General features: G+C 38.4%; 2 protein-coding genes and 1 long non-coding RNA gene across 7 annotated transcripts in view; 1 reads left to right on the forward strand and 2 right to left on the reverse strand.

Annotated features, from left to right (window-relative positions):
• Positions 1 to 7911: 7911 nt before the first annotated feature.
• LOC133642295 (transmembrane ascorbate-dependent reductase CYB561) lies at positions 7912 to 28725 on the reverse strand. Its single transcript, XM_062036413.1, has 6 exons — positions 28615 to 28725; positions 22880 to 23084; positions 13244 to 13342; positions 12997 to 13100; positions 9910 to 10067; positions 7912 to 8291 (listed from the first exon to the last, which is right to left on the reverse strand). Exons 2-6 carry the CDS (start codon positions 23082 to 23084, stop codon positions 8096 to 8098), a joined length of 762 nt encoding a protein of 253 aa, XP_061892397.1. The 5' UTR covers positions 28615 to 28725; the 3' UTR covers positions 7912 to 8095.
• Positions 28726 to 49024: 20299 nt separating this feature from the next.
• The window catches only part of hdac5 (histone deacetylase 5), a 122516-nt gene continuing 99451 nt past the window's right edge, over positions 49025 to 72089 (forward strand). For all 5 annotated transcript variants that reach the window (XM_062036761.1, XM_062036763.1, XM_062036764.1 and 2 more), the window contains exon 1: positions 49025 to 49282. The gene's annotated coding sequence lies outside the window, so the exon portion shown is untranslated. The remainder of the gene's footprint in view (positions 49283 to 72089) is intronic.
• The window catches only part of LOC133642528 (uncharacterized), a 41889-nt gene continuing 22152 nt past the window's right edge, over positions 52353 to 72089 (reverse strand). The window contains exons 2-4 of the long non-coding RNA XR_009824528.1: positions 62867 to 62951; positions 52711 to 52770; positions 52353 to 52447 (exon numbers count right to left, since the gene is read on the reverse strand). This is a non-coding gene — a long non-coding RNA (uncharacterized LOC133642528). The remainder of the gene's footprint in view (positions 52448 to 52710; positions 52771 to 62866; positions 62952 to 72089) is intronic.

Raw genomic sequence — 72089 nt, forward strand, 5'->3', positions numbered from 1 at the left:
ATGTAAACGTGTGTTCATTTACATACATATTATCAACATTAATCGGTTTATTAGCATTTACATGTGTAAACATATGTTTGTACATTTACATACATAGATGTAATTGTTTGTCCATTCACATACACACCTAAACATTTGTCCATTCACTTATGTAAACATGTTCATTTATATACACATATTAGACTTTTATCGATATATTCACATTTACATGTGTAAACATACGTTTGTACATTTACATACATAGATATAATCATGTGTTTGTCCATTCACATACACGTAAACATTTGTCCATTCAATTATGTAAACCGATAGATTTTCAAAATTTATCAGTTTATTGACATTTACATGTGTAAACATACATTTGCACATTTACATACATAGATGTAATTATTTGTTTGTCCATTCACATACACACGTAAACATTTGTCCATTCAATTATGTAAACGTGTGTTCATGTACATACACATTTTCAACATTAATTGGTTTATTCACATTTACATGTGTAAACATATGTTTGTACATAGATGTAATTCTTTGTCCATTCACATACACACCTAAACATTTGTCCATTCTATCATGTAAACATGTTCATTTACATACACATATTAGACTTTTATCGGTCTATTCACATTTACATGTGTAAACATACGTTTGTGCATTTACATTCATAAGATATAATTGTGTGTTTGTCCATTCACATACACACACAAAAATTTGTCCATTCAATTATGTAAACCGATAGATTTTCAATATCGGTTTATTGACATTTACATGTGTAAACATACGTTTGCACATTTACATAAATAGATGTAATTATTTGTTTGTCCGTTCACATACACACGTAAACATTTGTCCATTCAATTATGTAAACGTGTGTTCATTTACATACATATTATCAACATTAATCGGTTTATTAGCATTTACATGTGTAAACATGTTTGTACATTTACATACATAGATGTAATTGTTTGTCCATTCACATACACACCTAAACATTTGTCCATTCACTTATGTAAACATGTTCATTTATATACACATATTAGACTTTTATCTATATATTCACATTTACATGTGTAAACATATGTTTGTACATTTACATACATAGATGTAATCATGTGTTTGTCCATTCACATACACACGTAAACATTTGTCCATTCAATTATGTAAACCGATAGATTTTCTATATTTATCGGTTTATTGACATTTACATGTGTAAACATACATTTGCACATTTACATACATAAATGTAATTATTTGTTTGTCCATTCACATACACACGTAAACATTTGTCCATTCAATTATGTAAACGTGTGTTCATTTACATACACATTTTCAACATTAATTGGTTTATTCACTTTTACATGTGTAAACATATGTTTGTACATAGATGTAATTCTTTGTCCATTCACATACACACCTAAACATTTGTCCATTCTATCATGTAAACATGTTCATTTACATACACATATTACTTTTATCGGTCTATTCACATTTACATGTTTAAACATACGTTTGTGCATTTACATACATAAGATATAATCGTGTGTTTGTCCATTCACATACACACACAAAAATTTGTCCATTCAATTATGTAAACCGATAGATTTTCAATATCGGTTTATTGACATTTACATGTGTAAACATACGTTTGCACATTTACATACATAGATGTAATTATTTGTTTGTCCGTTCACATACACACGTAAACATTTGTCCATTCAATTATGTAAACGTGTGTTCATTTACATAAACATTATCAACATTAATCGGTTTATTTACATTTACATGTGTAAACATGTTTGCACATTTACATACATAGATATAATCATGTGTTTGTCCATTCACATACACACGTGAACATTTGTCCATTCAATTATGTAAACCGAGAGATTTTCAATATTTATCTGTTTATTGACATTTACATGTGTAAACATACGTTTGCACATTTACATACATAGATGTAATTGTTTGTTTGTCCGTTCACATAAACACGTAAACATTTGTCCATTAAATTATGTAAACGTGTGTTCATTTACATACACTTTTCAACATGAATTGGTTTATTCACATTTACATGTATGTTTGTACATAGATGTCATTGTTTGTCCATTCACATACACACCTAAACATTTGTCCATTCACTCATGTAAACATGTTCATTTACATACACGTATTAGACTTTTATCGGTCTATTCACATTTACATGTGTAAACATACGTTTGTACATTTACATACATAGATTTAATTATTTGTTTGTCCATTCACATACACATGTAAACATTTGTCATTCACTCATGCAAACATACACATATTCAATATCTATTGTTGTATTCACATTTACACGTGTAAAAAGGTTTGTCCTTTCACATACATGGATGTAATCATTTGTTTGTCCATTCACATACACACATAAGCATTTGTCTGTCCATTCACAGAAACTCATGTAAACAATGGTTTGTCCATTCACATGCATAGATGTAATTCGTCTATTCGGAAACATACGAAAGCATCTGTCTGTCTGTCCATTTGCGTAAAACGCATGCCATTCACATGCACTTGTGTAAACATTTGGCCATTCCCAAACACGCGTGTAAACATTTGTCTATCCTGAAAAGGTTTGTCCACTCACATACATGGATGTAATCATTTGTTCATTCACATCCATATATGCAAACGTGTCTGTCCATTCACATAAACTTATGTAAACAATTGTCTCCCTATTCATATAAACTCATGGAAACGTGTTTGTCCATTCACATACATGGATGTAATAATGTCTGTCCATTCACATCCACAATGGTAACATTGTGTATGTGAATGGACAGAAATTATAAATAAAAATATATATATACAGTTTATATATATATATATTATATATATATAAATATAAATACATGTCTGTTCATTTACATAAACCCATGTAAACGCGGTTTGTACACTCACATACGCTCATGTAAACATTTTTCTGTCTATTCACATACACTCATGTTAACATTTGCCTGTCCTTTCACATACACTCATGTACACGTGTTTGTCAATTCACATACACTCGTGTAAACATTTCTGTTCATTCACTTAAACGCATGTAAACATGTGTCTGTCCATTCACTTAAACTCATGTAAAGACGTTTTTCCATTCACATGTAAACACGTTTGTTGGTGCACATCCACTCATTTGTCTGTCCTTTCACGTGCACTCATGTAAGTGCATTCACATACAATCATGTTAACATTTGTCCATTCACGTACTGTAAATTTATGTAAACATGTATGTGCATTCACATACACTGCTGTAAACATTTGTCTGTCCATTCCCATAAACTCATGTAAACACTTGTCTGTCCATTCACTTAAACTCATGTAAACACGTTTTTCTTTTCACACAGTTTGTCCATTCACATACACTGCTGTAAACATTTGTCTGTCCATTCCCATAAACTCATGTAAACACTTGTCTGTCCATTCACTTAAACTCATGTAAACACGTTTTTCTTTTCACACAGTTTGTCCATTCACATACACTCATGTAAACATTTGTCTGTTGAAATGTAATGTTGTAAACGTCACCTGGCGGAGCTTCGTTTTTCTTTCTTTCTTCCACTTGGAAGATGTTTGTAAGAAGGCAATGTAAAGAAAACGCATGGAATTTTATTTTTTAATAATTTTTTATTTTGCTCAAAAACAAACATTCACTGAAAATATGTTGACTTCATCTCTCAGAAGAAAAACAAAGGACCTTAATGTCCGCCATTTTTTTTGCATTCGGCACCAAGACTGCCAACACAACTCCAACATGGAACACACAATTGTACGTTACATATTACACAATCATCCATGATATATTACATCATCAACACGCATGATATATTACATCATCAACACGCATGATATATTACATCATCAACACGCAGGGAGAAGATTCTTTTTCTCCATCAATTCTCTTTATTTGTCACAAACTCATTGGACATATTTGAAATAAAAGAAAGTTCCTTGTGTAGTTTTGAAGCAGTTTTGGTCAAGTTTAAAGTTCCAAGACAACAAATTTATTCCACGACCACGCAATTCAACTTTTAATCCTCTTAACGACTCTGAAGTAACGACATCCATTTTTATTTACTAATATAATTTTGAATAAATGTAACTGGTGCATGAAGAACATATCAGCATTTATTGAAACATCAAATAAGCTCTCCTTCTTCCTACTCCTTTTCGGAGTTAAGACTTAAATGTTAAATGGTGATGTGCGTACTCAGTTATGCATGTTTGAAATAAAACCTCAATATTAACGTCAGTATTTTGACATGTTTGGTGAGGAAATGCTAAAAAGTAGAGATGTGCCGATCAATCGGCCACCGATCAATATCGGCCGAATTTTGTGAAAAGGTACGTGCCTTTAAATGTGGATGATAATCACTCATCTCCTTGGCTGACATCGTGTTTGAAGTTGGTCCCCCGGCAGCTGATTATGTGTATAATTAATAATATTATATAATTATTATAAATAATAATGATGTGTCTCCATACACAGTGTGCAGCCGCTCCCCAAAGCGAATAACAATCACCTTCGTTACAGCAAATAAACTGCATTTCTTAAGTATTATTATCAAGTATAGACATGAGTGTATGTGAATGGACAAGCAAATGTTTACATGAGTTTAACTGATAGGAAAGACAAATGTTTTACATGAATGTATGTAACTGTAAAAATGCTAACATGAGTGAATGTGAATGGACTGACACGTGTTTACATGAGTGCATGTGAATGACGGACACATGTTTACTTGAGTTTATGTGAATGGACAGTCACATGTTTACATGAGTTTATGTGAATGGACAGACATATTTCCATACGTTTATGTGAATGGAAGGACACTTTTTTTCAATGAGTGTATGCGAACTGACAGACAAATGTTTACATTAGTGTATGTGAATGGGCAAACAAGTGTTTACATGTGGATGTGAATGGACAGACACATGTTTACATGAGTGCATGTGACTGGACAGACACATGTTTACATGAGTTTATGTGAATGGACATACATGTTTCCATAAGTTTATGTGAATGGAAGGACACTTTTTTTTTCAATGAGTCAATGCGAACTGACCGACAAATGTTTACATTAGTGTATGTGAATGGGCAAACACGTGTTTACATGTGTATGTGAATGAACAAACAAATGTTTACATGAGTTTAACTGATAGGAAAGACAAATGTTTTACATGAATGTATGTAACTGTAAAAATGCTAACATGAGTGAATGTGAATGGACTGACACGTGTTTACATGAGTGCATGTGAATGACAGACACATGTTTACTTGAGTTTATGTGAATGGACAGACATATTTCCATACTTTTATGTGAATGGAAGGACACTTTTTTTCAATGAGTGTATGCGAACTGACAGACAAATGTTTACATTAGTGTATGTGAATGGGCAAACAAGTGTTTACATGTGGATGTGAATGGACAGACACATGTTTACATGAGTTTATGTGAATGGACAGTCACGTGTTTACATGAGTTTATGTGAATGGACAAACGTGTTTACATGAGTGTATTTGAATGGGCAGACAGGTTTACGTGAGTGTATGTGAATGGACAGACACAGGTTTACATGAGTGTATGTGAATGGACAGACACACGTTTATGTGAGTGTATGTGAATGAACCTACACTCATGTAAACATGCAAGACACCCTTGCTCCTGATGGGTCGTGGTTAGGGCCTTGCATGGCAGCTCCTGCGTGAATGTGCGTGAATGTGTGTGTGAATGTGGAAATAGCGTCAAAGTGCTTTGACTACCTTGAAGGTAGAAAAGCGCTAAACAAGTATAACTGATTTACACGAGTGTATGTGAATGGACAAATACGTGTTTACATGAGTGTATGTGAATGGACAAACACGTGTTTACACGAGTGTATGTGAACGGACAAATATGTGTTTACACGAGTGTATGTGAATAACAAATACGTGTTTACACGAGTGTATGTGAATGGACAAATACGTGTTTACACGAGTGTATGTGAATGGACAAACACATGTTTACACGAGTGTATGTGAATGGACAAATACGTGTTTACACGAGTGTATGTGAATGGACAAATGCGTGTTTACATGAGTGTATGTGAATGGACAAATACGTGTTTACATGAGTGTATGTGAATGGACAAATACGTGTTTACATGAGTGTATGTGAATGGACAAATACGTGTTTACATGAGTGTATGTGAATGGACAAACACATGTTTACACGAGTGTATGTGAACGGACAAATACGTGTTTACACGAGTGCATGTGAATGGACAAATACGTGTTTACACGAGTGTATGTGAACAGACAAATACGTGTTCACATGAGTGTATGTGAATGGACAAATACGTGTTTACACGAGTGTATGTGAACGGACAAATACGTGTTTACACGAGTGCATGTGAATGGACAAATACGTGTTCACACGAGTGTATCTGAATGGACAAATACGTGTTTACATGAGTGTATGTGAACGGACAAATACGTGTTTACACGAGTATATGTGAATGGACAAACACGTGTTTACACAAGTGTATGTGAACGGACAAATACGTGTTCACACGAGTGTATGTGAATGGACACAAGTGTTTACACGAGTGTATGTGAATGGACTAATACGTGTTTACATGAGTGTATGTGAATGGACAAATACGTGTTTACACGAGTGTATGTGAATGGACAGTGTGTCAGCATGGTTACAGTCAGAACACGACACGTAAGGGGAGGGTGGATCCATAAGTTGGTGGTGTTGATACCAGGATGGTTGATACTGTAAATAGATACTGTATATATATTTTGGTATTGTTTACAAACTGAGGGCATACTTCCTGCACACATGGGGTCCTACAGAGCACACATGGGGTCCTACAGAGCACACATGGGGTCCTACAGGGCACACATGGGGTCCTACAGAGCACACATGGGGTCCTACAGGGCACACATGGGGTCCTACAGAGCACACATGGGGTCCTACAGGGCACACATGGGGTCCTACAGAGCACACATGGGGTCCTACAGGGCACACATGGGGTCCTACAGAGCACACATGGGGGTCCTACAGGGCACACATGGGGTCCTACAGAGCACACATGGGGTCCTACAGAGCACACATGGGGGTCCTACAGAGCACACATGGGGTCCTACAGAGCACACATGGGGTCCTACAGAGCACACATGGGGTCCTACAGAGCACACATGGGGGTCCTACAGAGCACACATGGGGGTCCTACAGGGCACACATGGGGTCCTACAGGGCACATATGGGGGTCCTACAGAGCACACATGGGGGTCCTACAGGGCACACATGGGGTCCTACAGAGCACACATGGGGTCCTACAGAGCACACATGGGGTCCTACAGGGCACACATGGGGTCCTACAGAGCACACATGGGGTCCTACAGGGCACACATGGAGTCCTACAGAGCACACATGGGGTCCTACAGAGCACACATGGGGTCCTACAGAGCACGCATGGGGTCCTACAGAGCACACAGGGGGTCCTACAGAGCACACAGGGGGTCCTACAGAGCACACATGGGGTCCTACAGAGCACACATGGGGTCCTACAGAGCACACAGGGGGTCCTACAGAGCACACATGTGGTTCTACAGAGCACACATGGGGTCCTACAGAGCACACAGGGGGTCCTACAGGGCACACATGGGGTCCTACAGAGCACACATGGGGGTCCTACAGAGCACACATGGGGTCCTACAGAGCACACATGGGGTCCTACAGAGCACACATGGGGTCCTACAGAGCACACATGGGGTCCTACAGAGCACACATGTGGTTCTACAGAGCACACATGGGGTCCTACAGAGCACACATGGGGGTCCTACAGAGCACACATGGGGTCCTACAGAGCACACATGGGGGTCCTACAGAGCACACATGGGGTCCTACAGAGCACACATGGGGTTCTACAGAGCACACATAGGGTCCTACAGAGCAAAAAGCAAAGGATTGAAATGAGTAATGTATAGTTTTGTATGAAAAGAAGAAGATGGACCCTAAAGATGAGTTTGTCTACACGGCTGCAACAATGGGTTGATTTGAAGAAGTCAGTCACTGGAGGTGGGTGAACCTTCTTCAGTCAGGGTCTTGAAGTGGACCGCCAAAGCCTCCTCCTCTGGGTTGGGTGTGCGCTTGTACTGGTCCCTGGTGATCAGGTAGGCCAGCAGCACACCGAAGCACACCAGCAGGACACCCAATATGTTGGCCAGCACCCCCTCAGCGGGGAAGGAGGAATAGGTGGACCTGGACCAGACACCAAAACGTCACAGGGTTTCCCACACAGGATGAATGACGTGGAAGATGCGATCCAGAGATTTGCATATTTGGCCATGACGCATTTGCAAAAAAGCAAAACAATGATGTTTATAGAACCACAAATGAACTTTTGTCTGGTCGAAACACTTCCCTCATGGTGCCGCTGTACGTTTAAAATGCTGACCTTCTCACTTTGGCCCTTGGAGGCAAAATGTTCGGGCCCCCTGCTGTAGAGCAACAGGGGTCATTTTATGAGTTTGTTTACGTCGACGTGTGTTGCAGTATTGTTGACTTCATCATCACAAATCATAAACAACAACGTACCGTATTTTTCGGACTATAAGTTGCAGTTTTTTTCATAGTTTGGCCGGGGGTGCGACTTATACTCAGGAGCGACTTATGTGTGAAATTATTAACACATTAGCGTAAAATATCAAATAATATTATTTAGCTCATTCACGTAAGAGACTAGACGTATAAGATTTCATGGGATTTAGCGATTAGGAGTGACAGATTGTTTGGTAAACGTATAGCATGTTCTATATGTTATAGTTATTTGAATGACTCTTACCATAATATGTTGGGTGGGGGGGGTCCTACTTTGGAAATAACGTGTACCCCTTTCAGATATCGCATTTAGTTCCCACTAAAACATTCACATGTTGCACAATGAGATGTAAACATGGGAGCATGTGTACTTTCCTGTACCTTTCTGTTTGTAAAATATACCTTTATTAGTGTTTCTTTAATATAATAACATCATTTTATGATTACGGTTCAGGTTCGGTGAATGCGCATATGAAACTGGTGGGGTTCGGTACCTCCAACAACGTTAAGAACCACCGGACTAGACGTATAAGATTTCATGGGATTTAGCGATTAGGAGTGACAGATTGTTTGGTAAACGTATAGCATGTTCTATATGTTATAGTTATTTGAATGACTCTTACCATAATATGTTACGTTAACATACCAGGCACGTTCTCAGTTGGTTATTTATGCCTCATATAACGTACACTTATTCAGCCTGTTGTTCACTATTCTTTATGTATTTTAAATTGCCTTTCAAATGTCTATTCTTGCTGTTGGCTTTTATCAAATACATTTCCCCCAAAAACGCGACTTATATATGTTTTTTTCCTTCTTTATTATGCATTTTCGGACAGTACTCCGGAGCGACTTATACTCCGAATATAATAATTTAGCGCTCACAATGTGATTTATCAAGGCTAAAACTGTTCTGCGGCCGCTGATTTATTTATAAATGATTATTATTATCATTTATTTGTGGTGGGGCGCCAACAATAAATCAACATGGTGAACACAACTTTTTACTAATTTATTTGATAAAATATGACATCCGTAATTTTTTCTATCCTAATCTATCTAAGTTAATTTATTAGGTACATACCGACCATTGCTTTTGTGGTACTCATTGGGCCAAACCTCGGGCACTAAATTTGTCTAAAATCTCAGGTTACCTTCAATCAAGATGAATACCAATGGAGACTGAAGACAAAGCCTGGTTAACAACATCCCTTCTATTCTCGTGCAGGGAGGATTTTAAACACAAACACAGGGACAAATATGATGGACGCAGACATACTTGATGTCGAAGAGGAGTTTCTCTGTGATCCCAAGCAGGCTGGTCCCGACAGCCATGGCCAGCAGAAACAGACCACAGAACACATGGACGGGGAGGTACGAGGCTCGCAACCATGACGACGCACCAGGAAACAGGAAGAACAACAAACCCATCACCCACTGGTGAGAGACAAAGACAAGTGTGACGTTTACAGTTGTGTTCAGATGTTCAGTCCGATAACGCAGCCGATTCTCGCTCACGTGTAAAAATATACATTTGATGCTTCACGGTGTTGTACAATAATCACACTCTCGAAAAATAACCCTTTTAATCAATCCTAAAAAGTCCAAAATGACTATGACAGACACATGTATGTAAACTTCTGAGCACAACGGTATGTGTTTGATCGTGCAGTGTTCCTTCACTGCACTTTTGGGGTTTTTAATTGTAATACATTTTTTCACCACTTGTGGCAGTAATGACAATAGCAATCAAACAGAAGTGTGGAGCTTAAAGTCTTAAAAAGTTTCTTAAGCGCAAAAATGATGGCTTAACTAGTGAAGCTAAGTTTTCATTTGCGATTCAATTTTATTGACAGTTCATTTAAGAAACATACATATTATTAATAATTTGGTTTGAATGTATTTATGTTAGCACTGGGTTATGTACACTACCGTTCAAAAGTTTGGGGTCACATTGAAATGTCCTTATTTTTGAAGGAAAAGCACTGTACTTTTCAATGAAGATAACTTTAAACTAGTCTTAACTTTAAAGAAATACACTCTATACATTGCTAATGTGGTAAATGACTATTCTAGCTGCAAATGTCTGGTTTTTGGTGCAATATCTACATAGGTGTATAGAGGCCCAGTTCCAGCAACTATCACTCCAGTGTTCTAATGGTACAATGTGTTTGCTCATTGGCTCAGAAGGCAATTGATGATTAGAAAACCCTTGTGCAATCATGTTTACACATCTGAAAATAGTTTAGCTCGTTACAGAAGCTACAAAACTGACCTTCCTTTGAGCAGATTGAGTTTCTGGAGCATCACATTTGTGGGGTCAATTAAACGCTCAAAATGGCCAGAAAAAGAGAACTTTCATCTGAAACGCGACAGTCTATTCTTGTTCTTAGAAATGAAGGCTATTCCACAAAATTGTTTGGGTGATCCCAAACTTTTGAACATATATATATATATATATATATATATATATATACATATATATATATATATATATATATATATATATATATATATATATATATATATATATATATATATATATATATATATATATATATATATATATATGTATATATATATATATATATATATATATATATATATATATATATATATATATATATATATATGTATGTATGTATGTATGTATGTATATATATATATATATATATATATTAGGGGTGTGGGGAAAAAATCGATTCGAATTCGAATCGCGATTCTCACGTTGTGCGATTCAGAATCGGTTATCATTTTTTAAAAATTGTTTGTTTTTTTGTTTTTTTATTTATAAAAATTATATATTTATTTATTTTATTTTATTTTTTAATTCATCAATCTAACGAAACAATACACAGCAATACCATAACAATGCAATCCAATTCCAAAACCAAACCCGACCCAGCAACACTCAGAACTGCAATAAACAGAGCAATTGAGAGGAGACACAAACACGACACAGAACAAACCAAAAGTAGTGAAACAAAAATGAATATTATCAACAACAGTATCAATATTAGTTACAATTTCAACATAGCAGTGATTAAAAATCCCTCTTAGACATTATCATTAGACATTTATAAAAATTTTTTAAAAAGAACAATAGTGTCACAGTGGCTTACACTTGCATCGCATCTCATAAGCTTGACAACACACTGTGTCCAATATTTTCACAAAGATAAAATAAGTCATATTTTTGGTTCATTTAATAGTTCAAACAAATTTACATTATTGCAATCAGTTGATAAAACATTGTCCTTTACAATTATAAAAGCTTTTTACAAAAATCTACTAATCTGCTTGCATGTCAGCAGACTGGGGTAGATCCTGCTGAAATCTATGTATTGAATGAATAGAGAATCCTTTTGAATCGGGAAAAAAATCGTTTTTGAATCGAGAATCGTGTTGAATTGAAAAAAAATCGATTTTGAATAGAATCGTGACCCCAAGAATCGATATTGAATCGAATCGTGAGACACCCAAAGATTCACAGCCCTAGTATATACTGTATATATATATAAGCTAGCTCTTGGGACGTGGAACGTCAACTCGCTGGGGGGGAAGGAGCCTGAGCTAGTACGCGAGGTGGAGAAGATCCGGCTAGATATAGTCGGACTCACTTCGACGCACAGCAAGGGCTCTGGAACCAGTTCTCTCGAGAGGGGCTGGACTCTCTTCCACTCTGGCGTTGCCGGCAGTGAGAGGCGACGGGCTGGGGTGGCTATTCTTGTTGCCCCCCGGCTCAAAGCCCGCACGTTGGAGTTCAACCCGGTGGACGAGAGGGTAGCTTCCCTCCACCTTCGGGAGGGGGGGACGGGTCCTGACTGTTGTTTGCGCTTACGCGCCAAATGGCAGCTCAGGGTACCCACCCTTTTTGGATTCACTCGAGGGAGTACTGGAGAGTGCTCCCCCGGGTCTCAGTGTCTTTGCATGTGTTTCATGAAAAGTGTGTGCACTATGGCCGCCAGCAATAAAAATTAGCCGCACCCTCTTATAAGCCGCAAGGCACCAAGCGTGGGAAAAAATTTGTGGCTTATTGTTTGGAATTTACTTTTTGAGAGGACAAATTTAGGACAAATTTTGAGAGGACAAATTTACAATTTGTCTGTTTTAATTTTCATCCGTTTTTATGTGTGCCTTCATTTTCAGTATATTGGATTAGTATTTATTTTTGTAATCAGCCTCACCTAAGCCTGTGTCAATCTTTGTGATTGACACATGCTTCCATATCATTACTCAAGGTTTATCATTTATGAAGGGAATTTATTACGATCAAAATCAAGAGTAAGATTACTGATGTTAATATTTGAGTGGGCCCCGAGGTCAAAAAGGTTAGGCACCCCAGCGATAGTGAACATCCACCTACCTGCAAGCTAAATAAGACGAGAGTAGCCATCCCGCACCAGCTGTGTAAGGAGTACATGTCCGTGTACTTGGCTGCTCCGTGGAAGTCGAACACAGCCACCATGCCTACACACAACACACATGTTCAACATTGTCGACTGGAGTGATTTGCCACGTCGACACAAATACAATTGTTGGTCTATCATTGAAAGTCGTCGTCTTACTCGTGGCTCAAGGCGTGAACGCCGACACACCTGTGTCCGTCTTACCTACGACGCTGATGATGAGGGCGAGCAGGTGAATGACGCCATGAAGTATCTTGACATTTTTCGACACCTCCTTGCGGAATACTCGATACACCAGGATAGCTGCGAAGAGATCGTTGAGTTAGTACAATTAAGGTAAGGTAGCTTAAAAAAAAAAGTCCCTCTAAAATAAACACAGTAGTGATTTTAGACTTTTTTTCTATCGAGTTTCAGCTCGTTTTGGAACACCTACTTTTAGCTCCAAAATGTGGGCGGGCCTGCTGACACCTACAGAAGACTGGGGGCAATTTCATATTGCGTAGTACCGTATTTTTCGGACTAAAGTCGCAGTTTTTTTCATAGTTTGGCCGGGGGTGCGACTTATACTCAGGAGCGACTTATGTGTGAAATTATTAACACATTACCGTAAAATATCAAATAATATTTTCTAGCTCAGGGGTCACCAACCTTTATGAAACCAAGAGCTACTTCTTGGGTACTGATTAATGCGAAGGGCTACCAGTTTGATACACACTTAAAAAAATTGCCAGAAATAGCCAATTTGCTCAATTTACCTTTAACTCTATGTTATTATTAATAATTAATTATATTTACACTTAATTGAACGGTTTAAAAGAGGAGAAAACGCGAAAAAAAATGACAATTAAATTTTGAAACATAGTTTATCTTCAAATTCGAATCTTTAAAATTCAAAATTCAACCGAAAAAAAGAGGAGAAAAACTAGCTTATTCGAATCTTTTTGAAAAAATTAAAAAAATAATTTATGGGACATCATTAGTAATTTTTCCTGATCAAGATTAATTTTAGAATTTTGATGACATTTTTTAAATAGGTTAAAATCCAATCTGCACTTTGTTAGAATATATAACAAATTGGACCAAGCTATATTTCTAACAAAGACAAATCATTATTTTGTCTAGATTTTCCAGACCAAAAATTTTAAAAGAAATTCAAAAGACTTTGAAATAAGATTTAAATTTGATTCTACAGATTTTCTAGATTTCCCAGAATAATTTTTTTTGAATGTGACTTATACTCCAGTGCGACTTATATATGTTTTTTTTCCTTCTTCATTATGCATTTTCGGCCAGTGCGACTTATACTCCGAAAAATACGGTATGTTTTGGTAGCATCTTCATCCCGAAACACGATATTTTTACTTGGAATTTGAAGGAATGATCAAATATGGCTGCCAGATGCGTTGTTGCAGGTATTTGCAATACATCTAAAGAAGGGGTCAGACTGCTAAAGGGACGGATCAAGCAAGAGGTGTAATTTGCAGCAATCATTTCAATAATTCTGACTTCGAAGAAGGGTTTTGGTCGTAGTTTGAATGGAAGAACTTTTAAAGGCTCAAGCCAAATGCGATCCTGAAAGTCAGGAGCACCCTTTAGGGGAGAGAAACTGAGTGAGAACCTGCGGAAAAACTGAGAAAAATGACCGTATTTTTCGGACTATAAGTCACAGTTTTTTTCATAGTTTGGCCGGGGGTGCAACTTATACTCAGGAGCGACTTATGTGTGAAATTATTAACACATTACCGTAAAATATCAAGTAATATTATTTAGTTAATTCACGTAAGAGACTAGACGTATAAGATTTCATGGGATTTAGCGATTAGGAGTGACAGATTGTTTGGTAAACGTATAGCATGTTCTATATGTTATAGTTATTTGAATGGCTCTTACCATAATATGTTACGTTAACATACCAGGCACGTTCTCAGTTGGTTATTTATGCCTCATATAACGTACACTTATTCAGCCTGTTGTTCACTATTCTTTATTTATTTTAAATTGCCTTTCAAATGTCTATTCTTGGTGTTGGCTTTTATCAAATACATTTCCCCAAATAATGCGACTTATATATGGTTTTTTCCTTCTTTATTATGCATTTTCGGCCGGTGCGATTTATACTCCGGAGGGACTTATACTCCGAAAAATACGGTAGATAAAAAGAAGGTAAGCTGCTAGTAGTCTATTTTGGTCCTCTTCCACTGATGTTTTCCTCAAGTTGCTTGAGGAAATGCTGAAAGAGTATGAAACACAGGCTATGGTGTCTATGGAAAAGGAGATGGAAAAGTAGGGAAGACCGGAAGTAGCGATTCCTTTATATTTATCTTTTTGCCCATAATGTTAACCATAATCATGGACCTGGGCGAAAAAAAATCATGTAATTAAGTGATTAAAATAATTGTTTTCTATGCCTTTATCCAAAACTTTGCTTCTTCCTACTCCCATTACAGATATTTTAAAATGTGCCAATGTAACCACATGAGGTCTTTTGATGTACCTTGTTTTAACATGTCTGAAACAAAAAAACTAATCATAACATAACTACTTTCCATGCAGGGAAATGGGATGTAGTTCTGTAGATCAGTGTTTTTCAACCTTTTTTGAGCCGAGGCACATTTTTTGCGTTGAAAAAATCCGGAGGCACACCACCAGCAGAAATCACTAAAAAACGAAACTCAGTTGACAGTAAAAAGTCGTTGTCGCAATTTTTGGATATGACTTTAAACCATAACCAACCATGCATCAATATAGCTCTCAAAATAGGTGTACTGTCACCACCTGTCACATCACACCCTGACTTATTTGGTATTTTTTGCTGTTTTCTTGTGTGTAGTGTTTTAGTTCTTGTCTTGCACTCCTATTTTTTTTGTATTTTCCTGTAGCAGTTTCATGTCTTCCTTTGAGCGATATTTCACGCATCTACTTTGTTTTAGCAATCAAGAATATTTCAGTTGTTTTTATCCTTCTTTGTGGGGACATTGTTGATTGTCATGTCATGTTCGGATGTGCATTGTGGACGCCGTCTTTGCTCCGCAGTAAGTCTTTGCTGTCGTCCAGCATTCTGTTTTTGTTTACTTTGTAGCCAGTTCAGTTTTAGTTTTGTTCTGCATAGCCTTCCCTAAGCTTCAATGCCTTTTTTTAGGGGCACTCACCTTTTGTTTATTTTTGGTTTAAGCATTAGACACCTTTTTACCTGCACACTGCCTCCCGCTGTTTCCGACATCTACAAAGCAATTAGCTACCTGCTGCCACCTACAGATATGGAAGAGTATTACAAGGTTACTCTGCTGAGCTAAATTTAGACAGCACCGACACTCAACAACAACACATCATTTGCAGACTATAATTACTGGTTTGCAAAAAATATTTTTAACCAAAATAGGTGAATTTAGATAATCTCCCACGGCACACCAGACTGTATCTCAGTGGTTGAAAGACACTGCTGTAGATGAAGTCACACCAAGAGGGGGCAGCATATCGAATCTGGCAATGGAAAGGGGGTGTTCCAAGTACAGTTAGTTATCTACAGATTACTCAAAAACTCAATGATATTATGGGAAATGACTGGCAGATTGATTTTCAGGAGCAAAAAATACATAGAACTTGAACATAGAAGTTTCGGTCGTCTGGACGCTCTCCAAAAAATGTCACTCGCCGCTCAAAAAAGAAGTCAATCTAAAGGGTCTGAATACTTTCTAAATCGACAACACTGATCCCTGCTCTGATCTTGTGTGTTAAGAAGCAGAGCTACACTACTGCACTACCGTACAGACTCGAGGTGGTGAAATGATCGATTCTCCGATGCATCACACTTAAATTTGATTATTTACGTATGTAATATACAGTAGATCGTAGGGTATCGGCAAGGCATGGGAAAATGCCGATCCAGATCCAGTTTTAAAAAAAAACTCTGGTCCGTGTTTTCCAAAGCACGATTTAAATAATACATTCCACTTTTCTGCTGCTCCCTAATTTCCGTTCTGCATTTTCCAGCACACCTTCAACACATCCACAGGTCTGTGGATTCTCACGCAGTTGCTTTTAGCTGCTGGCATTACACGACAGGCTCTTCTCACTCTTTTCTGTGTCTCCCTCTCACAGACAGCAAGCGCACCTTCTTACACGCGTCACATACTGTCACGTCATACGTCACATACGTATACGCCCTCCCCGAGCGGAGAGGTAGCAGCATGGCTAACGTTAGCTGTGATGCTAGCACAGCCGTGCGAGCAACGTTCCCTCTAAGGTGAGCGCCTGTTCAATTAAGCACTGCTCAAGCGTCCTCTGCGCATAGCAATTATATGCCACGCACAAAATCAAATAAAAAAATAAGCGCATAACAATTTTCGACACACGGACACGACAAAGAAAACAGTTTTCGTCATCATTGTTCAAATATTGTAACGTCTGTCGAGACGCTTATCTCCATTCGGTGCCCCACGCCCACACCATCAAAATGCAGAGGCAAAAATTTCCACATCAACACCGTATGAAAAAATTAGTGATTTTTTTAGTTGTGATTTCCTTCTCAGCATGAAAGTTTAAAAGTAGCATATATTAATGCAGTATGAAGAAGAATGTTTTAATGTAGACATGCAAGCCTTGAAAGAAAATGTTTAAAATCAAGACTACATTTCCTGAAAATGGTTGCATTTCTACCCTATATTTTAACTTTAGATTTATTCTCATATCAAACTCTTTTGGCTGTCTTTTTGACACTTACATCCGGCGCCCCCCTCCACACCCCGGATTATAAATAATGTAAATAGTTCAATGTGATTATCTTGTGTGATGACTGTATTATGATGATAGTATATATCTGATAGTATATATCTGTATCATGAATCAATTTAAGTGGACCCCGACTTAAACAAGTTGAAAAACTTATTCGGGTGTTACCTTTTAGTGGTCAATTGTACGGAATATGTACTTCACTGTGCAACCTACTGATAAAAGTCTCAATCAATCAATCAAAACACATAGAAACATCATACTGCTGTGATTATATGCATCAAGTGTTCAATCAAGGCTAAGGCAAAATATCGAGATATATATCGTGTATCGCAATATGGCCTTAAAATATCGCAATATTAAAAAAAGGCCATATCGCCCAGCCCTAGTTCAATGATGCCATTTCTGTTTGTCATGAATAATTTTGTCTATTTTGTGTTTATCCTTGAATAAACAGGTCAGTTTCTTGTTACCAACCATTGTGTATTATTCAAACTCCCCTAATTCAGCTGGGTAGTTGTTATCAAGAGTACAAAAAACCCTTTTCAACATGATTCTGACAACTAAGTAGGCTAAATAACTTCAAACTTTAATACATGCTCGGATAGGCCAGTATCGGTCAGTATCTGTATCGGTATCAGATCGGAAGTGCAAAAACAATATCGGTATCGGATCGGAAGTGCAAAAACCTGGATCGGGACATCCCTAGTAGATGGTTCCAAAAATCTGCATTAATGCTAATTATCTCTATACATTGGTTGAAGGTTTGGTTCGATCTAACCATTAGCTAACAATCTTTTAACACTATGTGTTAGCTGGGTTAGAGCGGACACGCGGAGGAAGGAGGAGGCCAGGGCAAGTGAAATAGTGACATAAGAAAACAATAAATGCATTGTTCACTTAATAGAAACCGCGTTACATCATAAAGTAACCAGATAAGAGGAGGAAATTAGTAAATAGATTAATAAGTCAGGAGAGACACATTCAGCCATAGATATGAATGAGTAGATAGACGACACGTCTTTAAGCCGCAAGTTTGTGGGGCCAAGTTGTTTGAACAGTCTCTGTTTTTAAAAGGCGCAAAGATTAAATCCAGGATGCCTGCTCTCCAAGTTTGGACGTTTATTTATTTTAGGCAGCTACAGTTCTCATGTACTGTATGTAGTTGTCCATATGCTGTGCACGCTAATGTCTAAAAACCCGTAACAACACAATACTCTATACATTAGTAGCCAAAGAAAGCGCATTGTAGACATAATATCAATATTATGATAATAAAATGAAATACATTTTGAATATATCATAATAATATTTTAATATATTAAAAATATAGTAATAATAAACAATATGGGAAGAAGTAAGGATGCATAATTCAATTTATAATCGAATCATGAGGTGCCCAAAGATTCCCAACTTTAGTACAGACAGTCCCATTGTAATGTGTTCATACTGGAGGGCATTAAAGGTGGCGCAGGTCCAAATGTATTTCTGGTGGGCCACCAAAAAGAAAATGAATCTAGTAAACGCTGCTTTCTATTAATTCATTTCATAAAATGTGACATTTGTAAATATTTCTATCCAATTTTATTGAAATGATTATGTACCTACCATGGTTGTAGTGGTACTCAATGGGACAAATCTGGGACCCGGGGCACTGAATTGCTCTCATATCTCAGCGTGATCATGTTATAGTCTTTCTATTAGTCTGTCTGTGTTTGAAGACACAATTAAAGCCATGTGATTGTTTTCACGAGGCTTCAAGAAAGGAGCACGTATGGTGACCGAAGACAATGCCTGGTCTGATGGGGATTTGTCATTGTGGATGCTGCTTGAGGCAATTAAGGGGACGTTAGGGACACGTTTGTGTGTCTGTGCGTGGAGAGTCGCCCGCTAGCGTCCGGCTGACCTTTGCTGTTATCACTTTAACTTAATCTGGCTTTGTAACAGACAGCTGTCCCGTTGTACCAGTGCGACTAATGCGGTTATCGCCGGTGGAAGAATACACAGAGCTGCAGGTGCAATAGAAGCACACGAACATCACCTTAATGTTTACAGCAGGATTGTATGTTGTAATGGTCACACTATATTAGCGAGTGTAAGGAAATGTCACTCCACTGTGACGAAGACAGACTACGACAGGTGTGGGGATGTAACGATAAACGGTATCTATGAGAACTGCGGTGAAACTCCCGACGGTTAGCATTACTGTTTTAAATCGAAGCTATCGAAAAATCGTGATTGATAACTGCACTTTGATAAACTCACGGAGTGACTGGCGCCAGCTTAGATGCTAACATGAAAACAAGAGACATTAACCTCTTTCCCCATTTGGAAACGACATACCCCAAAGTGACGCGGAGTCATCGTTTTATACTCAAGAGGAAAAAAAGACGGAGGTGCGTTCAAGGACCGCTGAATAGAGTAGGATGCCACAACGCCCACCAGAAATAATAAATACAAATAATAGATTTTATTTGTTACACACTTTTCATTAGAATACATTTTAAAGTACTTTTTTTATCAATAAGGTGAACAATTTAAGGCAGAATTTATGTGGCACAGATCACAATCATTGTGACCTGATAAAATATAAAATAATGAATGGTAAAAGTTAGGGATGTCCGATAATGTCTTTTTTGCCGATATCCGATATTCCGATATTGTCCAACTCTTAATTACCGATACCGATATCAACCGATACCGATATATACAGTCGTGGAATTAACACATTATTATGCCTAAATTGGACAACCAGGTATGGTGAAGATAAGGTCCTTTTTTTAAAAATTAATAAAATAAGATTAATAAATTAAAAACATTTTCTTGAATAAAAAAGAAAGTAAAACAATATAAAAACAGTTACATAGAAACTAGTAATGAATGAAAATTAATAAAATTAACTGTTAAAGGTTAGTACTATTAGTGGACCAGCAGCACGCACAATCATGTGTGCTTACGGACTGTATCCCTTGCAGACTGTATTGATATATATTGATATATAATGTAGGAACCAGAATATTAATAACAGAAAGAAACAACCCTTTTGTGCGAATGAGTTTGAATGAGTGTAAATGGGGGAGGGAGGTTTTTTGGGTTGGTGCACTAATTGTAAGTGTATCTTGTGTTGTTTATGTTGATTTAATAAAAAAATTAAAATAAAAAAAACGATACCGATAATTAAAAAATCGATACCGATAATTTCCGATATTACATTTTAAAGCATTTATTGGCCGATATTATCGGACATCCGTAGTAAAAGTTGTACATTTCAATGTAATTGCGTAGATGAGAGTCATGTTAAAAAATGCTGAAAGCTCTTCTTTAATATGGACGTGCTGGCACAGACAATGTTAATAGTAAGGTGTTAAACATCGCTTCTGATTACATTTCTGCTCTATTATGTCATATATTTAATAGACGTCTGCTACGTGGGGTGTTTCCTACATCATGGAAAATCATTCCACTTCTTATAGACCAGACCTGGGCAAATTAAGGCCCGGGGGCCACATGCGGCCCGTTAAGCTTTTCAATCTGGCCTGCCGGACATTCCCAAATAATTTTTTTAGATCTTTAAGATGGAAACTAGCTGCCATTATGATGTGCAGTGATGTTTTCTAATGACCGCAAGTCTTGAACTATACAAAGTATTTCAATGGTTGGAATCTGCGCTTATGGATGATGTCCCAGTTACTATGGTAATCTAATTAGTTAGTATGGTAGTCTAATTAGTTACTATGGTCATCTAATTAGTTACTATGGTAATCTACGTCACAGCAGCTCAGACGAGGCACCAAGCAGTGTGGGCGGGAAGCGTTTCCACAGACGCGGAAGGAGATTTTCACAACAAAGTTCTAAAGCTTAGTGATCTATCAGATATATCAGATTGTAGGTGGGTTTATTTTGCACCCTTCACGTTCATATTTCACTTTTTGTTGCATTTTTGTTGCGTTTCACTTGATTCTAAAATATGTCGATCGAAAGGGGGTGTGACATTCATATTTTCTCAATATTCCGTGTTTTATCGTTCATAGAAAAGTTTAAAATTCCATTACGTTTTTTAAGGCGGTCTGTCATCATGTTTTTAGCATTCAATCAGACATTATTGTGAGGTTTTGTATTAGTGTTCCTAAAAATAGATATACCGGCCCCAAGACACATTTTTTCTCTAAATGTGGCCCCGAGTCAAAATAATTGCCCAGGCCTGTTATAGACAATAATTTACCTTTCTGTGGTCCAAATAGTCGACCTATAAGTTTTCTTCCTATACTCAGCAATGTTATGGAGAGATTCATTGATGTCCAGGTCCAGGATTACCTTAATCATAATAGTCTGACTACCAAAAATCTACATGAAAGGGCCACGGAACTGCTCCAGCTCTTATTCAAATGACTGATGGTTGGTTGGAGGCGATTGAAATCTCAAAAATTGCCAGAGCAGTCATGTTAGATTGCATTTGACGTAATTGATCGTGATATTCTACTTGATAAGCTTAAATGTTATGGACTCTATGGATGCTATCTTTCTTCTAGAAAACAAAAGGTCTTTTCTAATGGTAGTTTATCTAATCATAGTATGTTGGCGTGTGGGGTTTCTCAGGGAACTTGTTTAGGACCTCTGCTATTTTCAATGTTTACCAATGACTTCCTCTCCGCTGTGAATAGTGCCGTTATAACAATGTATGCAGAGGATTCGACTGTACTATACTGCAAGCTCATGCCATGAATTAAACCAAGTTCTGTCTTGCAAGTTGAATTTTTTTTTATGATTGGATAAAAAAAACCTAATTGGTTTTAAATATATGCAAAACTAAGAGTATTGTTTTTGGGTCACGGCATAAATTGTTTTCTACACCAAAACTTAACCTATCCAAAGCCGGTAAGCCTATACAACAGGTAGACAAACAAAATTGCTGAGCATTGTCCAGTGTGTCAAAGAAAAGTAAAGAGAAGTTGAAGAGTAAAAAAAAAATGTTGGACATTGTACACAAATTGTTTGAATGTCGGGACCAGCATTAAGGATTTTTAAAAATGGATATGCTCCTATGAAACGGACAGGAATGACTAAGCAGCTCCCTTGCAACCCAGAGAGTCAGTGTAGTGTTGCACTCCTCACCATCTCCCTGCAAGAAGACCATGCCCAGCACCATGCACAGAGGGTGCATGTTGAACTCCTGTTTCGAGCCGTCCCAAGCAAATCCCCCGCTGAAGTGACCCATCCACACTCCGGTCAACACCACGGACGACAGGCCCAAAACCTGCGAGGCTCCCACCAGCAACGCAAACATGGAGCAAGCGGAGCGTGGAGCAGAATTGTCCATCTGAAGAGAGAGAGACAGTCACTGAGTATGACCAATGCCTGGAGGTCTGCCATTTGTAGACCAAATCCACTTATGAAATAGATAAGGACATCAAAAAGCACAGTAAACAGATTTATTTCTGCAATGAAAACATGTTTTTTAGTCTGTCAGCCATTGCATAAAGTCTCTAGTCAACTTGGAGCATTTGAAAATACAATACAGTGGAACCTTTCCGGCAGGCACAAGACATGAAAACAACATTGAGAACTTGTTAAATTAGGTCCTGACGTTGAGCAACTCAAACATAACGTTGAAACAACATACATTTTGACTACGTGGAATCAATGTTGGGTTCTGACGTTGATTTGATCGTTGAATTTTGGTCATTCCCAACCAATATTCTACAACACAAATACAACGTTGAAACAAAATGCTTTTTGACGACGTTTATTCAATGTCAGGTTGTGACGTTGATTTCATCATTGAAATTTGGTCATTTCCCAACCAACAACGTGGATCCAACGTAAGCCATCAACGTTGTCTCAATTTACAAATGCAACTACTGTATATTGCAACGTCAAACGGCAAAGTCCGTTTTAAAGTACATGTATGTATAATCAACGTTGTATCAATGTCTTGTGCCTGCTGGGTTTTATCCTCCATATCACGACTGTCGAGCGATTTAGACCAAGCATGAGGCCAATGTTGCCAATTCCAATACGATCATCCATGAGTGAGATCAGCCGATACCAATACCGAGCACAAGTATTACCTGTAAATTTTTCAATGTATTTAGGCTAGTGTCATGGACAGTTCAACAATATCAACACCATTTTTAAACTAGTTCCTTATTCTTTTTTATTACATACAATTGTTTGAGCAAAACAAAGTCAATAGTAAACAATAGGGCTGCGAATCTTTGGGTGTCCCACGATTCGATTTAATATCGATTCTTGGGGTCACGATTCGATTCAAAATCGATTTTTTTTTTTTCCGATTCAACGCGATTTTCGATTCAAAAACGATATTTTCCCGATTCAAAACCATTCTCTATTGATTCAATACATAGGATTTCAGCAGGATCTACCCCAGTCTGCTGACATGCAAGCAGAGTAGTAGATTTTTGTAAAAAGCTTTTATAATTGTAAAGGACAATGTTTTATCAACTGATTGCAATAATGTAAATTTGTTTTAACTATTAAATGAACCAAAAATATGAATTATTTTATCTTTGTGAAAATATTGGACACAGTGTGTTGTCAAGCTTATGAGATGTGATGCAAGTGTAAGCCACTGTGACACTATTGTTCTTTTTTTTTATTTTTTATAAATGTCTAATGATAATGTCAATGAGGGATTTTTAATCACTGCTATGTTGAAATTGTAACTAATATTGATACTGTTGTTGATAATATTAATTTTTGTTTCACTACTTTTGGATTGTTCTGTGTCGTGTTTGTGTGTCCTCTCAATTGCTCTGTTTATTGCAGTTCTGAGTGCTGCTGGGTCGGGTTTGGTTTTGGAATTGGATTGCATTGTTATGGTATTGCTATATATATATATATATATATATATATATATATATATATATATATATATATATATATATATATATATATATATATATATATATATTTTTTTTTTTTGTATTTGTATTTAAATGTATTTTTAAAAAATGTATATATATATATAAAAAATTTAAATACATTTTTAAAAAAATGAGAATCGATTCTGAATCGCACAACGTGAGAATCGCAATTCGAATTCGAATCGATTTTTTCCCACACCCCTAGTAAACAATAACTGGACAAAAGCAAAAACTACAATCTACTACTCATTTAAATATTTTGAATTTTTTGGACTTCAAAGTCCTCCTGTGTGCAGGGAATTATTCCTTCAGTTTGTAAACATTAACAAAAACAACACAGAATAATATATAATGATACCGACCTAATCACTCTGGTCTCGATCATATACCGACACCAACCCGGTGGTATCGACACCACCAATTTATGTTTTGCTCCGCCCTCCTCTTACGTGTTGTGTACTGACTGTGACATTATGACACACCAACATTTGCTGTTATAATATATATATATATATATAATATATGCTTACTTTCTATTGTAACGCAATTACATCAACTTGTTGTTTTAAGCTAGCTTAGCGGTTAACTAAACTGTTAACATGCCGGACCCTGGCTTGCTCTCGGTGGGTAACATGTTTAGCCTCATCCTGCAGTGATAATAGTACTTTATAATGATACTTAAGAAACTAAGAAATGCAGTTTATTTGTCGTGATGGAGATGATTATTATTAGATAAGGGGAGCGGCTCCACACTGTGTATGGAGTCACATAATTAGCTGTTAGCCGGGAGACAAAAACTAGATACAGTGTCAGGCCGAAGGGATCGACGTTTAAAGACATTAATGGGCAATGGCGATCTCTTACTTTTTCATAAAAATTGGCCGATACTGACAGGGTGAGCCGATTGTTGGCGCATGTTTTTTCCTTTTCTGACCATTTTGTTTCCGATGCACTGCCATCAGAAGGGACTGCTTTAGCGCTTAGGCAAGAAATTGACTAAAAAGTACAGTCTTCATTTACCTATAAAAAAACAAAACTTGTTTTCTTTTGTCTTTCCGCTCACTATTAATAGTTTATAGGAGTCGTCAGAACCACAAGACGTCGTGAAAACTAACATTTCCTGTAATCTATAGTCTTGCGTGACATCCTTTACTGATTTTGGTCAGAAGGGAAAAAAAATTGCACGGAAAATGAGTTGATAATCAGGCAAAGCTCTCAATTTACCGGTCGATCTACGTTCCCATCCTCACCTACGGTCATGAGTTTTGGGTTATGACCGAAAGGACAAGATCACAGGTACAAACGGCCAAAATTAGCGGGGGCTCTCCCTTAGAGATACGGTGAGAAGCTGTCATCCGGTAGGAGCTCAAAGTAAAGCTGCTGCTCCTCCACATCGAGAGGAGCCAGATGAGGTGGTTCGGGCATCTGGTCAGGATGCCACCCGAACGCCTCCCTAGGGAGGTGTTTAGGGCACGTCCGACCGGTAGGAGGCCACGGGGAAGACCCAGGACACGTTGGGAAGACTATATCTCCCGGCTGGCCTGGGAACGCCTCAGGATCCCCCGGGAGGAGCTGCAGGACGAAGTGGCTGGGGAGAGGGAAGTCTGGGCTTCCCTGCTTAGGCTGCTGCCCCCGCGACTCGACCTCGGATAAGCGGAAGAAGATGAATGGATGGATGGATAATCAGAGAGTATTAGGTTTTACAGTTCGAACAACGTGACAAAACCAATTCTGTGGAAAACAATGTGAGGAATGAGGACGGCCATATTTATGCTTGTTGATAGCCGGCTACTTCCCAGCTCATAGATGACAGTATTATGACAATTCTGAAGTTGCTTCCATTTATTGGAATGGACTTGGCACTCAGCCTCGGTCCTGATGGCAACTTTTAAATGTTAAGTTAAAGTTAAAGTACCAATGATTGTCACACACACACTAGGTGTGGCGAAATTATTCTCTGCATTTGACCCATCACCCTTGATCACCCCCTGGGAGGTGAGGGGAGCAGTGAGCAGCAGCGGTGGCCGCGCCCGGGAATCATTTTTGGTGATTTAACCCCCAATTCCAACCCTTGATGCTGAGTGCCAAGCAGGGATGTAATGTGTCCCATTTTTATAGTCTTTGGTATGACTCGGCCGGGGTTTGAACTCACAACCTACCGATCTCAGGGCGTACACTCTAACCACTAGGCGTAACTGCACTATTAGCGCTGATCTGGCCACTCAAAAATGTAAATATTAATTTCTGGCAAGGCCACACTACTCTTCAATGTTTACTTACAAACTACGAAAAAAATGTTCACATTGTTATGACTAAGTTGTAGTTTTATCTGCCCATATGCTAACATAAGTACGTCATAAGTGAGTGTAAAACATACATCCTTTGTAGTACAAGTTTTAGTAGGTCTCTCACACACACGCACACACACACACACACACACACACACACACACACACACACATTAACTACGGTCGTAGAGGAAGTACCATTAAAAAATAGCTACTACTGTAAATAAACAAGAAGTTACTAAGTACTTGACTAGTTTTTTCACTCAATAGTTACTTTTTTTTACTTCTTACTTTTACTTGAGTCCTATTACACTAAAGCAGAGATGTCAAACGTACGGCCAGGTTTTATCCGGCCCGGGGGGATGAGTTTGCCAAGTATAAAAATGAGCTGAAATTTTTGAATGAACGAACCAGCTGTTCTAAATGTGTCCACTAGATGTCACAATAGCAATTCTTTGTATCTTTGTAGATGATGCTACATAAGTAAAAAAAAAAAAAAAACCACATGATGCACCAGTCGAGGAAAATGAGCAAACTACATTAATAACATCCTGTAATTTGATTTTGACATGTGCCTCACAATACGAAGGTCCTGAGTAGTCCTGGGTTCAATCTTTCTGTGTGGAGTTTGCATGTTCTCCCCGTGACTGTGTGGGTTCCCTCCGGGTACTCCGGCTTCCTCCCACCTCCAAAAACATGCACCTGGGGATAGGTTGATTGGCAACACTAAATGGTCCCTAGTGTGTGAATGTAAGTGTGAATGTTGTCTGTCTATCTGTGTTGGCCCTGCGATGAGGTGGCGACTTGTCCAGGGTGTACCCCGCCTTCCGCCCGAATGCAGCTGAGATATAGGCTCCAGCACCCCCCGCCACCCCAAAAGGGACAAGTGGTAGAAAATGGATGGATGGATGAATGGATGGACTCAGTGATACGTTCTCAATACATATATATTTAAAATAAAAATGAAAAAAAATCAACGTATGCACACTTATCCAGATTCTCACCAAAGTCAAATACAGTATTTTCTTTCTTTGTCTTCTCCAACGGATTGTAACGTTTTTTTGGGTGTGTTTGTTGTGTTCTGTTTTTTTTTGCATAATTTTAGCATAACATGTCCTACCGTTTACTGTTTTACGACATGAAAAAGGTCGTTAAAACAAGAAAGCTTGTGGGGGACTTAAGTTAAAAGTTGCATGTCGGCGGGTTTTTTTAGGGTGCACAATATTTCCCCAACTCTTTAGTTGAATAAATGAGCGACATAAGGTCAATATTTCATAACCAGCAGAGTGAGGGAATTTATACTTCAAACGTCACTATTTGATAACTTAATAATTGAAAATGTAATAATAAGATAATAATAACATAAAAAAAATAAAAAAAGCAGGAAGTGTCGAGACGGAGTGAGGTAATTTATACTTCGAACGTCACTATTTGATAACTTAAGAATTGAAAATGTAATAATAAGATAATAATAATAATAATAATTATACATAAAAAAATAAAATAAATAAAAAGCAGGAAGTGTCGAGGCGGACATGCACATTAATCAAATAAAAGTTCCGAGTATGATGACGGTTTTTCACGTCATACTATAGTGAGCTGCCATCTGACATATCCGTCAATTGGACACTGAAATAGTCGGAGTTTTAACAATGAACCAAATATTAATACTTACTTCGTGGCGTTAGGTTGGCAGAGTCCTGTTCCCGGAGTGACAATTTAACACATCCGCCTTTTCCCTGCCTCAAGTCGTGTACGTCCGCGTGAACCTGCGCGCGTCCTCCTCAGTGGAAATAGGCGGATCGATTCAACATGTCGATAGTATAGATACCAAGGTAGGAGCCGTATCGGATTGATACTAGGGCGATATTTTTCCACAATCGGCTCTATTTTGATCAAACAGTACGTACTACAATGAAATAATTGTACTATTTTGTTGATATTATTACATTGTCTTATACTGTATTTACACATGTGGTGCCTCGGTTTTCGTTTTTGATTGATTGAAACTTGTATTAGTAGATTGCACAGTACAGTACATATTCCGTACAATTGACCACTAAATGGTAACACCCCAATAAGTTTTTCAACTTGTTTAAGTCGGGGTCCACGTTAATCAATTCATGATACAGATATATACTATCAGATATCAATCAATCAATCAATCAATGTTTATTTATATAGCCCTAAATCACAATGTATCTCAAAGGCCTGATATATATACTATCATCATAATACAGTCATCACACAAGATAATCATCAGAATATATACATTGAATTATTTACAATCCGGGGGGTGGGATGTGGAGGGGAGGCGGGGGGGTTAGGTTTGGTTGATATCAACACTTCAGTCATCAACAATTGCATCATCAGAGAAATGGACATTGGAACAGTGTAGGACTGACTTGGTAGGATATATACAGCAAGTAGTGGACATAGAGAGAGAGAGAGATCAGAAAGCATAAGAATAAGTATCTACATTTGATTATTTACAATCCGGGGAGGTGGGATGTGGAAGGGAGGGTGTTAGTTTAGGGTTGAAGTTGACTGGAGGTGTTCTTTTAGTGCGGTTTTGAAGGAGGATAGAGATGCCCTTTCTTTTACACCTGTTGGGAGTGCATTCCATATTGATGTGGCATAGAAAGAGAATGAGTTAAGACCTTTGTTAGATCGGAATCTGGGTTTAACGTGGTTTGTGGAGCTCCCCCTGGTGTTGTGGTTATGGCGGTCATTTACGTTATGGAAGTAGTTTGACATGTACTTCGGTATCAGGGAGGTGTAGCGGATTTTATAGACTAGGCTCAGTGCAAGTTGTTTTACTCTGTCCTCCACCCTGAGCCAGCCCACTTTGGAGAAGTGGGTAGGAGTGAGGTGTGATCTGGGGTGGAGGTCTAGAAGTAATCTGACGAGCTTGTTCTGGGACGTTTGGAGCCTAGATTTGAGGGTTTTGGAGGTGCTGGGGTACCAGGAGGTGCATGCATAATCGAAAAAGGGTTGAATGAGAGTTCCCGCTAGAATCTTCATGGTGCTTTTGTTGACCAGAGAGGAGATTCTCTAGAGAAATCTCGTTCGTTGGTTGACCTTTTTGATTACCTTGGTTGCCATTTTATCACAGGAAAGATTAGCCTCTAGAATGGAACCTAGGTAGGTGACCTAGCTCATCTTTCCTGGTGATAACAATGTAACGTTGGTAATCTATTCCAAGAGGTTGTACAAAAACTGGAGCAATTTTACCCTTAAGAAATATTGTCAATTCAGACACTTTCAAAAAATAATAACACAATTTATAGATTTAAAAAATATATAGCTTTACATACCAGAAAACAATGTGATATGCAGATGTAAATGATGGATGAAATGGATAAATGGGCATTTAATATAACGTGTACCTTGAGTGGAGAGTGAAGCGTAATGTACTGTAGATACTGACGGAGGCAGATAATTACATATATCCATATTTGTGTGTTACTTCTTTACTTTCATAGTCATATTACAAATAGCTAATGTTCCATATTGTACTCTTTTCCTTTTCTCATCATCTCATGAAAGTGTGCTTACATTGTGGGGCCACCTGGAGCTAGGAGGCAGAGAGGAGGAATCCTCCTTGCTTCCCTTCTCAGGCCGACTCGAGATAAGAGACACAATGGGCATGTTTTTGGGGTGAGAGAGATGAGGGCGGGGGGAGATATTGAAGAAGAGAGTGTTCTCCGGGATGTTTTTCACATCAACTTTGGCTACGCATTTCGTATGTGTTATTCGAGGCTGGTCTCTTCAAATATTTGAAAATAAATTACAAAATACCTATTCTGTCCGGGTGGTCAATTTGAACTCAGTTTATGTGTCATCAAAAGAACTTGGGAGTGACCAGCGTTTTAAATTCCCCTTGGAGGAACATCTGGTCAGTACCCATCCATTTTCTACCGCTTCTCCCTTTCAGGGTTGCAGGGGGTGCTGGAACCTATCTCCGCTGCAGGGGTACACCCAAGACCAGTGTTTTTCAACCACTGTGCCGCGGCTAGTGTGCCGTGAGATACAATCTGGTGTGCCGTGGGAGATGATCTAATTTCACCTATTTGGGTGAAAAATATTTTTTGCAAACCAGTAATTATAGTCTGCACATGATGTATTGTTGTTGAGTGTCGGTGCTGTCCAGAGCTCGCCAATACTCTTCCATATCAGCAGGTGGCGGCCGGTAGCTAATTGCTTTGTAGATGTCGGAAACAGCGGGAGGCAGGGTGCAGGTAAAAAGGTATCTAATGCTTGAACAAAAAAATAAACAAAAGGTAAGTGCCCCTAAGAAAAGGCATTGAAGCTTAGGGAAGGCTATGCAGAACAAAACTGAACTGGCTACAAAGTCAACAAAAACAGAACGCTGGACGACAGCAAAGACTTACTGTGGAGCAAAGACGGCGTCCACAATGTACATCTGAACATGACTATGACGATCAACAATGTCCCCACAAAGAAGGATAAAAACAAAGTAGATGCGGGAAATATCGCTCAAAGGAAGACATGAAACTGCTACAGGAAAATACCAAAAAAAGAGGAAAAGCCACCAAAATAGGAGCGCAAGACAAGAACTAAAACACTACACACAGGAAAACAGCAAAAAAGTCCAAATAAGTCAGGGGGTGATGTGACAGGTGGTGACAGTACACCTACTTTGAGACAAGAGCTATATTGATGCATGCTTGGTTATGGTTTAAAGGCATATCCAACAATTGCGACAACGACTTTTTACTGTCAACTGAGTGTCGTTTTTAATGATTTCTGCTGGTGGTGTGCCTCCGCATTTTTTCAACGCAAAAAAATGCGCCTTGGCTCAAAAAAGGTTGAAAAACACTGCCCTAGACAAGTCGCCACCTCATCACAGGGCCAACACAGATAAACAACATACACACTCACATTCACACTCTAGGGCCAATTTAGTGTTGCCAATCAACTTATCCCCAGGTGCATGTCTTTGGAGGTGGAGAGAAGTCGGAGTAGCCGGAGGCAACCCAATTATCCGACAGGTCTTGTAAAGACGATATAACTATCATTTTCATGTGATAAATATTAAGAACGTTATGGATTATTAAAACCGGTAAAAATGCAGTAATTTCTGGTCATCTTACTCACAAGCGAACGGGCAATCTGCGGGTCCGAAAAAAATCAGTGTGCAAATTGATATAATTTATATATTTAGACTTAGACTTAGACAAACTTTAATTATCCACAAGGGAAATTGTTCAACACAGTAGCTCAGTTACAATGATGGAAAGTGTAAGGATGGAAAGGACAATGCAGGTTTAAATAGACTAAATATAGCGATATAAAATATAACATATATACGTAATATTTACATAATATATGTACAGTATATTTATATACTGATATATTATATTATGTCTATATCATATATACACTATATACCAATGACCATGTACAATATTACAGTATATGTGACAGCTGCAGCATAAAATAGAGAGTAAATCCAGCAGAAAATAGAAAATAGATGTTAAAAACAAAGAGAAGCAGCTAACATGTCAGGTGTCAGGTAATAGACAGATATCATCTATTGCTGTATGGCGAGTGATTACACAGCTGGATGGAGTGCGGAATAAAGGAGTTCTTGAATGGAACACTTTGGGAACGAAGCTGAAGGAGCCTGTTGGAGTATGAACTCCGCTGTCCCTCAATTGTCTGGTGGAGTGGGTGGTTTATATAAACATAAACATTTACATATTTATGTTAAAATAGGGATTCCAATGAACGTCTTACTCAGTTTTACTCATCTTTCTTGAATTCAATAGTGCTCCTCACCTTATTTATCAAAGTGCTGGCAGTCACAACTTTCTTTGACCCCACTGTTGATTACTTTGCAGTAGTACACCCTTTTTCCTCTAATACTAATTACCATATATTACCAAATAGTAGCCCGGGCGTTTATTTCACAAAATCGATTTTGGAGACAGGCGTTTAAAAGAAGCAGCCGGTTATTTGCACAAGGCTTTTATTAATTTTTGCACCAGCCTGCACCAGGCCATTATTTGGTTACAATGGTTACTGTCCAGTATTTTTTTTTCGTACAAAAAACTTTAAATGTAAAAGCTATTGTAAACATACAAACAAAAAAACAAGAGATCAACATGAGGTAGGCTATCAAAAGACAATAGATCAACAAGGCCTCAACATGGCAGTAGTGCAACAATTGTCAAATAGAATACCAATACTAAAAATAAATAAACTTTTTAAATAAAGCAGCCTACCGGGAAAAATAAAATTATGGTACCAAGTACTCAAGTATAAAACCCACCATCAAAACAGAACAATAATACTGTCACTTAAATAAAATAAAGGCTACAGTACTCCAAGTTTTAAATAAAGCAGCATACAGGAAAAATAAAATTGTGGTACCAAGTACTCTATAAAACCATCAAGGCAAGGCAAGGCAACTTTATTTGTATAGCACTTTTCATACACAAGGCAGACCCAAAGTGCTTCACAGACAACAAAGTGAAATGAAAGAAAATAAAAGCAAAATTAAAATGCAGACAATAAAAATAAAAACAGTGCGGACGTTAAAAGTTAAAAGATTTAGCTGAAAGCTAAGGTGAACATAAAAGTTTTCAGTCTAGTTTTAAAAGTAGTCAGAGTTGGGGAAAGTCTGACATCTTCAGGAAGTTTATTGCAGCTATTTGTTGCATAGTGACTGAATGATGCTCTCCCTTGATTTGAGTTTACTCTTGGAACCGCTAACAGATTGGTCTCAGAAGATCTTAGTGATCTAGAGGGCGTATATAGTGGGAGCATATCAGTGATATACTTCGGCCCTAGACCATGTAGTGATTTATATGTGAGCAGGAGGATTTTGAAATCAATTCTCTGATGTACAGGGAGCCAATGTAAGGATTTAAGAATCGGTGTAATGTGCTCACATTTTTTGGTCTTTGTTAAAACTCTAGCAGCAGCGTTCTGAACAAGCTGTAACTGCCTGACAGTTTTTTTGGGAAGACCTGCAAGGAGACCATTACAATAGTCTAGCCTACTGATAATAAAGGCATGTACAAGTTTTTCCAAGTCTTGAGCTGACATGAGCCCTCTAAGTCTTTTTACATTTTTGAGGTGATAATTGGTCGATTTTGTTGCTGATTTGATGTGATGTGAATCAAAATCTTAAATAACCCCAAGATTTCTGGCTTTGTTTGAGGTTTTCAGGGACAGTGATTGAAGGTGTTGGACAACTTTAAACCTTTCTTTTTTAGCACCAAAAACCATTATCTCAGTTTTATCTTCATTTAGTTGTAGGAAATTTTGGCACATCCAGTGTTTGACTTGCTCAATGCACTGGCACAGAAGATCTATGGGGCGATAGTCATTTGGTGATAGCGCTACATAGATTTGGGAGTCATCGGCATAGCAATGATGGTCAATGTTATTATTTTGCATGATTTGTCCTAGTGGGAGCATATAGATGTTAAATAAAGTCGGCCCCAAGATTGAACCTTGTGGGACTCCACACGTTACCTTGGTTGGTTCTGATACAAAGTCACCAATGGAAACAAAATAGTTCCTATCTTGTAGATATGACTTGAACCAGCTTAAAACTGTGCCTGAGATCCTCACCCAGTTTTCCAACCTGTCCAAAAGTATTGAGTGGTCGACAGTGTCAAATGCAGCACTGAGGTCCAAAAGCATTAATACTGAAGTTTTGCCAGAGTCTGTGTTTAGACGGATGTCATTTATAACTTTAAGAAGGGCCGTCTCTGTGCTATGAAGAGGTCGAAATCCTGACTGGAAGTTGTTGTGGCAGCCAGTAGAAGCCAAGAAGTGATTTAGTTGTTGGAGGACAACTTTCTCAATTATTTTACTTATGAATGCTAGATTTGAAATTGGTCTGTAGTTGTTGATAACAGAGGCATCTAGGCTCCGCTTTTTTAGAAGAGGTTTAATGACTGCAGTTTTGAAAGCCTTCGGGAAATTGCCCGATTGAATAGAATTATTAACTATTTGCAATATGTCTGTTGATAGGCAGTCAAAAACAATAATACTGCAGCAAACGCAACCCCAGTAGCATTTTAATCTAAATTATGCAAATAACCGCCCATGGGCGGCTATTTGGACATAGGCGGTTATTAGGAAGAGGCGGTTAATTCACAAAATGGGGTCAGACCCCGGGCGGCTATTAGGACATGGGCGGTTATTTGGTAATATACGGTATACGAAAATAGGGGCGTGAAAACTTTGATACCAGTGTATATTGTTAATTGTCCACAGATGAGTTTATTGACACTAATATTTGATACAGATTTTTTTCCCTCCTAATTATAATCATGACCAACAAATTAAAGGCAAATAGTTCGAATCAAAAAGGGTCTTGAAAATGTTCAATTAATACTCGACTTAATTGTGTTTATTTAGTATCGAATTGGTACTCAATTCAGCAGTATCGCCACCCTCCACTTCCGAAATAAGACCAACCCACGTGACTGCGAATGCGGAAATAACAACCTCCAGGATGCTGCTGTCATCATTTTAATGTCGCTCCACTCATCTGTGTGATCGCTAATGTGCGCACAATAGTGATTAAATGTGGGGAGGGTGGCAGGGAAGGGCAATTAAGATAGAGACGTCACATGAAATGGGTTGATGACTAACTGCTGCTTAACGTGAAGGGTCGGTTGCCTTGGCAACGTTGGAGGAGAGCGGTGATGTCAAGGAAGAGGATAAGGAGCAAGATGGGTGTGTCTGACATTGAATCAACAATCCAGTTTATCATAGTATTATTCATGTAACCGACAATAATAACTTGTCTTTTATATTTTGCACAGTAACGTTGTTTAATAGTAACACCGGTGTTTGTACGTCATACTGGAACTGGAAGCATGCATATACCCTGTTGTCCCTTTTTAGTAAGATAAAGCTACCAAAAAACAGTTAACAGGTAAAGTATCGGCTTGATAGCAAATACTATAGGGATAAGAACGATATTTTTCAGTTCTCGTCAACTTTTATTTTCATAAATATATGTGTTTTAGTTGTTGTGTTGTTTATGCCAATATGAGTACTATATTGCTTACCAACCATAAAATAAGCCATATCGACAAAAAGTGTCGACACGCTTTGAAGTTTGCAGCGTCACTAATTGGCAGGTTTGTTTTTTTTTTGCATTTACTATCTTTTTTTTTTTTTTTTTTTTTACACATTAATAATGTACAAACGCAGGTTAATCGTGTAATTTATTTTGAACGCACCTTTACCATACCCGCGGATGGTTACATGAAAGGCTACTATCGAGGTTGTTATACGGTCGGGGATCAGGTCAATACATACGTCAGTGCAAATCTTTTTTTTTTTTTTTTTACAACTTTATTTATAAAACATACATGACATTACACGTTTACAAAATGTCAATGCAAAGGCAAAATTGTAGTACAACAATGGGAACAGTAAAATAAAATAAAATAAGAAAGAACTAGAACAGGGGTCACCAACCTTTTTGAAACCAAGAGCTACTTCTTGGGTACTGATTAATGCGAAGGGCTACCAGTTTGATACACACTTAAATAAATTGCCAGAAATAGCCAAATTGCTCAATTTACCTTTAACTCTATGTTATTATTAATAATTAATGATATTTACACTTAATTGAATGGTTTAAAAGAGGAGAAAACACGAACAAAAATGACAATTAAATTTTGAAACATAGTTTATCATCAATTTCGACTCTTTAAAATTTTAAATTGAACCGAAAAAAAGAAGAGAAAAACTAGCTAATTCGAATCTTTTTGAAAAAAATTAAAAAAGAATTTATGGAACATCATTAGTAATTTTTCCTGATTAAGATACATTTTTTAATTTTGATTACATGTTTTAAATAGGTTAAAATCCAATCTACACTTTGTTAGAATATATGACAAATTGGACCAAGCTATATTTCCAACAAAGACAAATCATTATTTCTTCTAGTTTTTCCAGAACAAAAATTTTAAAAGAAATTCAAAAGACTTTGAAATAAGATTTAAATTTGATTCTACAGATTTTCTAGATTTGCCAGAATAATTTTTTTGAATTTTAATCATAATAAGTTTGAAGAAATATTTCACAAATATTCTTCGTTGAAAAAACAGAAGCTATAAAATGAAGAATTAAATTAAAATATATTTATTATTCTTTACAATAAAAAAATAAATTTATTTGAACATTGATTTAAATTGTCAGGAAAGAAGAGGAAGGAATTTAAAAGGTAAAAAGGTATATGTGTTTAAAAATCCTAAAATCATTTTTAAGGTTGTATTTTTTCTCTAAAATTGTCTTTCTGAAAGTTATAAGAAGCAAAGTAAATAAAAAAAAAGAATTTATTTAAACAAGTGAAGACCAAGTCTTTAAAATATTTTCTTGGATTTTCAAATTGTATTTGAGTTTTGTCTCTCTTAGAATTAAAAATGTCGAGTAAAGCGAGACCAGCTTGCTAGTAAATAAATACAATTTAGAAAATAGAGGCAGCTCACTGGTAAGTGCTGCTATTTGAGCTATTTTTAGAACAGGCCAGCGGGCTACTCATCTGGTCCTTACGGGCTACGTGGTGCCCGCGGGCACCGCGTTGGTGACCCCTGAACTAGAACATATATGTATTAAACAAGAAACAAGTGAAAAACAGAATCATCAAAATCCTTTAGCAAAAAATGAGCTAATAATTTGGGCATTTGTGTTCTGTATAATTTTGAGGGATTTTAGATACAACTGTTTTTAAAATAAATTATATTTGGGGTATTTTTTTTAAATTTGTATAATAGGCATAATATAGTGTTGCATGAGATTTCTTCTTTTCTCTTTTTGAAAAGTGTACCAAATAAAATATCATTAGCGTCAGTGCACATATTAGTGAGGAGTTTAACTGGCAAATTTAAATTCAAAATACTTTAGATACAACAGTTACCAAGTTTTGAACAAATAAATCATGTGCATTGAAGAAAATTATTTTGAAAATGTTCCTGCATGCAACATTGTGACAATAACATTGCATTTGTGTCGGAATATTGGGGTATTCTTTGCAAGTTAATACAAATTATGAAGCAAGTTAATTGCAATTAATGAAAAATGAAAATTACAATTATCCATCCATCCATCCATTTTCTCGCGGGGGGTGCTGGAGCCTATCCCAGCTGCACATGGGCAGAAGGCAACAAGTCGCCACCTCATCGCAGGGCCAACACAGATAGACAGACAACATTCACACTCACATTCACACAGGATTCAAGTTAGTTTAAATTAATCAAAAATGCACAGGTGCGATTAATCTAACAGCACTACTTTTAAAACAGGTTGAACAGAGAGTTTTGGTGGGAAGTGGATGGATGGATGCATGCATGGCTGTGTGAATGACGCAGTGTCCTCTCCGTCCTCTTGGGGGCACTGCAGCATAATAATTTCACTGGCATTGTAGATAAACTGCATAGATGCAAAGGCTGATTACACAGGTAAGAACTAGACAGGTAAGTAGGTAGCAACTAGATAGGTAGGTAGGTAGGTAGCAACTAGATAGATAGATAGGTAGGTAGGTAGGTAGGTAGTTAGGTAGCAACTAGATAGGTAGGTAGCATCTAGATCAGTGGTTCTTAACCTTGTTGGAGGTACCGAACCCCAGCAGTTTCATATGCGCATTCACCGAACCCTTCTTTAGTGAAAAAGAAAATGTTTTGTTTTTTTCAAATTCAAGACAAAGTTATATGTTTTTGGTAACACTTTAGTATGGGGAACATATTCTAAGTAACAAAGACTTAATTTAGAGTTATTTGGTTAGGGTTAGAGTGTTAGGGTTATAACAAGGCCATGCAGAATAAGGCATTTATAAGTACTTAATAATGAGTAGTTAAGAGCCAATATGTTACTAATTTGCATGTTAATAAGCAACTAATTAATGGTGAATATGTTCCCCATACTAAAGTGTTACCATGTTTTTTTACTGGTGCACAAAATGAACCGTGCATGAACATCACCTTGTTCAAAGAACAAAACCAACACAGTGCATAAACTCACAACAAATCACACACCTGCAAATCAGTGTGACTTCTGCTGTTGTCATATCCGTAATACGCCGATAGGGAGAAGTTTTTATTTACACGATGAGTCGGGTGTGTTTTGACCTCCGCCGAACCCCTGAGCCCGACTCACCGAACCCATAGGGTTCGATCGAACCCAGGTTAAGAACCACTGATCTAGATGGATAAGTAGGTAGCATCTATATATGAGTAGGTAGGAACTAGATAGGTGAGTAGGTAGGTAGGTGGGTAGGTGGGTAAACAGAGTGATAGGTAGATTTCCTTTGATCTTCAGTATCCAAGGTGTGGTCCGGAGGCTATTTGTGGACTGCAGCTCATTTTTTTCCTGGACCCCTAGAAAAAAAATCACTGCCTGCATTAGATCATCATGAAGGAATATTCTCCCGCAGGAACAACTTGGCAAGGTCGTTGCTACAAAACCCACCTCCCCAGAGGACAACGAAGCTATACATTCCTTCCTTGTCTTTCATGGAAATACACTTGTTGTTTGTTAAATTTTGTTGGACTGACTGGCTGTGTTTGATGGAAAATGGAGTAGCGCCCCTGGCGGATGCCCGTCCCCTAACCCCCATTGCAAGTCTCGAGTTTTGTGTGTCTTAATATATGCTCATACGTGCTTTGCTCTACGTTTTTTCCGGGTCCCAAACTGAGCCCCCCTCCTCCGTAGGTGACCGGTGCAATGAATGCCAAGTGGTCACGGTTAATAATGTGAGAGTCCAGTCCATAAAGTTCCATTTGTTACACAGAGAAACCAAAATAAATTTAAACAGCAGCTACAAATCAAAATGGTCGACTATACCAGTGCATTTCAGCATAGTTTATTTGATGATTTTAGTGTCAGGTGCTAAAGTTTCCTCAGTCTCCATGGAACCGCGGTCAGTTCAGTATGAGCAAATGCGTAAAAAGTATACATCTACAACAGTGGTTCTTAACCTTGTTGGAGGTACCGAACCCCACCAGTTTCATATGCGCATTCACCGAACCCTTCTTTAGTGAAAAATAAAATGTTTTTTTTCAAAATCAAGACAAAGTTATGTTTTTTTACTGGTGCTCAAAATGAACCATGCATGAACATCACCTTGTTAAAAGAACAAAACCAACACAGAGCATGAACTCACAACAAATGACACACCTGAAAACCAGTGTGACTTCTGCTGTTGCCGTATCCATAATACGACGATAGGGAGAAGTTTTTATTTACACGATGAGTCAGGTGTGTCTTGACGTCCGCGGCGGAGGCTCCACCGAACCCCTGAGGCCGACTCACCGAACCCCTGGGGTTCGATCGAACCCAGGTTAGGAACCACTGATCTACAAGTAGTAAGCATTCATGACCGTGTAAAATTTCATGAGGTGTCATGATCCGTGGTCCGGATCATGTGTTTGTTATTTTCTGTTAGTTTTGGACTCTTTTAGTTCCTGTTTGTGACACCTCTGAGTTTGGTTTGGTTGCCATGGCTGCGTATTGTTTTCACCTGTGTCTAATCAGAGTCGCTATTTAAACCTGCCTTTGCCAGTCAGTTGGCCTTGCCAAGTAAGTCTTGTTTGTTCCATGCCATAGTTTATGCAAGTTGTTCGCTTCATGCCTAAGTCTTGTTTATTTCATGCCACAGTTTCGTGAGGTTCCAAGTCCATAGTTCCATATTTCCTGCGCTAAGTCTTTGCCTTAGCTTCAAGTGCGAACGGCACGTCTTTTCCGTCGACTGGTTTTCTGTTTTTGGTGCTGTTTTGACTTCTCAAGAATAAACCATGCTCCTACCTGCAAGTCCTGTCCGGAGTGATCCATTTGCCTTCCTGGGAGAACGACCCCGCAGTAAGCTGCGAAAACCAAAATTCAGTAATCCCTCTGTTAATTGGTAAATACATTTCTGGGATGTAGGAATCCTTAACTATAAATGTAATATTTTCATAGAGTAAAAAACCTGTTAACAAACTTCTAATAATGTATTTTAATATCATGACTGTCTGGAGTGGGAAAAAACCTCCATAGCAAAGCACATGTCCGCCCTGAGATCGGTAGGTTGTGAGTTCAAACCCCGGCCGAGTCATACCAAAGACTATAAAAATGGGACCAGTTACCTCCCTGCTTGGCACTCAGCATGAATTAACACCCATATAGTCACCTTTACACTTAATCTAATGCTTTCTGAGCCCGAGCCAATCAGTGGCCACGATACTGAACAACACACTCTGATTGGTTGGGTCTCATCTAGTGGCAACACTAGTATTGGTATATGTATTGGTAGTAGTTTATTTTGAACGTGCATACAGCCACACAAAATGGTGCATCACATATTTCCAATCTAACATGCTCAAAAAGGAGTGGAGTAAAGAAATGCAGTGTTGATATTTTTAGTTAATTCGGCCATTTTTATGATAATTTAGACCAAGAAAATAGTACTTTGGTATGCTTCGATTTTCTATTAAGATTTTTTTCCCCAAATTGTGTCTGTGTATAATTCCGCAGACTCGAGTGCCAAAAAAAGTAGCAAGTACAAGGGTGGCTATTGCCTGATCGTCCCTCTCTCCACTCATCGCTGTCTTTGCCAACAAGAGTCTTACACAAAGGTTTACATGATTTATCATATATTTTTTGAGGATTCTGTCCTTGTCTGACCTTTTGGAAAGGATTACTAACAAAAACTGAGGTGCCACTGTATATTTGAAAGGCGACAGAATGCAAAAAAGCACCTTTGCCCTTCACCTCAGTCAACCAATCAATACGTCCTCTGTTCTAAAGGTCAGCACCAATCAGTGACGTCTTTGCCAAAAAAAAAATACCCACAAGGTACCTGTGGAGTAGTCTGACTGAGAAATAGCATCTCCATGGCAACAACATCATTACCAGAATAGCTCTGTCTTTCTCTATTTCAGTCTCTCTCTTTTTATTCCACCTCCACAGTCCTCTCTTGAAGTCCTCTCCTCTGCATCCATCATTCCCCCTCATCCTCCCATCCCTCGCTCGTCGGTTCTCCCCTGCAACCAGCCATGCATGCATTTTCCCTCATTTCTTATTCCCAATGTGTCTTTCTCATTCCTTACCGGGTCTACACAAATATTTATCCAGGCGATGTCTTTCATTTTGCCACTGTAAACGTTACAATTGCACATTTTAAAAGTAATTTTCTATTATTGTTCAACACAAATGGTAACCTCAAACATGTTGAACACAGGGAGGAAACAAATTATTTAAGATGCTAGGACATGGAGAAGAGTTAGGCCTAAATAGGGGGGGGGTGTACTAGTATGACAGGGGATGCAAAACAATAACAGTGCAATACTTTTTCATAACATGGTCACTACTGCCTAGTTTCTCTTGTTATATTCTTATTTTACTGTTATATTTGTATTCTCTTTGTTGCTTTTATTTTTATTCTTATTGTACTATTTTTATATTTTGTTTCCATTTATACCCCCATTGTTTACTTTTTACTTTTTAAATTCGATCTCAATTCTGTACACTACTGCTGGAATTTTAATTTTCCTGAGGGAACTCTCCTGAAGGAATCAATAAAGTACTATCTATCTATCTATCTATCTATCTATCTATCTATCTATCTATCTATCTATCTATCTATCTATCTATCTATCTATCTATCTATCTATCTATCTATCTATCTATCTATCTATCTGTCTGTCTGTCTGTCTGTCTGTCTGTCTGTCTGTCTGTCTGTCTGTCTGTCTGTCTGTCTGTCTATCTATCTATCTATCTATCTATCTATCTATCTATCTATCTATCTATCTATCTATCTATCTATCTATCTATCTATCTATCTATCTATCTATCTATCTATCTATCTATCTATCTATCTATCTATCTATCTATCTATCTATCTATCTATCTATCTATCTATCTATCTATCTAAATAAGCTCTGCTTCGTTCAACTCCTTTTCAAACATTTTGAAGTATGCAAGTGTAAGCGTGTCATATATTTTTAATGTGTTTTTTTTTTTTTAAAGCGTGTTTCAAATAAACTTAACCATATCGTAACCATACAAACGCTTGTGCTCACGTCTAATAAATGCTATGTTGTACTATATTTAATACACGGTAAAGCGTGTATAACACAAACATTCAAAACAATATACAGAAAGATCAAAGACAATATAAATTCATCACAATATAGCATCAGAAGGTACATTTATTGGGTATCGATATAAGACGAATTTCGTAAAAAAGTATGTGATCAGCCATTGCTAATTTGTGTCTTTTATTCACGATTACAAACACTGATCCCATGTGACTGACACTAATTATTTTTGGTTCTCTGGCTGAAAAGCGGTCAGCGGCTAATTATGTGTCTCCATACAGAGTGTGGCGCCGCTCACCTAAAATTATAATAATCACCTCTGTTACGGAAAATAAACTGCATTTTCTAGTTTCCGAAGTATCATTATCAAGTAATATTATCACTGGAGGACGAGGCTAAACATGTTGTCCACCGAAAGCAAGCCAGGAGCAGGCATGCTAATAGCTAAGCTGGCTTGATAGCTTGAAACAACCCCAAACAATAAACGCTTAATCTAGTTTAAGAAATGTAGATGGACCTCGTTGCAGCAGAAAGTAAGCAGATATTATCAGAAAATGACAAGCTGATCAATAAGAGTCGAGGCCCAGGGGCCAGATCTGGCTCGCCACATCATTTAACGTGGCCCGCTTTGTTTTTTTAAGTGGTTTGCAATGTCATTTATGTGGCCTGGCACCTCATTATTTTATATGGCCTGACACATCGTTGTATGTGACCTGCCATGTTATTTATTGTGGTCCGTCACATTATTTTATATGGCCTGACACATCATTGTACGTGACCTGCCATTGTCATTTATTGTAGTCCGTCACATTATTTTATGTGACCTGAGACATCATTGTATGTGGCCCTGCCACTTCTTTTAATGTGACCCGCCATGTCATTTATTGTGGTCCGCCCCATTTTGTATGTGGCCTGCCACATCATTTATGTGCCGCAACATTAATATTATATGCCCTGCAAAAATATGTAAAAAAATAAAGCACTCAGGGGAGAACATGCAAACTTCACACAGAAAGATCCCGAGCCCGGGATTGAACTCAGGACTTCCCAGGACCTTCGTATTGTGAGGCACATGCACTAACCCCTGTGTCACCGTGCTGCCCGTATTGTAAATCCCACATTCTTTATTTTCATGTACATTCTGGGTGTCTCACTCAGTAAAAAAAAAAGTAAATTCCATCCCGTTTTTTAAGGCAGTCTGTCATAACGTTTTTAGCATTCAGACATTCGCTCCCCTTACTCACCAATGTGTGTTAAACTCAATGGTTAACTGGACATCTTTATGTGCTCGACGCCTCAATCATTGGTATGTGTTCATGTACAAAACCATTCTTGGTACCACTCCATCTTATCTATCTTGTCTTTTAACAAAGAAACAAGGAAGTCACAATCTTCGTTCAATGAATGTTCTACAACTTGTCATCCCCAAAGTAAAAACTGAACTGGGCAAGAAAGCATTTAGGTTTTCAGCACCGAAGGCTTGGAATAACCTTCAATCGAATCTTCAACTTCAAACCCTTGTTACAATAAATGAGTTTAAGGCTTCTGTGCATATAGACTGCAGTCTCCCTTGTCTATATGCACATGTGTTATGTGGGCAAGTTTCAATGTTGTAAATTTGATGTTTTATGTGTTGTTTACTGTTTTTTATGTAACCTTGCTGCTGCCCTCTTGGCCAGGTCTCCCATGGAAAACAGATCTTTGATCTCAATGGGATTTTACCTGGTTAAATAAAGGCTACATAAAAAACATTATTGTGAGGTTTTGTATTAGTGTTCCTAAAAATAGATATACCGGCCCAAGACATTTTTTTCTCTAAATTTGCCCCCCCCCCGAGTCAAAATAATTGCCCAGGCCTGCTTTAGGGGCTCCGTAGGTACTTGCCAACCTTGAGACCTCCGAATTCGGGAGATGGGGGCGGGGTTGAGGTAGGGGGAGGCGGGGTTTGGTGGTAGCGGGGGTGTATATTGTAGCGTCCCGGAAGAGTTAGTGCTGCAAGGGGTTCTGGGTATTTGTTCTGTTGTGTTTATGTTGTGCTACGGCGCGGATGTTCTCCCGAAATGTGTTTGTCATTCTTGTTTGGTGTGGGTTCACAGTGTGGCGCATATTTGTAACATACTTGCCAACCTTGAGACCTCCGAATTCGGGAGATGGGGGCGGGGGCAGGGTTGAGGTAGGGGGAGGCGGGGTTTGGTGGTAGCGAGGGTGTATATTGTAGCGTCCCGGAAGAGTTAGTGCTGCAAGGGGTTCTGGGTATTTGTTCTGTTGTGTTTATGTTGTGTTACGGTGCGGATGCTCTCCCGAAATGTGTTTGTCATTCTTGTTTGGTGTGGGTTCACAGTGTGGCGCATATTTGTAACAGTGTTAAAGTTGTTTATACGGGCACCCTCAGTGTGACCTGTATGTCTGTTGATCAAGTATGTCTTGCATTCACTTAGGTGTGTTAATGCCGCATATATTATGTGACTAGTCCAGCATGCTGTCTGGATGGCGGAAAAGCGGACGTGACGACAGGTTGTAGAGGACGCTAAAGACAGTGACTTTAAGGCACGCCCCTAATATTGTTGTCCGGGTGGAAATCGGGAGAAATTCGGGAGAATGGTTGCCCCGGGAGATTTTCGGGCGGGGCACTGAAATTCGGGAGTCTCCCGGGAAAATCGGGAGGGTTGGCAAGTATGATTTGTAACAGTCTTAAAGTTGTTTATACGGCCATCCTCAGTGTGACCTGTATGGCTGTTGATCAAGTATGCCTTGCATTCAATTGTGTCTGTGTAAAAGCCGCATATATTATGAGATCGGGCCAGCACGCTGTTTGTATGGAGGAAAAGCGGACGTGACAACAGGTTGTAGAGGACGCTAAAGGCGGTGCCTTTAAGGCACACCCCCACTATTGTTGTCCGGGTGGAAATCGGGAGAAACGGGAGAATGGTTGCCTCGGGAGATTTTCGGGAGGGCACTGAAATTTGCATACTTGCCAACACTCCCGAACCTTCCGGGAGACTCCCGAATTTCAGTGCCTCTCCCGAAAATCTCCCGGTACACCAATTCTCCCGAAAATCTCCTGATTTCCAGCCGGACAACTATATTGGGGGCGTGCCTTAAAGGCACTGCCTTTAGCGTCGTCTCTCACCTGAAAAGGAGACTATTATATATGTCTCCGTTTTCCATAGGTTTATCTATAACCCATAAAGTAGGCAGGCACGGAGCTATTTCTCATCGTGTGTTTATTCCAGCCGGCACGTTAATACACTGACACACAACATCCGGATTCCCACCATGCATTGCTTCAAAACTACGGCAAATTGTAATATCCAAAATTTCCAGCCGGACAAACAATATTGGGGACGTGCCTTAAAGGCAGTGCCTTTAGCGTCCTCTCACCTGAAAAGGAGACTATTATATATGTCTCCGTTATCCATAGGTTTATCTATAACCCATAACACGGTGGCCGAATGGATATAGTCACTCATGAACGTTAAGAGAAGCACAAGGCGGCGGCAACGCAGTATTATGGGCCACCTTGCAAGCAACATCCCGTTCTCACTTGCGGATGTTTTCAACAAATCAGTGAAGGATATGTTCCCCGATTCAGAGATCGCTCGCCAGTACTCAAATGGCAGAACAAAAGCTACTCAAATAGTGAAAGGTATGTGTTTGTTTTTTTTAAAGGCCTACTGAAATGAATTTTTTCTTATTTAAACGGGGATAGCAGATCCATTCTATGTGTCATACTTGATCATTTTGCGATATTGCCATATTTTTGCTGAAAGGATTTAGTGGAGAACATCGACGATAAAGTTTGCAACTTTTGGTCGCTGATAAAAAAAGCCTTGCCTGTACCGGAAGTAGCGTGAGGTCAAAGGTTGAAGGGGTCCTCACATTTCCCCATTGTTTACACCAGCAGCGAGAGAGATTCGGTCCGAGAAAGCGATGATTACCCCATTAATTTGAGCGAGGATGAAAGATTTGTGGATGAGGAACGTGAGAGTAAAGGACTAGAGTGCAGTGCAGGACGTATCTTTTTCGCTCTGACCGTAACTTAGGTACAAGCTGACTCATTGGATTCCACACTTTCTCCTTTTTCTATTGTGGATCACGGATTTGTATTTTAAACCACCTCGGATACTATATCCTCTTGAAAATGAGAGTCGAGAACGCGAAATGGACATTCACAGTGACTTTTATCTCCACGACAATACATCGGTGAAGCACTTTAGCTACGGAGCTAACATGATAGCATCGTGCTTAAATGCAGATAGAAACAAAAGAAATAAGCCCCTGACTGGAAGGATAGACAGAAGATCAACACTACTACTATCAGGAGACACGGAACCAAACACTGGACCTGTAACTACACGGTTAATGCTGTGCCGCCTGTCGAAGCCTAGCAATGGTGTTGCTAATGACGCCATTGAAGCTAACTTAGCTACGGGACCTCGTCAGAGCTATGATAAAAACATTAGCGCTCCACTTACGCCAGCCCTCATCTGCTCATCAACACCCGTGCTCACCTGCGTTCCAGCGATCGACGGCACGACGAAGGACTTCACCCGATCATCGATGCGGTCGGCGGCTAGCGTCGGATAGCGCGTCTGCTATCCAACTCAAAGTCCTCCTGGTTGTGTTGCTGCAGCCAGCCGCTAATACACCGATCCCACCTACAGCTTTCTTCTTTGCAGTCTTCATTGTTCATTAAACAAATTGCAAAAGATTCACCAACACAGATGTCCAGAATACTGTGGAATTTTGCGATGAAAACAGAGCTGTTTGTATCGAGATACAATGTGTCCGAATACTTCCGGTTCAACCATTGACGTCACGCGCAAACGTCATCATACCTAGACGTTTTCAAGCGGAAGTTTCCCGGGAAATTTAAAATTGCACTTTATAAGTTAACTCGGTCGTAATGGCATGTGTTGCAATGTTAAGATTTCATCATTGATATATAAACTATCAGACTGCGTGGTCGGTAGTAGTGAGTTTCAGTAGGCCTTTAAGTAAGCAGCAAGTACAGTACAGTTAGTAGAACAACTGTGTTTTCATTACTGTTTACTTTACTATATATATACTATATATATATATATATATATATATATATATATATATATATATATATATATAAATATATATATATATATATATATATATATATATATATATATATATATATATATATATATATATATATATATATATATATACACTACCGTTCAAAAGTTTGGGGTCACATTGAAATGTCCCTATTTTTGAAGGAAAAGCACTGTACTTTCCAATGAAGATAACTTTAAACTAGTCTTAAATTTAAAGAAATACACTCTATACATTGCTAATGTGGTAAATGACTATTTTAGCTGCAAATGTCTGGTTTTTGGTGCAATATCTACATAGGTGTATAGAGGCCCATTTCCAGCAACTATCACTATCAGTGTTCTAATGGTACAATGTGTTTGCTCATTGGCTCAGAAGGCTAATTGATGATTAGAAAACCCTTGTGCAATCATGTTCACACATCTGAAAACAGTTTAGCTCGTTACAGAAGCTACAAAACTGACGTTCCTTTGAGCAGATTGAGTTTCTGGAGCATCACATTTGTGGGGTCAATTAAACGCTCAAAATGGCCAGATCATCTGAAACTCGACAGTCTATTCTTGTTCCTAGAAATGAAGGCTATTATATATATATATATATATATATATATATATATATATATATATATATATATATATATATATATATATATATATATATATATATATATATATATATATAATTCGGGAGTCTCCCGGATAAATCGGGAGGGTTGGCAAGTATGTCCGTAGGAGACAATTGGAAAATAAGTTTAAAATTTTATTTTTTTAAATTGTTATCTTTTTTGAGTGACGCATTTGGGGTAGTCAATAATCAGACTCGCTCTGCCTGTCTTGTCTCTCAGCCCGTCTATCCCTACGCGGTCTGTCCTCATCCATTAGTTTCTATTGCGTCTATTTTTAGCCTCAGCAGACTGGTCACGTGGCAGCGGGAGGACGTCAATAATGTTGTTGGTGGCGGCGGCGAGAAGGGGAAATAGGAGGCGGACTGTAAACTATGGAGGAGGCGAAGCGCTAGGAGGTGAGAACTAACATTGCAACCGTGCTGCGGCAACACACCAGCGGCCGGAGGAGTGAAGCTTTGCTCGGAGACGCAGCGACCCCGCGGCGGGAAGTAAAGTCGGGGAGGAAGACACCTCCGCACTAGTGCGCGTTCCAGGAGGACCCGCCGACATCCACGGTAACCGTGGAGTGAGAGGAAGCTATGTGTGATATATATATATGTATATATACATATATATATATACATATATATATTATATGCATATATTTGTATAAGTGTGTATGCGTGACGGTTTTCTAGATGAATTGTTATCCACACTTTGTGTCACACAGTAGCTAACTTGAAAACACACAGCTACTGCTAGCTAAAGCACACAAACTGACCTACCTGACAGATAAAACACTACTAAATTATACTAGCTTCCGCCACGCAGTCTATGCACACGTTGGCCCGCTAACTGTTTGTTGAGTTAGAGTTCAACTGACAGGGCACAACTTGAGGTTGACTATAAGCAGCCTCGGTGGGTCCCCAGTGCATACATGCATACAGCTAACTGCTAACTGAACTATAGCCTATATGCCCTATGTGCTCCATGGGGTGTCCAAACAGCGGCCCCGGGTCAATTATTTGGCCTGCCGCTACTTTTATATGGGCCGTGTGCAATTATTGAAAATGTAATTTATTCATTAAAGGCCTACTGAAACCCTCTACTACCGACCACGCAGTCGGATAGTTTATACGTCAATGATGAAATCTTAACATTGCAACACATGCCAATACAGCCGGGTTAACTTATAAAGTGCAATTTTAAATTTCCCGCTAAACTTCCGGTTGAAAATGTCTCTGTATGATGACGTATGCGCGTGACGTCAATCGTTGAAACGGGAAGTATACAGACACATTGAATCCTATACAAAAAACTCTGTTTTCATCTCAAAATTCCACAGTATTCTGGACATCTGTGTTGGTTAATCTTTTGCAATTTGTTTAATGAACAATGAAGACTGCAAAGAAGAAAGTTGTAGGTGGGATCGGTGTGTTAGCGGCGGACTACAGCAACACAACCAGGAGGACTGAGAGATGGATAGCAGACGCGCTAGCCGCCGAACTCACCTTAACTTCCTCCGTCTCCGGGCCGCCAACCGCATCTGTGATCGGGTGAAGTCCTTCGTCGCTCCGTCGATCGCTGGAACGCAGTTGAGCACGGGTGTTGATGAGCAGATGAGGGCTGGCTGGCGTAGGTGGATAGCTAATGTTTTTAGCATAGCTCTGTGAGGTCCGGTTGCTAAGTTAGCTTCAATGGCGTCGTTAGCAACAGCATTGTTAACCTTCGCCAGGCTGGAAAGCATTAACCGTGTAGTTACAGGTCCATGGTTTAATAGTATTGTTGATTTTCTGTCTATCCTTCCAGTCAGGGGTTTATTTCTTTTGTTTCTATATGCAGTTAAGCACGATGCTATCACGTTAGCTCCGTAGCTAAAGTGTTTCGCCGATGTATTGTCGTGGAGATAAAAGTCACTGTGAATGTTCGCGTTCTCGACTCTCATTTTCAAGAGGATATAGTATCCGAGGTGGTTTAAAATACATATCCGTGATCCACAATAGAAAAAGGAGAGAGTGTGGAATCCAATGAGCCAGCTTGTACCTAAGTTACGGTCAGAGCGAAAAAAGATATGTCTTGCACTGCATTCTAGTCCTTCACGCTAACGTTCCTCATCCACGAATCTTTCATCCTCACTCAAATTAATGGGGTAATCATCGCTTTCTCGGTCCGAATCGCTCTAGCTGCATTGAAAACAATGGGGAAATGTGAGGAGCCTTTCAACTGTTGACGTCACGCTACTTCCGGTACAGGCAAGGCTTTTTTTATCAGCGACCAAAAGTTGCAACTTTATCGTCGATGTTCTCTACTAAATCCTTTCAGCAAAAATATGGCAATATCGCAAAATGATCAAGTACGACACATAGAATGGATCTGCTATCCCCGTTTAAATAAAAAAAAATTATTTCAGTAGGCCTTTAATAAGGTTCATTATTAGTAGGGCTGGGCGATATATCGATTATACTCGATATATTGCGGGTTTGTCTCTGTGCGATATAGAAAATGACTACCGTATTTTCCGGACTATAAGGCGCACAGGATTATAAGGCGCACCTTCAATGAATGGCATATTTCAAAACTTTGTTCATATATAAGGCGCACCGGTTTATAAGGTGCACCTATGCATCCATTAGATGGAGCTGCGCTAAAGGGAATGTCAACAAAACAGTCGGATAGGTCAGTCAAACTTTGTTAATAGATTACAAACCAGCGTTCTGACAACTCTGTTCACTCCCAAAATGAATAAACAGCTGTTTTATTATATTCCCTGAGGTAAAGTCAGTGACGTGGTGTTTTGTTTATCTTTTAACAACAGCAAGGTCTAACATGTACCGTATTTTTCGGAGTATAAGTCGCACCGGAGTATAAGTCGCACCTGCCGAAAATGCATAATAAAGAAGGAAAAAAACATATATAAGTCGCACTGGAGTATAAGTCGCATTTTTTGGGGAAATGTATTTGATAAAACCCAACACCAAGAATAGACATTTGAAAGGCAATTTAAAATAAATAAAGAATAGTGAACAACAGGCTGAATAAATGTACGTTATATGAGGCATAAATAACCAACTGAGAACGTGCCTGGTATGTTAACGTAACATATTATGGTAAGAGTCATTCAAATAACTATAACATATAGAACATGCTATACGTTTACCAAACAATCTGTCACTCCTAATCGCTAAATCCCATGAAATCTTATACGTCTAGTCTCTTACGTGAATGAGCTAAATAATATTATTTGATATTTTACGGTAATGTGTTTAATAATTACACACATAAGTCGCTCCTGAGTATAAGTCGCACCCCCGGCCAAACTATGAAAAAAACTGCGACTTATAGTCCAAAAAATATGGTAGTGCAACATTTATATCACATAGCGGAGGGGAACTTTTCCCTGATTCAATAAACACGTAAAAAACAGTGATACTGTTACGGTAAATCAAACGTTAGTGCAATCACAATATAGTAACACTCGAAATAGTGCAGAGCAATAACTATATATCAATAACTCAACGTTTCTCAAACTGTAATGTCACACAACACAACACACAAAATAAACATGTAAAGCTCACTTTATGAAGTTATTACTCATTCACGAATCCCTTTTAATTCTTCTTCTTCAGTGTCCGAATTAAACAGTTGGGCGAATACGGCATCCAACACGGCTCCGTCTCGTCGAAGTCGTCATTAATGGAGTCAGTGTCGCTGCTGCTCTATTCCCGTGTTCTACTGCGTGACTGAAATCAACATACATGTCAGATTCACAATATGCAATAAAGTGCTAAAATAACCATTAGCAGCATAAATATGACCTATACAATTCGGTCAGTGCACTAAACGTGTTTATTATCAAACACATTCAAAAGTACATTCAATACACAATAGTTATCATTGGTTCAAGTCATAGACCTTGTATATGGACGATTGAGAAATAAAAAAAGACTGTTGTAATAAAACAATGGAATGAAAGACTAATATATTTTCATAAACATGGACTCACCAACTCCATTTCTACAGTCACACACAGCTTAATGAAAAAATCCGGCGCTGGTAGTCGGCTCTATAAAGTTAACAAATAGGCATTTAGTTTAGAATCCCGTCAGCACAATATTTTGGGTGAAAACTAGAATAAAAACCTACCTCGAGCAGAAATACAATCTGTCTCCCCTCACGTCCTGTCTACTGGCCACTTCCTGCTACCGGCTTATAAGCACAGCTGATTGGACCGCGGCGGTCACGTGACTAGGGAGATCTGCGCGCTCTCCCTGGTCACGTGACAGAGAGTAATAGATAGCAAGAGCCTAATAGTCTCCGCAAAAGTATGTATTTGACACCTGCGTTACACCAGCATGCCGTGTGTTGTGCCTCTGTGTGCATTGTTTACACAACGTGAGGTACGCTACTTATGTCCGTCCGTGCAGTGCGCTACTTAATATGTTCCTGTAGAAACTCGTTCGGTACACCTCCGAACCGAACCCCCCGTACCGAAATGGTTCAATACAAATACAGGTACCGTTACACCCTTAGTTCCAAGGCATTAGATGGCAGAGCTGTATGCATGGTACCTCTGGTATGTTGTCTAACTAGGAAGTACATGTAGATTTTTCCAGTGAGCTGAATGTTATATTGTGCCCTGCAAAGTGTTGATACTCTAAGTATTGTGTTTATTACACACCAGCTGTTTGATTGTAACATTCATCTTAGTTGTAGTTTTCATGACCAAATTTGGATGTGTTGAAATCGCCATGTAAAATCGCTGATGCTATTAGTAGCTTGTCAATGTAAACCAGCATCAAGCTAAGGCGTTTTGGAAAGAGTGGAGCCTTTAAAGGATTGTAAAATTCTCCATATCAACACGGAACAACGGAATGAAACTGCTTTGGCAGTGGTTTATATTTCAAGATCGCTGATTCTCTCATTTTGCCCTCAATCAAAAAGGGATTCAGCCTCAATCATCATGCAGAAGCCCGGCGTTCAAGCCAGCCAAGGCCGAGTCCACTTCTCAATAATATCCAGAGGCGCTCTGCGACCATGGGCGGTACAAAGCTGAGCATTTATCCACAGTTGAATTTCTCGCACATATTTAGTCAATAAAATGTAAACACAAAAGTACATATTTTAAGCAATTGTTTTAGATATTTAGGGGAAGCTGAGCTTTCCCTGCAGTCCTATGGAGACTCTTCTGTCGTTGGATGTCCGTGACAAACAGCAAGAGCTGCAGCAAGCCTGACGTCACACTTGCTACGCTCTGCTGCTCCAACTGTACTTTCTTTCCTTGAAAGGGTGCCACTGTCCTCTTAATGTTTGCCCATTTCACATTTTGTAGATTGCTATGCGCAGTTATATCTCCAATGTATTAAAGTATGTTCACATACTTTAATCATAACAACATCACAAACATCACGCTTAGGCAGTGCTGTTTTGGTGATCAGTTTTTTTCCGCGGCTGAATTGCCGGTGCATCACTTGTCAATAGTGCGCAAATAATAGGCTATATATTGTATATATATATATATATATATATATATATATATATATATATATATATATATATATTATAATAAAATATGTTACTTAAAGAGGCTGTTTGCAACATTACACATTTACACAGATGCCTAGAGGCCGCTTACTTTCCAATGTATTTTACACAGTATATCCCGCGCTCTTTCGACTTCTAGGACGTAATGACGTGACTACGTACGTACGTAACACATGGCGCGCATTAGCTTTGGGTGTTTTTAGCTAATAATAACGATTTGGATAGTTAGTGTTAGCTGTCATTGAATGTGAACTCTATCATAACAAGAACATAACTGCAAATTGTTTGTTGCTTCTTTTGGCCTGCTTTTGTATGTGTGCACGTGCTCTCTGCGCGTTCGTGTTGACGAGACAGGGTGAGTGACCGCTGTTAACACCTTTTTTTTATTCGGGCCGGTAAAAAGTTTTACTGCACAAACTTAGTAATTGTGAAAAATTTAGACCGTTTTAACAATAATGTGTTCTGTCCAAATGTAGCTGAGATAGGCTCCAGCACCCCCCGCGACTACGAAAAGGGACAAGCGGTAGAAAACGGATGGATGGATGGATGGTGTTCTGTCAAACAAATAATGGTAGCTAGGGGTGTAACGGTACGTGTATTTGTATTGAACCGTTTCGGTACGGGGGTTTCGGTTCGGTTCGGAGGTGCACCTAACGAGTTTCCACACAAACATATTAAAGTAGCCGCCTCCGCTTCCTTCTGCCTCTGTTTCTGTCAGTCCTCTACACAGCACCCAGCATTGTCCCACCCACACAACCATCTGATTGGTTACAAACAGAGCGTTAACGGCCAATCAGCAGTGCGTATTCAGAGCGCATGTAGTCAGTGCTTAGCGTTTAGCAGGTAAGCATCAGGCAGCGGACTCTCCCCAAATGATAATAAACACCTCCCAGTCAACCACTAGTAACATCACTATGAGCCCGTTGACCTTCTAGAAATATAAAAGGCAGCTCAGCTCGGTCACAGTCCTGGCTTGAGGTGAAGGCTAATTCGCTTTTAGCGTAACGTTAGCTCATTTTGCGGTGTGTGTGCGTGTGTGTGTGTGTGTGTGTGTGTGTGTGTGTGTGTGTGTGTGTGTGTGTGTGTGTGTGTGTGTGTGTGTGTGTGTGTGTGTGTGTGTGTGTGTGTGTGTGTGTGTGTGTGTGTGTGTGTGTTACGGACAGCAAAGCCCTGCCTGTCTGTTATTTCACTTTACCTTTTTCTGTGTTGATTGAGCTGTGTTGAAGCAGCAAAAAAGGACATTATGTTAAATGAAGAGTTTCTGTCTCTGATAGTTGATATAATAATGTAACTGCATCATTAAACCTACATGAACTCCATGGTGTTCAGGGATGAATAGTCTCTCCTATTGCTATTGTGCCATTTTTTCAGCTATAGTTACATTAATCATTAGTAATGCAGCAGCCTAGTTTTGAATGGCAGGGTCCCTGCTATCACATGTTGATGAAAATATAACATTTACATAATAAATCAACTACAGGATTCCCAAATGCTGTACTAAATTAAGCATGATGAGTTGACTTGAAACTGTTTAATGTTGCACTTTTTATATGTAGAAGAAAAGTTTTGTCATTTTATTTAATCTGAGCAACAACTTGAGGCAGTTTAATGTTGATTAACGTGGGCAGAATTATTATAGTGTTCCCAATGTTAAAAGGATAAAGCCATTGTTTACAAATTTGGTAAATAAATAACCAAAAAATGTATATTTTGTTGTTTTCTTACTGTACCGAAAATGAACTGAACCGTGGCCTCTAAACCGAGGTACGCAATTTTTGTGTACCGTTACACCCCTAATGGTAGCACAAGCTACTCAATGGAGTTCTTGTTATATTTTTTGCTTTGAAAAATGTAACTGTGAGCAAGTTGCAAACAGCCCCTTTAAATTTGTTTTCTGGACCCTCACTGTTATGTTTGATCCACTAGGGACTGTACTTAGAGGGGGGGTTACCCACATATGCGATCCTCCCCAAGGTTTCTCATAGTCATTCACTTCGACGTCCCTTGTGTGGGCTCTGTGCCGAGGATGTCGTTGTGGCTTGTGCAGCCCTTTGAGACTTTTGTGATTTAGAGCTATATAAATAAACATTGATTGATTGATTGATTAACATAACAAACCCTCCTTTTTAAGGTGTGGCGTCTTTTATTTTGTAGGGAAAACCCTGAAATGTTATTAGATTATTTTTAGCATGGTACACATAACTACAACTGTCACTCCCACATTGTTGGCACACCTGAAATTGTTGCTAAATGCGAAGACTATAAGGAAGTTAAATTTAAATTACTTCCTTGTGTTACTGTTTAAAGGAAACATGTTATTTCATTTGTAGGATTTTGTAGGTCGATGAATCACATCATATTTTGAGATATTGTGTGGTATGAACAGTACACTAATGCTTTTGTGGTTTTATGTAAACATTTCAGTTTAAACATCATCAAAATGTGTTTTACACATTAAAACCATGCAACTCAGATTTGCAAATCATGCAGACTTTGTAAGAGCCCACACTGATTATTTTGGGAAAAACTATGAACTTTTATTGTTGAGCCTGAATATAAGGAGGATGAGCTACAGATCCAGCTTTAGTGAAACACTAAGCTTCATGTAGCAGAATTGCTAAGTGCTAAACAAGAATAAAATGATAATAAAACGATGGCTTACTGTCCAATGTCTGCTCTTACTTCGATGACGAGTAATAGGATGTCCATATATTTCCGTTTAGATGAAGAATTCATCTTGAGCCACATGAAGTGTTAACAAGGGAAAGTCTCCCTGCAGACACTGTCTTCAATTGTGTGTTTGTCTCTATCTTCGGGTATTAATTGAATGTCACAGATGAACTTCTAGATTCATTCTCCTATTATCCAGACGAGAGACATGATTTATAATGTAGAATAACTTTTGATGAACCGAGATGCGATGATGCGGGAGCAGCAGGACATCGTGGCCAGCAGAATATTCAAAATGGCTGTTTGAATTTGTGGCATTTTGTGATGTTGAGACGATAGTTTCACATACTTTGCGGATTATAAATACACTTGGATATGGTTTAATGGATACAATGAAACACAATTAAGCATATAGTGAACTACTTTTTCCACTCTACTGGTACTTTAATGTGATTCTTCATGAGTCTAGACCAGTGTTTTTCAACCTTTTTTGCGTTGAAAAAATCTGGAGGCACACCACCAGCAGAAATCATTAAAAAACGAATCTCAGTTGACAGTAAAAAGTCGTTGTTGCAATTGTTGGATATGACTTTAAACCATAACCAACCATGCAGCTCTTGTCTCAAAGTAGGTGTACTGTCACAACCTGTCTAATCACGCCGTGACTTATTTTGAGTTGTTTTCCTGTGTGTAGTGTTTTAGTTATTGTCTTGCGCTCCTATTTTGGTGGCTTTTTCTCTTTTTTTGGTATTTTCCCATAGCAGTTTCATGTCTTCCTTTGAGCGATATTTCCCGCATCTACTTTGTTTTAGGCATCAACAATATTTCAGTTGTTTTTATCCTTCTTTGTGGGGACATTGTTGATTGTCATGTCATGTTCGGATGAACATTGTGGACGCCGTCTTTGCTCCACAGTAAGTCTTTGCTGTCGTCCAGCATTCTGTTTTTGTTTACTTTGTAGCCAGTTCAGTTTTAGTTTCGTTCTGCATAGCCTTCCCTAAGCTTCAATGCCTTTTCTTAGGGGCACTCACCTTTTGTTTATTTTTGGTTTAAGCATTAGACATTTTTTTAACGTAAACTGCATGCTGCCTCCCGCTGTTTCCGACATCTACAAAGCAATTAGCTATCGGCTGCCACCTACTGATATGGAAGAGTACTACACGGTTGCTCTGCCGAGCTCTAGACAGCACAGACACTCAAAAACAATACATAATTTGCAGACTATAATTACTGGTTTGCAAAAAATATTTTTTAACCCAAATAGGTGAAATTAGATAATCTCCCACGGCACACCAGACTGTATCTCACGGGGCACAGTGGTTGAAAAACACTGGTCTAGACCCATCCACAAGACCGCAACCTATCCTATATTCATTGTTCTTGCTGAGGCCAGGAAGTTCTCACACAACAGTGGTCTCTTTTTCAACAAGCTTCTTGCTGAAAGGACAGGACTTATTTGTGTGCTTCATGGGCGAAAACCCGTTCTGTGAGTGTCAGAATTCCTGGTGGTTGCTAGAGGAACAAATGTGTTTTTCACTCATTCAAGCAGAAATTAACCTGTTATCTTTTATTTGATATTCTTTCTCTTTGTTAAAATATACATACAATAAAAAATGTTCGACTGTTCATGTCTTTTTAAGTGAGTTAACTTAAAAAATCAGCAGGGGTTCAAATTGTGATTTATTCCACTGTATAATGGACTGGAATATCAATACAGTACTTCTAGCATTTTTGCGGTTGTTTATGTTGAACATTGTTGATATGTTATCATTTGTCTGGGCTTAAAGGGGGAACTGCTCTTTTTTCAAAATCATTATAAAAGACATGACACTTTTTTTAATGCATTCTAAATATTAAATACATTTGTTTAAAAGAAACAACAGACCACTCGATGATGTAGACATAGGGACACACGGTTGTGATCACGTCGCCGTTATAAATAGTTTGTCTGCGTTTGCGCTTATAATAACAATATCACTAATACTTGGTTAATATTCAAATCATGAAATGTAAATGGAGTATTGTTGGCGGTTTTTGGATGGTTATTTATTGGGTTTTATGGGCGAAATAGAGGACTTGTCATTGGCTACGCTGTAAGCGGACTTTTATTTACGTTTATTTACTAGTTACAATGCATTAAAAAAAATCCATCCGTCGTCATGTCTCTCATAATGATTGTAAACAATAGGCAAAATTCTAAAAAAGCCGTTCCCCTTTAAGATACAGGTGCTACACAAAATTAGTCAACCCTCATTGTAAATTATAATTTGTGTTCGATCTGAGATGTTTCCCTGTAGTTAGAAAAAACAACTCAACCAGGATTTCCCCGAGATTGGAACTATGTCAGCTGCGGTGGGGGCGTGGTCAATGACATCTTCATATATATGACATCATGATAGTTTTGATTTGCAATGATGCATATATTTTCTTTAAAAAGGCTAAACAAATGTTTTATGTATATTTAAAATAGATATAGTAGATACGTGTTATTAGTTATTATTATTAATATATTTTTCTTATATGATCAGAATCAGCTTTATTGGCGAAGTATGTTTAACACACAAAGAATGTGACTTATTAGACTGTGCTGTCTTCGTTCAATGCAACTTGAATTGTTGCTGCTTGTTGTAAAAGGTAACACAGACTACACTAAATGTTGCCCTCCCGGAATGTTGCAAGTTAGTTAACCAAATACGTATACCGTTTTTTGAATTAGAGATGAAAAAAATAGCTTGAGGTGGTTTGTTGATATTCTCCACAATGAAGTCACTGTAAAACTAACCACACTAAGGAAAGTACATCAGGGTTTCCCCTAGATTGGTTATGGTCATGGTCACCATGACGTCATCGCATAATCTGCTGTGATATGATTTTCTTTAAAAAGGCTCAAAAATGTATACATACATTGAAAAACAAATCTGTTATTAACTAGTATTAACAAATATTTTTATATTGTTTTGATATATTTTCAATTGTTGCTGCTTATTGTATAATGTACTTTTCTTCAAGTGTCTAGAGACTTTTAATGACATTTTTATTTAAAAAAAAAACGACTAGCAACAAATCTAGCATCTTTTTCTGGTGTTATTATAAAATGTACTCATGTTTAGAGACTCTACTTCTGAGACTGTCTCTCGATGTCCCTGACAAAAGAGGCGAGCTGCTGCTCGGGTTGGACTTTCTCTCCTTGAAAGCCGCCATATTTGCACATTTTGTCGATCGCTGTGATGATGCATATATTTTCTTTAAAAAGGCTAAAAAAATGTTTTATGTATATTTAAAACACATATTAGGATTATTAGTTATTAATAATACCATTAATAATAATAATATTAACTTTTTTTCTTATATCATTGGAATCAGAATCGGAATCAGCTTTAACACAAGGAATTTGTGAACTACTATGTTAGATCCACTATGGACTGGACTCTCACACTATTATGTTAGATCCACTATGGACTGGACTCTCACACTATTATGTTAGATCCACTATGGACTGGACTCTCACACTATTATGTTAGATCCACTATGGACTGGACTCTCACACTATTATGGTAGATCCACTATGGACTGGACTCTCACACTATTATGTTAGATCCACTATGGACTGGACTCTCGCACTATTATGTTAGAGCCACTATGGACTGGACTCTCACACTATTATGCTAGATCCACTATGGACTGGACTCTCACACTATTATGTTAGATCCACTATGGACTGGACTCTCACACTATTATGTTAGATCCACTATGGACTGAACTCTCAGGATACTTATGCTAGATCCACTCGACGTCCATTGCACCGGTCGCCGAGGAGGCGGGGGTCCCCACATCTGCGGTCCCCTCCAAGGTTTCTCATTGTCATCCCATTGGGTTGAGTTTTTTCTTGCCCTGATGTGGGATCTGAGCCGAGGATGTCGTTGTCGCTTGTGCAGCCCTATGAGACACTTGTGATTTAGGGCTATATAAGTAAACTTTGATTGATTGATTGATTGATTGGTTGATTGAATTTGACTTGGTAGACTGAGCTCTCTTTGTTCAATGCAGTTTCAACTGTTGCTTATTGTAAAAGGTAACACAGGCTACACTTTATTCTGCCCTGCCTAATTGTTGCAATATATTTTGCCAAATATGTGAACAGTCCTTTTGAACTAGATTTGTTTTTTGTTGATATTTTTCAATGAAGTCACTTTAAAACTAACCACATTAAAGAAAATATTTTATTTATACACATGAAGTGCACATACATGTAGGAATCATGTTAGATTAATAATGTAATTTGGAATAAACTGAAAAAACAATTCAATTATGCAGGATGAAGGTTGAGCTCTAATGCCGCTGGCTAAATGCTAACGTACAATGGACTAGCACTAGCTCATAGTCAAGCTAACTCAAATTAGCATGGCCAATCGAAGGGCACACATGGACAATCATTCACACTAACATTCATATCTGTGGACATTTTACAGTCTCCAATGAACCTAACATACACAGTTTTGGAATGTGGGAGCAAACTGGAGTGCCCGGAGAAAACCCACACACTCACAGGGACAAGTGAAAATCTCACACAGAGATGTCCAAACCGAGGTTCGAACACGCATACGGCGTAAAGTTAGACATTATTGTCAGTAGTAATGTCAAAAGAATAAGGTTAGTTTACACTGGCTTCAACAAGAAATGCATTATTTACTTTAAAATACCTTTCTCTTCAACTTTCTCTCTTTCGCTTTGCCGGGTGTCAACTCGATTAGGTGCGCGACCAGCTGCTGACGCGTTTCTGACAGGCGATTTAAATGCACGATCATTTACATGTGATCGCAAACACACCGTCAGTGCCTGAACGGGGATTGGCGTAGAATGAGGAAGTGTTATTGTGTGTCCAGGGAAGCACAGAGACAAAAGTGTTTTCAGGAGAGTTAAAACCTGTAGCAATTGTGCCGTTTGTTATCATAAGATTGGCAATAAAAGTTAGAAATAACGTCAGACTTTGTGTGACTTCTTCTGGGGGCTACAAAACATTATATTACTTTAATTTGTTTTCGCCTTTTATTTTCAAGGTGTGGCAGCAATGAAAATGCCATGGCGGTGGGCCACATTCAGTTACATTAAGGGGAAATCCTGGTGTATAGTTCTAATTTATAATCTGTCAGTAGTTTCCATATGGAAGCGCTAAAAACTACAACATGGCTGACGAGAAGAAGACACAGTTGAAGTGGAGGCACGTTAGGGGTGTAATGGTACACAAAAATTTCGGTTCGGTACGTACCTCGGTTTAGAGGTCACAGTTCGGTTCATTTTCGGTACAGTAAGAAAACAACAAAATATAAATGTTTTGGTTATTTACCAAATTTGTAAACAATTACTTTATCCTTTTAACATTGGGAACACTATAATAATTCTGCCCACGTTAATCAACATTAAACTGCCTCAAGTTGTTGCTCAGATTAAATACAATGACAAAACTTTTCTTCTACATATAAAAAGTGCAACATTAAACAGTTTCCAGTCAACTCATCATGCTTAATTTATTACAGCATTTGGGAAGCCTGTAGTTGATTTTTATTATGTAAATGTTATATTTCTATCAACATGTGATAGCAGGGACCCTGCCATTCAAAACTAGGCTGCTGCATTTCTAATGATTAATGTAACTATAGCTGAAAAAATTATACAATAGCAATAGGAGAGGACTATTCATCCCTGAACACCATGGAGTTCATGTAGGCCTAATGATGCAGTTACATTATTATATCAACTATCAGAGACAGAAACTCTTCATTTAACATAATGTCCTTTTTTGCTGCTTCAACACAGCTCAATCAACACAGAAAAAGGTAAAGTGAAATAACAGACAGACAGGGCTTTGCTGTCCGTAACACACATACACGCACACACACACACCAAACCGAAACCCCCGTACCGAAACAGTTCAATACAAATACACTTACCGTTACACCCATAAGGCACATAAATAAGACCGCCCACAAAACTGCCCATCCTGAAGAGATGGTCACAAAGCATCTTGAAGATGGTCTGTAAAACATAATCAATGCAACATTTTCACCAAAGAACCACCATTGCATGTTATGTAGACCACAGAGAAGTGTTTAACATGTAGAAAAAATAACATAATATGACCCTTTTTAGCTGTCCTCCTAATATTTTCACATTTTGTAGTTTGCAGGTATTTCTGGATTGTATTAATGTTACGTCCACGTCGCAGACATGTTGACAACACTCCAGACAATCGCGTGCGTCTTGTTTACATTCGGTTTCGGCAGCGCTGTCTTCGATGATCATTGTCTTTTTTCGGTGGCCGAGGTTTTCGTAATGTGCACAACAATACAATAGTGCACACATAATTGGCTATATATACAGTATATACAGTATATTAATACTGTCATGACCTGCTGGTGATAATGTTTTATGTTCGTGTGGTTTTGATTCAATGTCAATTTTTTTACCATTAACACAAACAGGCCATTCGTGCCTGAAAGCCGATTGGCGGAGAATGAGGAAGTGCTGTATGTCAGTAATGTCAAAACAATTAGGGTAGTTTGAAAAAAAGTGCACTTCCCCTTTAATTATCTTAAAATACCTTTCTCTTCAACTTTCTTTCCTTACTTTTGCCGGGCGATTTAGATGATTTTGTTTTCAAAATAAAGCATGGAGGAACATTTTCATGATATTTGAGATGTTTTTCAAATGTATTATTGCCAATAGTACTTAAATAGGAGACTATATACAGTATTGGGGTGTCGTGGCTCGGTTGGTAGAGCAGCCGTGGCAGCAACTTGAGGGTTCCAGGTTCAATGCCCGCTTCCGCCATCCTCGTCACTGCCGTTGTGTCCTTGGGCTAGACACTTTACCCACCTGCTCCCAGTGCCACTCACACTGGTTTAAATGTAGCCTAAAGATGTAGATAATGGGTTTCACTAGTGGTGAAAAGCGCTATATAAATATAATCAATTCAATATATTACTTAAATTTGTTTTCATGTTAAAAAAAATTTTTTAATGTAAAAAAAAAAGAAAGAAGAGCTTACTTTGAAGGTGTGGCAGCATTTATCTTGCAGTTGCGGTGCACCACGGTTAAAATATTTTCTAGTCAGACTGTGACATAAACCAAATCTGACCTGTCTTTTTAACAATATTTAGCAGTGAACCCAGTACACCGCATTGAGACACACATTTAGACACAGTCTGTATGTTTACATGCACTAAAGAAAAACTAATTATTGCACAAACTGGCTTTAAACCAGCTTTCTAAAACACAACAACAATAAAGTATTGTCTGCCTCTCATTCAATCTAAACATCCACAAGCAACATTGTTAATCATAGTTAGCGATGTAAGAATTTAGGCTTAAAAATAAAATCATCAATTTTTCACCAAAAATTTGGTTTACGTTTTTTCTTTTTTTCCCTCCTACTTTTTAAGGAAACCAATGAATACAAATGACAGAGATAATTCAAAGCAAGTTTCACTTTTATTTGATCAAAAACTAGTTGTTTGAAATGACATTGCACTCACTGCATCTTACTCTTAGCAAAATGCTCATTTGTATAATGATGTACTTTTTTGACCAGATATAAAATATATTTTTTATTGAATACTTTTCAAAGAACTAAATTAAGAGCTTGCCGTGGGAGCCAAGACTTCTGTCTTGAATAAATTACTTCTGTAAACAAAAATGTAGCATTGCTCATTGCATGCAAATAAATAATAATCCCCAACATTGAGATGAATAAAGTGCAAAATTAAAACTTCTGTCTTGATTAAAATACTTCTGTAAACAAAAAGGTAGTATTGTACATTGTATGCAAATAAATAACCAAATAAAACATTGAGAGGACTATAGTTTTAGTAAGTGGATAAAAAGTATTTTTCATTGTATGTGTGTATCTTGGCGATGGGCAGAGCGACTGCATTACTGCACTGTGCTTCTTTCTCATCATACATGGTATCATCATCATCATACATACATACATGGTATCATCATTATACATTGTGTAAATGATTTCACGACAGTAAGCTGCTTTTTTGCTGGAGTTTGTTTGTTTGTTGTTGCGGTCTTTTTCGGCCCGTAAAGAGTTGCATTTCCCACACTGGGCTTAGGTTTCAGATGCTGGAATAAGTTTGTTGTGCTACAGCCTTTTTTAAATCAAACTTTGCATTTTTATACAGTATATCGTTATGCTATATTTTCAATTGTTGCTGCTTATTGTACAATGTACTTTGTTGAGAAGTTTTCACGTGTCTCGAGACATTTTTCAGATAGAAAAAAATACACATAAAAAACAAATACATTTTGGGTGAAAAAAATCTGAGATTTATATTTTTATTATTTGTGTAACTAGATATTAGTTATGCTGTTGTGTCACCCAGCTTAGCAATAGTGATGAAGTTTACAAAACTACAGCCCATGTCAACCTAAACAGATCAGAGTTTCATAGAATTGACCCCTTTGGGTCTCTCAAGTTGAATGTCGACAAGCACGGTCAACACATATTGTTGACTTAAATGGGGACTTTTTAGTAGTAAGAAGAACAGGGTGGACTAGGACCTAATGAGTCACGGGACTTGTGGAGTTGCCATTACATTTTTATTATATTGGAATTGTGTTTTTTCTTTTACCCAATTTCTGTCCATAACTGTAAATGTATTTAGATACCCTGTAACATTAGTCCAACATATCTTGGTGAATGGATTGATGCACACATGGCAGTGGCATGGCCACCCTACTCAGTCCTAAGTCCTGGTTCGTGTTTAGAATAAAAACATGAACCTGGGTAATATTTGTACAAAGTGCATGGCACTCTGCTTAGTCTAGTATAGAACACAATTTATTACAACTTAGGGGTATTGGGGGGTCCCTGCTTCATCTCACCCTCCGTTTAGAATTCTTTGGCTTGAATTGGGCCATGGATCGATTGTGTTTAATGCTTTCTTCTGTTAATTATAACCGTTTTTTTTAATTGCACCCTGTACAAATATGTTTATTTAAATATACAGTACAGTAATACAAACCAGATGTAAGGCCAACCGGTTTCTTTTTGCCGAATGTTCACTTCCAGAGGAGTCTTATTTCGGTTGATGACATTTAAACGGTCATTCCTGTCATTTAAAATGCTCCAGTGAATCATAGGAAAGCAGCTTGTCGGTGTTTGACATTTTCAAAAGCAATTCACACAAATATTCTTCATTGCTCCTAAGTCACATTCAAGGTACCATTTTGTGTCTACTTACTCGTCTTTAAATGTTATGACATTCATTCGCTCTTTCAGAAGTGTGACCTCACTCAAAGTAACAGTAAAATATTGTTTTATTGTATGGCTAGCGAAAAATATATTTGAGTATTGCTGTGAGCAATGGATGGATCTCCTTCTCAGAACACTGGTACCAGTTCAGTTTCTTTATGCCACCTCCTCCAAGGGGTTTGATACTGCCACCCACATACCACAGCCCACACCACCACACACAAACACACATACATGGAGTTGCTGATCATCTGGTTGGAAGGACTTTGGATGAGGGATTTGCAGCTGTATAATGCATGCTTTTCTCCACTAAAACCCAGAAGTCAGATCTCAGATCTCAGAGGTCAAGAGTGCATTAGGCGCATTATAAGGGTGTTGCGATCAGGGTTTTCTGCTGCTGATTCTGATACAGATCATCCAATACCAATATCAATCACATGTATTAACTGTACATTTTTCTATTTATTTATGGTGACTGATGTTGACAATGTAACAATGTCAACACAATATTAAAAACAATTTCCTTTTTCTCTTTTATTAATTTAAATTGTCTGAGCAAAACAAAGTCAATAGAACACAAAAACTAAACGAAAGCAAAACATACTCTTTATTACTCATTTAAATCCTTTTGGATTTTGCCCTCAAAATCCCCCTGCGTCCAAGGAATTATTCTTTAAATTTGTAAACATTAACAAAAACAACAACAGAACTAAATTAAAAACATTGATCTAATTACTCTTGTAAAACTTCCTCTGGTATTGACACCACTAACTTATCTGCCCTCCTTCTACATGTTGTGTACTGACTCCAACAATGCTGACATGTTCTATTATCCTCTCTTTAGACTCTTATTAATCTTCCTGTTAATAGCTACTTACTTTCTGCTGCAACACAGTTCCATCTACACTTCTTAAAGTTACTAAGCACTTATTTCTGGGTGTTGTTTCAAGCTTAGTGGTTGGCTTAGCTATTAGCATGACTGCTCCTGGCTTGCTCTTGGTTTGAACATGTTAAGCCTCGTCCCCCAGTGATAATATTTGATAATGATACTTAAGAAACTAGAAAATGCAGTTTATTTGCCGTTAGGAGGTGATTATTGTTATTAGCCAAGGGGAGCGGCTCCACACTGTGTATGGATAGACATATTTTATTTGCTGACCGCTTGACAGCCGTGGGACCAGAAATAAATAGTGCCAGTCAAAGGGGATCTGTGTTTGTGTTTGGCATTAAAAAGAATAAATCTGCAATTGCCGATCAAATACTTTTTTCACAAAACTTTGGCTGATACCTATCGGTACATCACTGACACGTTAGTTACACAATGTCTTTATTGGCTGTGCAAAGCCACCTTCTTTAACTTACAGTTTCTAGATATGGTATGATAATTTTCCACGGTGTGACCATGTTAAGGTAACATTTTGTCCCGACACACACTTGTTGATGTTAACTATCTGCTGCCTTGTTCTATAGCTAAGGTTATATAGTTGAACCCATCTAGGTCGACCTTGTTTATGTTTGTCTCATCAAGTCCTTGTCCACTGTGTTCTTCTTGTTACGAAAAAGTGCCCGCTAAGCCAAGGCAGCATTTGTTCACAAAAGGTTCAATTAATTTCGATGAAAAATGGGTCTGTTTATGTCGACATGAGTTGTAGAATTGTTAGATTCATCATTATTGCCCAGCGTGTCTTTGCAAAAGCAGATTTGTGATTATGTCAAAAGTAATCAAAACAAACAAAGAAGGCAACAGAAAAAGAACTGCCTACCTTCAAAGCTTTGGCATAGGGCCAAAGGTCCTTTTTTTTTCTCGCTGTAGATTTCTCAGCTGTTCTTTCAATAAATGTTAACACAACTAACACAGTGCACCCATTTCAACTTCAAATAAACGATGTAAACAAACTGCCATGGGTTCAAAAATCCATTATAATCACCCATTCTCCTTTTGTCTCTGGACAAAGTATTTTTCACTTTGTTTGTGATCCCAAGTAATATTAGTTTTCTTTGAATGAATGTATTTGAAGATGATCTAGTCGTGCTGATTTTGCAGCTTGTTTAAGGGTGTTGACAAGGAAGATGTTCAGCAAAGCCTCCTGAAGGTGAAGTCACCTATCATCCTCTCCTTGTCCTGTTTGTTCACACTTGTTTGTTTAGGGAAGAAGTGTTCAGGTGAATCGTTACCATGGCACCCAGCTCTCTGGTTGCCAGGCAGCACTTCCTGCTGTGCTCCTAAATGGGAGGGACCAGGTATTTTAGGAAATACTGGTGTGAAGAGGAGGAGGAGGAGGAGGAGCATTGCATAGGAGGAGTGAGAGATTGTTATTTTTTGCAGATTTTTTGGCAACATTGGAAACACGTCCTCTAGAAGCACGTGACTTTAGTTGTTTTTTTTTTCCATTAGTTGCCATCTGTCTGCCTGTCGGACTCCCTTTCACCGTTAAACCTCAGGTGCAGTTGGCAAGCCGGTTAGTCTGGTTACCTCCTTAGTTTAAAACACTAAACTCCATGATGCACACAGACACTCTACAGCGTTTGATCCGATTACTCTGGCACTGATTTAACTACAAAGCTGGAGAAGATCCACAAACTGTCAATGAGCTAAACATCAGAACTCTGGTTATATGTTGGTTTTCATTAATTGGATCGAGAGATTCAATAAAACTACACTATTGCAAATGAAAGCTGCACATTGGAATAACGGATAGGACGTTTGCCTCACAGTCATTAGATCCGGGTTTGAATCTAAGTGGGAACATCTCTATGTGGAAGTTTGCGTGTTTGCAAACTTGTGTGGGTTTTCTCCGGATACTTGGGCCTTCTCCCACTTTGCAAAAACATGTTGATTGGAGATTATTGCCCCAAGTCAGATGGGATTGGCTTCAGTCAAAAGCGGTATAGAAAGGATAGATTTTGATGATTTTGAAGTGTATAGTAGGGCCGGACAATTATGACAAAAATGTATTTGAACCTTCATCTTCAATTTCTACTAATCCCAATTTCGTCTTTTACTCTATTTTGGTCTGAGTCATCCTTGTTGTCGCCAAAGTGTGTCCAAGCAACTGACACATAATTGCTTATGGGTAAAAGTTGCATTGTACTGTTGGCTCAGTGTTTGAGTTTTCCTTCATGACACTTCTGTGCTGTGGACTGGAAGCTATAGTGTTACGTGGCTACCTCTTCTTCTGCTGATTTTCAGTCAGCCTTTACGTTCTGCGGCACCTGGATGTGTCTCGTGTAGCTACACAGCCAGTAGTGTATCATAGTAAACGATGGTGTATTAGTTGAGCGAGATTTACAAGTGGGAATGACCAACAAGTTTTAAGAACTTTCAGTTTTGGTTGGTTTTTGGCGGCGCCAGTGGATCAAAGCAGTAGTGTTTTGCCAGAAGAAGACCACATTTCCCGAGATGACTAGCGTATATAATCATATAATATACAGCACAAATATTACGTCTCTAATGGCTATGCTGATGTTAAATAACAAACACTATCAAGAAATGATCTTGGATTGCGCTATAAACATGACGCTACTACCAAGAATGCAGATGCAGGGCCGAAGCAAAGAAAGACCGGCGGGAGATTTTTTTCCAAGGAAGTAGTAGTGAACCCAACATGCTGGTGGCTATTTACTGCTAACGCGCAAATTTCCGATAGCTAACATTAGCATTATCATTTTAATTTGAGCATCGGAAGTCACCTACTAGTCCAGCAGAACACAGCCAAGGCAGCATTGGTCTGAAATTCCTTGTCTTTGAGCTTACGCCAGCTAGTGAAAGCCGAGGCAATGTTGATCTTTTTTTGTCTTCTCAGACAAAACTTTTCGTTTCTTTGGTTGTTTTGGAGCTTCGGCCATGATACATTTTGATTTGAGCATCGGAAGTCACTTACTAGTCCAGCAGAACACAGCCAAGGCAGCATTGGTCTGAATTCTGAAATTCCTCGTCTTTGAGCTTACGCCAGCGAGTGAAAGCCGAGGCAATGTTGATCCTGACTGTCCTTTTATCAGGGCCAGCTCTGTTTTCTTTTTTTGTCTTCTCACACAAAAATTTTAATTTCTTTGGTTGTTTTGGAGCTTCTGCCATGATAGCAGTAATTGTACGTAAGCGTTCTTCTTTTTCTTGTTTTCTGGCGTTTGCATCGACTTCCGTCTTTTTAACAAATGGGGAAAGGGAGAGTGACGTATGCCGTCAAGCAAGTCACCACATTTGTAGTTTTTTGTGTGCCAGGGTTCCTGCCACCCTTCTCAATATCGCCAAGTGCCAGTGAAAGCGATACAGGACCCCCTGAGGCCATGACAGAGGTGTCATTTAACTAGTTGTAAGTCGATGTATCATCCCAAAAGTTATGAAAATATTTTATGAAGGTTGACAAGTTACTTAGTACAGCTGTAAGGTTTAAAGGCTTAAGTCAACCTTGTTTATGCTTAACTCTTCAAGTCCTCAACCATTGCTCGCTTAAACCAACATGGACATACATGGTGGGCTGCTTTTTTGGCATAAAATTGGATTAGTTTTGAGGAAAAATGTATGTCATATTCAGTAGTGAAAATTTCATATCACGGTTATTGTAACCAAAATTGTTCCGGTTATCAATATTATCACGGTATTGTTGAATGTGCTCGAAAAGTACTGATAACACACTAAAATCTTTATATATTTTTTAATTACTAAAATAAATATACCCACTGTTTTTTATGTTTGAGAGCGTTCTGTTGTAACACGTGCAGAATGTGGCTTGGCATTGTCTTGTTGAAATAAGCAGGGGCGTCCATGAAAAAGATGTTGCGTGGATGGCAACATATGTTGCTCCAAAACCTGTATGTGCCTTTCAGCATTAATGGTGCCTTCACAGATGTGTAAGTTACCCATGTCTTGGGCACTAATACACCCCCATACCATCACAGATGTTGGCTTTTGAACTTTGCGGCTATAACAATCCGGATGGTTCTTTTCCTCTTTGGTCCGGAGGACACGGCGTCCACAGTTTCCAAAAACAATTTGAAATGTGGACTCGTCAGACCACAGAACACTTTTCCACTTTGTATCAGTCCATCTTAGATGAGCTCGGGCCCAGCGAAGCCGGTGGCGTTTCTGGGTGTTGCTGATATTTACATATTTACATTGTTGCACTATGTTGATGAATATGCATTGTCCTAATTCAAATAAATAAATAAATGGTTTTCGATTTGCATAGTAGAGTTTTAACTGGCACTTACAGATGGAGCGACGAACTGTAGTTACTGACAGTGATTTTCTGAAGTGTTCCTGAGCCCATGTGGTGATATCCTTTACATGCTGATGTCGGTTTTTAATGCAGTACCGCCTGAGGGATCGAAGGTCACTGGCCTTGCCGCTTTCGTGCGGGGATTTCTCCAGATTTTCTAAACCTTTTGATGATATTACGGACTGTAGATGCTAAAATCCCTAAATTCCTTGCAATAGCTCGTTGAGAAATGTTGTTCTTAAACTGTTCGACAATTTGCTCACGCATTTGTTGACAAAGTGGTGACCCTCGCCCCACCCTTGTTTGTGAATGACTGAGCATTTCATGGAAGCTGCTTTTTTTAACCAACCATAGCACCCACCTGTTCCCAATTAGCCTGTTCACCTGTGGGATGTTCCAAATAAGTGTTTGATGAGCATTCCTCAACTTTCTCAGTCTTTTTTGCCACTTGTGCCAGTTTTTTTGAAACACGTTGCAGGTATCAAATTCCAAATGAGCTAATATTTGCAAAAAACAACAAAGTTTACCAGTTTGAACGTTAAGTACCTTGTCTTTGCAGTCTATTCAAGGCAAGGCAAGGCAAGGCAACTTTATTTGTATAGCGCTTTTCATACACAAGGCAGACTCAAAGTGCTTCACAGACAACAAAGTGAAATGAAAGAAAATAAAAGCAAAATGAAAATGCAGACAATAAAA

The sequence above is a fragment of the Entelurus aequoreus genome, linkage group LG25, assembly GCF_033978785.1.
Source record: "Entelurus aequoreus isolate RoL-2023_Sb linkage group LG25, RoL_Eaeq_v1.1, whole genome shotgun sequence".
Taxonomy (NCBI): Eukaryota; Metazoa; Chordata; class Actinopteri; order Syngnathiformes; family Syngnathidae; genus Entelurus; species Entelurus aequoreus.

Coding starts and splice junctions, on each gene's coding strand:
- LOC133642295 (XM_062036413.1), bottom strand. CDS start 23,084: ATGGACAATTCTGCTCCACGCTCCGCTTGCTCCATGTTTGCGTTGCTG. Junction 13,343..22,879: donor GGTCTTCTTGCAGGGAGATG/GTGAGGAGTGCA, acceptor ATCTCTTCGCAG/CTATCCTGGTGTATCGAGTA. Junction 10,068..12,996: donor TCGTCTTATTTAGCTTGCAG/GTAGGTGGATGT, acceptor GTCTCTCACCAG/TGGGTGATGGGTTTGTTGTT.